General features: G+C 35.2%; 4 protein-coding genes and 2 pseudogenes across 4 annotated transcripts; 3 read left to right on the top strand and 3 right to left on the bottom strand.

The window, feature by feature from the left end:
• Window positions 1-2,872: 2,872 nt before the first annotated feature.
• LOC142608667 (protein NUCLEAR FUSION DEFECTIVE 4-like) lies at window positions 2,873-4,723 on the top strand. The gene has a single exon (XM_075780362.1). It carries the CDS (start codon window positions 2,873-2,875, stop codon window positions 4,721-4,723), a length of 1,851 nt encoding a protein of 616 aa, XP_075636477.1.
• Window positions 4,724-16,532: 11,809 nt separating this feature from the next.
• Window positions 16,533-18,748, bottom strand: LOC142610993 (protein NUCLEAR FUSION DEFECTIVE 4-like). Its single transcript, XM_075782983.1, has one exon. The coding sequence runs from the start codon at window positions 18,660-18,662 to the stop codon at window positions 16,815-16,817; it is 1,848 nt and encodes a 615-aa protein (XP_075639098.1). The 5' UTR covers window positions 18,663-18,748; the 3' UTR covers window positions 16,533-16,814.
• Window positions 18,749-35,211: 16,463 nt separating this feature from the next.
• On the top strand, window positions 35,212-39,437 carry LOC142608666 (protein NUCLEAR FUSION DEFECTIVE 4-like; annotated as a pseudogene).
• A 367-nt stretch (window positions 39,438-39,804) lies between these two features.
• LOC142610573 (glycine-rich RNA-binding protein RZ1C-like) lies at window positions 39,805-44,382 on the bottom strand. The gene is made up of 3 exons (XM_075782415.1): window positions 44,110-44,382; window positions 43,886-43,996; window positions 39,805-40,723 (listed from the first exon to the last, which is right to left on the bottom strand). The coding sequence occupies exons 2-3, from the start codon at window positions 43,994-43,996 to the stop codon at window positions 40,016-40,018; spliced, it is 819 nt and encodes a 272-aa protein (XP_075638530.1). The 5' UTR covers window positions 44,110-44,382; the 3' UTR covers window positions 39,805-40,015.
• A 7,098-nt stretch (window positions 44,383-51,480) lies between these two features.
• LOC142611246 (uncharacterized) lies at window positions 51,481-59,166 on the top strand (annotated as a pseudogene).
• Window positions 59,167-62,642: 3,476 nt separating this feature from the next.
• On the bottom strand, window positions 62,643-66,185 carry LOC142611379 (ACT domain-containing protein ACR10). Its single transcript, XM_075783492.1, has 6 exons — window positions 65,700-66,185; window positions 65,169-65,387; window positions 64,646-64,751; window positions 64,035-64,371; window positions 63,359-63,643; window positions 62,643-63,027 (listed from the first exon to the last, which is right to left on the bottom strand). The coding sequence occupies exons 1-6, from the start codon at window positions 65,851-65,853 to the stop codon at window positions 62,890-62,892; spliced, it is 1,239 nt and encodes a 412-aa protein (XP_075639607.1). The 5' UTR covers window positions 65,854-66,185; the 3' UTR covers window positions 62,643-62,889.
• Window positions 66,186-72,089: the final 5,904 nt, after the last annotated feature.

The following is a 72,089-nucleotide window of genomic DNA, read 5'->3' as shown; positions in this document are numbered from 1 at the left end:
TAAGTTCTTGGTTTCTCTTAGGTAATTTTTTAAATTCCCAACTTTTGAATTATTTTGTGTATTTTAGGTTTTGGTTATTCCATGCATTTAGTTTGTATGTGTTTTGATATTTTTAATTGACTATCACTAAAAAAAAAATCTGGTTTAAAATGTGTCTTTTATGTGTTGTAATGTAATCTGATTTCAAGTTACTTTTATGTATCAATTGTTAAGACTTTATCAATATTTATATATTTTTATATTTTAAATTCTTGTTGTGCTTTGTGTTAATTTCTTAGTTTACATAATTCCTCTCATATCCTTTTAAAACATATAATTTAAGGTTTTTGTGAACTTTTTCATAACTGTATTTCTTTAAAAGTCTAAATAAATTCAATTTAGAATTCCTCCAATATTCTTTTAGATTATAGATAATAATTGGCTAATTTAGATCCATCACTTCAAATTCCTATGTAAGTCTATCTTTACTTGTTTTTTTCTTTCTTTTTTAATATAAAAAGTTTGGAAATTTGGATTGTTTTTCATTAATAAATTGGGATTTTAGCTTAATTTTGTTTCAATGTTTTAGTCGTTAAATTTATTATTTTTTCATGTGTAATATTAAAATGTGTTCTTAAGACTACGTTAGGTTGGAGTTGAAATAGGAAAGCAGGAAAAGAAAGTAGAGAAAATAAGAGACAATAGGATTTTAAGTTGTTTGGTAACGAGAGAAAAGTTTGAGGATTTTTGGTAGGGCCAAGGTATTTTTTTCCCCGGAGAGAAAACAAGTGTGAAAAGTTGATGTAATAGATGTTACTAAATTACCCTCAATTAATGCATGTCACCTAACCATCCTTTCTTCTCTCTTTTGCAAGTCACGTATGTCTCTCACCCATTTTTTTTGTTCATTCTTTTCTTGTCAATGTGTCTTTCTTTTTTTTTCTTTTTTCTTTTTTTAAAATCAACCGTGACTTTTTTTTCCTTCTTAATTAATGGTGTTTTTTTATTATAAATTAAATGATAATTTTTATTTTTGATAAAAACATATATATATATATATATATATAAAATAGAAAAGTAATTTTACTATTTAATGATTTAAAAATATTTTTTCTTAAATTATACAATAGGGACATAAGAGTAAATTTATACAAACTATATATTCTATTCCTTCACTTTTTCATCCTCCCAACCAAACACTATGAGAGAAAACTAAAATATTATCTATTCCTCACTTTTCGATCCTCTTTCCATTTTTGATCCTCTTTCCATTTTCTATCATTTTGCTTTTCTATCTCTTCAACCAAATGGATCCTAACAGCTAAAATACAATATAATTTGAGACATTACTCAAGTTGTATTAGTTAGGATGTTATCCGTTTAAATAAATCAACACTAAAACAGATGATTTAAATATCAAAATGAGATATAAAAATGAAATTTCTTTTTAGGTATACAAATCCAATTGATTTTTTTAATCTTAAGATAGACTTATTTATGCAAGTATTAAAAAAGATTTAATTGCTTGAGTTCAAATAACCCTTTTCATTAATAAATAAGGAATTATAAAAAAAAATAGAAAAGTTTTTATTAATCATTTTAATTAGAGATATTATATATAAGGACAAGTATACAAAACTATGAATTTTATATAATAATAATAACCATTGGATTCAGATCTTCTAGATTTCCTAAGATACTCTACCAATAGGTTGAAACTCTCTAAAAAAAAATAGATTTATTTAAATCCTAAGCACTCTTTTATGATTTAAGGGTCTAAATTTTACCATGTCAACATTCCACTAACAGTATTCTTAATATAATAAAATAATATTGCAAACAAAACAATTAAGATTATTGTTAATAGAATGCTGATATGGCAAAATTTAGACCGTTAAATCATTAAAGAATGGTTAAAATTTAAGGAAATCTATTTAGTAGAGTATCCTGATAAATCTAGAGAATTTGAATCCAATAATAATAAGCATTCATTTTGTTAAAAACGACTTCTAAAATTATATAATAATAACTCGTTTAGTTATTTTTTTTAAAAAAATATATAAAGAAAATTCATGAATATTGAAGTCGTGCAAAGACTTTCACTAATTAATTAAAGAAATTAGTGGAAATCATTGAGTTGTGACTTGTGAGTGTCAATTTCTTGTGTACCATGCCATTTATTTTTTTTTAGAATCACTTTTACAGTTGTGCCATGACATTGAAAATCTTCGGTGTATATATATATATATATATATATATGAATCTCACTATTTTCGCCTAGAAACCCTGATGTCCCCGCAAAGTCATCTCACTCATTAATTTGATTATTTGTAAGGCTTTTGTCAAGGAATGCTTTGATGGTAGAAGTTAAGATTCATTTAATGCTGTATTAAATATTTTATACATTTTTAAAAAATAGAGTCAAATTGTACACATATATCTAAAAAAGAACACCCAATTACAATGAATTTTTACAAGACAATTAATTATTAATATATGTATTTTAGTTTTTGAAAAATGTACATAGTAGACTTATAGTTCATAATTGAACATTTATTAATTCTTATCTTATGAAGTGGTTAGCTCTACTCTTTTAATTTAATAGTTCATAATTGAATATTTATTAATCCTTAATTTATGAGATGGTTAACAATATATTTTTAATTTAATACTTCATCATTGAACATTTATTAATCTTTAACGTATAAAGTGATTAACTGTTCATAATTGAACTTTTATTAATTCTTAACTTATGATGAGGTGATTAACAGTTCCCTTCTAATTTACAAAACCAGACTCTCTTATATATACAAAACTGCATGTACTATGCTCCCTCCTCATAAGTAAGTCCAAGCCTAGAGCGTGCGTATCTTAACCTTTAAGATAAATGAAAATGGTGGGGGCTGAGTTCAGCGGTGGCGGTGGAGGTTGGAGAGCCATGAAGAGCTTCGGCTTGCATGTGCTCCTTGGTAGATGGTTCATGGCCTTTGCATCGTTGTTAATCATGTCTGTCTCAGGTTCAACGTACATATTTAGCGTATATTCCAACGACATAAAATCAACCCTAGGCTATGACCAGACATCGCTCAACTTGATCAGCTTCTTCAAAGACTTGGGTAGCAACGTTGGAGTCCTATCTGGGCTTATCAACGAGATCACACCCCCATGGGTGGTCCTCTTAATTGGGGCAATCATGAACTTGTTTGGCTACCTCATGATATGGCTTAGTGTCACTGGCCGTGTTGCCAAACCCCAGCTATGGCAAATGTGTTTATATATGTGCATCGGTGCAAACTCACAAGCATTTGCAAATACTGGAGCTTTAGTCACTTCCGTTATGAACTTCCCCGAAAACCGTGGCAGTGTTATAGGCCTTCTGAAGAGTTTTGTTGGTATAAGTGGTGCTCTCCTGACACAACTCTACTATGCTATCTATGTGGATAACTCAAAGGCTCTGATTTTGCTAATTGCTTGGCTTCCGGCAGCTGTTTCCATTGTCTTTCTTCGAACGGTTCGAATTATAAAGACAGCTCCACAATCCAACGAGCTCAAAGTTTTCTACAAATTCCTCTATATTTCACTTGGCCTTGCCGGGTTTCTCATGATTTTGATTATCATACAAAACAGTCTCAGGTTTAATAGAATTGAATATGTTGGAAGTGCTTGTGTTGTTGTTATTTTACTATTTCTCCCACTTGTAATAGTTTTGAAAGAAGAATCCAAACTTTGGAGGAGAAAGGAGCACCCCATAAATGATCCTGTACAAGTGGAATTAGTAGCTGAAAATCCACAAATATTGGAGGAACCTGTACTGCCCCCAATTGAAGCACAAGCAAGTGAAAGGAAGCCAGATTCTTGCTTGAGCAACATATTCAAGCCCCCAGATAGAGGTGAAGACTACACAATATTACAAGCACTATTCAGCATCGACATGTTAATTTTGTTTGTAGCCACAACTTGTGGTGTTGGCGGGACTTTAACTGCCATTGACAACTTGGGTCAGATTGGTAAGTCACTAGGCTATCCAATTCATAGCATCACAACCTTTGTATCACTCGTGAGCATTTGGAATTACCTAGGACGAGCTATGTCTGGCTTTGCTTCTGAAATCTTCTTAGTCAAATACAAATTCCCTCGTACCCTAGCGCTTTCATTTGTCCTTCTTTTCTCCTGTGTTGGCCATCTCTTAATCGCCTTTCCAGCCCCATACTCTATTTACTTTGCTTCGGTGATTATTGGGTTTTGCTTTGGTGCACAATGGCCTTTAGTATTTGCAATCATATCTGAGATCTTTGGCCTCAAGTACTATTCCACTTTGTACAATTTTGGTGCGGTTGCAAGCCCAGTTGGGTCTTACATTCTCAATGTGATAGTGGCTGGTCATTTATATGATAAGGAGGCTTTGAAGCAACTGGAAGCTCAAAGTCTCACAAGGACGGCAGGTCAGCAATTAACATGCACAGGCGCTCACTGTTACAGGATGGCTTTTATTATAATCACAGTGGTAACGTTGTTTGGGTTCTTTATTTCTATTATTTTGGTTCTTAGGACCAGAAAATTTTACAAAGGTGATATCTACAAGAAGTTCAGAGAGGAAGCAAAGGCAGCAGCTAGTGAAATGGCCTCTAGGGAAGATGACATAGTACCGATGAGAGAAAGAGAAGGTGGAGCCAATTTCATTGCCTCATCCGATGCTGCCTCTTGCAGTAATACCACCAACACCAGCAGCACCATCCATCATTAAATCATGAGCTGGACTAATGCTGATTGATTGTTTGTATGATGTAATATATTGCTCCAAGTTATTTCTTCTTCATTTTTAGAGTGTGGAGGAAAACAAATAATAAAAATAAAATTATAAAGAAAGTGTATGGATACAATATTTGTGTTATGAATGATAGAGAACAAGTAATAGATTCATGTAGAAGTGATTGTTCGCTAATCACAGTTGCACTTGTCGGCAAATTGTTGCAAAATGCATGTTCGTAGAAGAATTTGTTCAGTATATACGTATGAGTGAAATCTCACATTAAATAATAATTGATATTAATGGTGAGTGATTAATACAACATAATTGAGTTAAAACTCATTTAGATTTGAGAAGTGTTATCTCCATAACATTTTCACAATACTTTTACAATAAATCCTAGATGATAAATTATTACTAGTTTTAATTTGAACTCATCATTGAAATTACTTTTTTACCCATTAGTAAAAGTTAATAACAACTTATTTACTTAGGATTTACGTGAAAGTGTGAAAATATTATAGACATAATATTTCTCTTTCGACTTAAGATTTTAAACCAAGTGATGACATATTAAACTCTTAATTGAAATTCCCCCAAGTATCTCTGGTTCTGAGCATAAATTACTAAAAAGGATTTAAATAACTTCGACTACCAATGCCATGAAAATTTGAACTGCTGGACTATTTTGTCAGGGAGAGTGGTTTAATAAATTCTAATCATATTATTTACCATGGTGGTTCACTTACCAAATGGTTATATTATTTTCACCGTTGGTTTTTTGTATTCTCAGCCCTAACTTAGTCAAATTGTAAATTTTAGATTTGTCATGAGACACCGTGTTTTAGATCGTACGTAAGATATAAATGAATAGATATACACAGAAGAATATGAAGTATAATGTTACCAAAAAATTTTGGGACCAAAAAAAAAAAAAATTTAAGTTGAGAGATGAAATATCACCACACACCTTGGCGTGACTATTATAAGTACGAAGTTTTGGTGAGATGAGGGAGTAAGGGTTGAGGTTCAAGTCTTTAAGAGTGAGTTTTATACACGTATACATTTAGATTAGGTTAAATTAAAATTCCTATAGACAAAATTGTAACTTTTGTAAAATTACGAAACCAACATTTTAATTTTTATTATTATTATTTTCCACTTTGGGTTGGAGAAAATAAATTTGAGGACAAAAAACAAACATTTTATAAAAGGATTGCACTCTTTCTCTAAATAGAAACTGTGATCTTATTGATAATGAAAAGAATGAATACAATTTGCTTCTAATCCTATCTTATATACAAGTTTAGACTAAAACAGAAAAATAACTAACTCCACATTATCAGGTGAAATTGTTACAATCAACTTCCAACTTCAACCTTACACGTGTACATAGATCAGACCATAGAATTCATCAACTGATCATAATGTGGAATTGATTCTATCAAATCCTCTATGATGCCACGTGTCAATCCCATTGTAACTACCCTTTTATTCTCTTCCTGATGATGTAATATAAGTTGTGCTGCACTGGATTGTATCTGTTGTTGTGTTGACACACAATTCTGATGTAGTGCACTCTGTGCTACACGTGATGGCAGCCTGTCCTGATGACTAATGCATGTCATGCCGCACCCTATGCTCTGTTGCTGCCCTGTGCTTTGTTGCTGAGGTAGACTTGCTGCTTTAACACATTTAAAAGTTGATAGGTATCTTGGAGGCATTGGACCATGTACGTTTTGGGTTCACAAAGAGCGGAAGCGTTTACCTGAGCTAGGCCTAAGAGATCGAATAAGTCCTAAGAGCCGAAGAGATCGAAAAAGCTCTAATAGCTTTCCTGTCTTTATAGGATTAATAAGAACAGTTTCAGCCCAACTTAGATGGGTTTAGCCAATCTAAACTTATAAACTCAGTGACACAGATAGGTCTATCTTACAAAGTCTACCTTTAAAAGGTGATCTCAAGCGAGAGGAGAAAATAAGAATTAAACGAGAGATCCACAGGGCTTTCTCATTTGCAATGGGTCTACAACGAGTTTCTAACCAGGGCAAAATTCACTGGTTAACATTTTCTCTTTTGTCTTTCGATAGGAAGGATTACCGTAATTCCAAAAAACAAACAACTCAATAAAATTTTACTGATACACTTGCTCAAGTTAGTTGACTCGCCATGGGTAGGATGTTCAAGGAGATACAGACATTTTATTTAGTTTGTTATTCCTCTATTGTATTCATATTATACTTATGTGATACTGGTATCATACTAACCATTTTATGTTATGATTTTTCAAAAATTAAATGTATCACCGAGACGGATTCATGCTTGTTGTTTAGTTTTCCTTTTCTTTTATAAAATAATAATAATAATAATAATAATAACAATAAATTATGTTTTTAATAGAGACAAGCTAGAACTTGGTTATCATAAATGCGCAATAGTCAACTCAGATTAAAAAGTGAAAATTACGTTTTATGTATGTATTCACCTATACTTTTCTCGCAGACCCAAAAGGCCCAAAAACCAAAAAGTCACTTGTCAAAGAAAAATAGCCAATGAGGAAAGAAAAAAATTTAGGACCACGATTGCTGGTTCTAACTTCTAGATATAGGCTTTAACAGGACCTAACGAGTGAAGGAGATTCAGAGAGACTATTGCCATAAGGTGTCGAACCACCAATTTGCATGCCTTGCCAATGATACATCTTATCTTAGATTCTTAATAAGTTACCTACCAAAATTTGGCATCCATCAATTCAGATTATTCTTGATCACCTAAAATGAAAATGACTATAACTTAGAGAGCTTAATTGAAATATTTAAAAGTGTGTTTGGGAGAGGAGTTTGAGTTATGTTGTTTGGATGTTTTTGATATAAATGTGGGTGAAAAAGTGTATGAAAATATGTGTAATATTGTTTAAAATGTGAGTTATTGTATTAGAACTAACATGCCAAACAGAGCCTAATGGCCTGTTTGGATGTTTAAAAAATGAGGGAGAGTAGAGTAGAGGGAGGGAGAGTAATTTAAATCCCTTATTTGGAAGTTTTTTAAAGGAGGAGGGGGAGGGATTTGGAGGGGTTTGGGGGGGTTTCAACTACCTCTAACCCTTCATTTTTAATTCCCCCAAATTGGAGAGATTTAGAGGGAGAGTAGAGTAGATAAATTATTGACCAAATGAATTCTCCAATTTACCCTTTTTAAATTAACAAAATTACAAACCAATTAATCATAGACCAATATTGCAATTTATTTTCAAATATGGGTAAATTTGTCTATTTAATAATTTCCTCTCCTTTCCATCTCAATTTTAAAAACATCCAAACAAGGGGAAGGGCTAATTACTTCCTTCCCCCTTACTAATTTTAAAAACATCCAAATAAGGTGGAGGGTAATTATTTCACTCTACTTTGCTCCTCACTACTCTCCTTTCCTCTACTCTCCTCCCTCTCTAAACTTCCAAACAGGCCATAAGTCACTTTGATGGCTACAACTTACAAGTACAAGACAAGATATCAATTTTTATCCGCGGAGGTAGGCGTTCCTTTTTCTACGATTCTATCTGCCTAACACCTTCTTTTGAGAAGAATCCCTTCCTTTGGAAACAAGAATTTTCAAACTCTTTTAATACTATTGAGATGGTAAGTTACGTTGGTTGAAGTTGGAAACCAAGATTTTTCCTTTATGGGTTAGAGTATGAAAACAATTTTTTTTTTTAATAAAAAAATTCACTGTTTAATAATAAGAATCATTAACTCCTTCTATATATATATATATATATATATATATATAGAGAGAGAGAGAGAGAGAGAGAGAGAGAGAGAATTAAGGAAAAAGTTTAGCTATGTACTTGGTTGTAGCTTAAGACAACAATTTTCATTAAAAAACTTGCAATTTAAACAATTTATTGATGACGTAGTTATTGATATTTAATCTTATAGAAATTTTGCAAGCTTGGAAGATATAAGAAGGAGATGTAATCTAATGATGGATTTGTCAAAATTCACCTTCAATAAAAAAATATTTAGTAAGATTATTATTGCCTAAGGCTACAACCTTGCTCAATAATATAAATATTACTATATATTTTGAAAATTTAACTATTGAATTGAATGTTCTTTACACTCTTAATACATATGTTAAATTTTGTGTCAATCAGATATTATTTACTATATGATCTAGAAGCTTATATTTTATGCATAATTTTAAATTACAAAAACTTGCAATTTAATAATAAGAATTATTAACTCCTTCCTTTTATATATATATATATATATATATAGAGAGAGAGAGAGAGAGAGAGAGAGAGAATTAAGGACAAAATTTGGCTACATACTTGGTTGTAGCTTAAGACAACAATTTTCATTAAAAAAAAAAAAAACATGATTCCATATTCTTAAAATAACAAAATTTAGCTACAAAATTGGTTGTAGCCTAAAACTACAACCTTACTCAATCATATAAACATCACTATATATTTTGAAAATCTACCTGTTGAATTGGATATTCTTTATACTTTTAATATACATGTTAAATTTTGTGTCAATCAGATTTTATTTACTATATGATCTAGAAGTTTATATTTTATACATAATTTTAAATTAAAAAAAACTTGTAATTTAAACAATTTATTAATAACGTAACTATTGATCTTTATTCTTATAAAAATTTTGCAAGCATGGAGGATATAAAATGGAGATGTAATCTAATGGTGGATTTGTCAAAATTCACCTCCAATAAAAAAATATTGAATAAGGTTGTAGGCTTGTAGCCTTAAGCTACAACCAATTTTGTAGCTAAACTTTGTCATTTTTAAAATTTAACCGTTGAATTGTATGTTTTTTATACTCTTAACACATATGTCAAAATTCGCGTCAATCTGATGTTATTTACTATATGATTTATAAACTTATTTTTTTATGCATAATTTTAGACTACAAAAATTTGTAATTTAAAAAATTAATTGACAACATAGCTATTGATCTTCATTCTTCTAGAAATTTTGTAAGTATAAAGGATATAAAATGAAAATATAATCCAATAATGAATTTATCAAAATTCACATTCAATAAAACATATTGAGTGAGATTGTAGCCTTAAATTACAACAAAATTTGTAGCCAAATTTTGTGCATAAGTTAATATAAAGAGTTATGTAACTCAACTAACACTTTTTTTTTTTTTCTAGTAGAAACTTCTAGGGTTCAAAGAATAATTTTTTTTGGTAACAAAAAAGAGAGAGAATAAATTAATACATAAAAATAAAACATATGTCTAGTCAATGTTAACAAATATATATATATATATATATATATATATATATATATATATATATATATATATATATATATATATATATATAGATAGATAGATAGATAGATAATTACTGTAAGTGGACAATTGCACCTGGACCTAAAAGACAATTACGGACTCAGGCCCAATGAGCCTTAAACAATCAAATTTGTAGAGTGTGGGTTTGAAATCTAGGTTAGAGGTACTGAGAACTTGCTAACAGGCTAAGAGTTATAAACACTTGTAAATAACAAATGATAATTGCAAATAGGCCTCCTTGGACATAAGCCGAGGACTACTTCTGTATTATTCCTCTTTCTTTCTTAAAAGTTACAACTCTTAATTTCTTTCTTAGTTACAGAAAAACCCCCCATTTTTCTTTGGCGTTCATCAACCTTAAATACTTCTTTTCCTGATACTTTATCCACATGTTGCTCCAACCCCCTCCTTCCTAGATATTTCTTTTCTTAGTGCCTTTGAATAGTGACCAGAAGTTTCAGTTCTACTGTTCAGGGGTCACTTCCCCATTAATGCGGCTAGGGAGGTAGGTGCAAAGTCTTTAATGTGGAGGTGACAGCCTTTACTTGTGATATTTTTCTAACACCGGTGTACCTCGAAGGTTCAGGGTTTCCCCCTTTTAACCAACAGTCTTTCCGGAATATTGCCTTGACCTTCATAGTGAAGCTCCGAGTTCTCCTGGGTCTATCCGAGGAGAAACTTACCCTCGGATGTGTCCTCGGATCCTCGGCGTATGGGCCGATTCGCAGTACTAACAAATTCTTAGCTCAAGAGCAGGTCAACCCTCCTTGCTACAGCCCAAAGGCCCATATGTCCACTTGGGTTCTTTTCCTCCCCACAGATACAATAATGTATCTCAAGTTAATCATCTATACATCACCGAGTAATATAATCACTTTTTTAAACAATTTTACTTAATTTTAAAGTTAGGCTATCCTAAATTCTTTTATATAAATAAAATTATGTTGTTCAAATCCAATCTAGCACCTAATTCCAAACACAAAAATAAAAATAAACATATAAGGGGGAAAAAAAACTTTGAGAACCAAAAACAGTAATCAACTTTGAGAATTAAAAAAAATAACAATAATTTAATGACTATGACAATGAGAGAAAAAACTAATTTTGAGAAGATGCAAAGATTAAAGAATTTGACGCGTAGGGTATAACTTTAAGCAAGGTTATATAACCCAATAACTCATATTTTAAAAATTCAACTGTTGAATTACGTGTTATATATGTTCTTAATATGCATGCTAATTTTTATGTCAATCAGATGTAATTTACTATTCATTCATAAATTCATTTTTATGCATTATTTTAAACTACATGAACTTGAATTTAAACAATTAATTGATAACATAGATATTGATTCTTGATCATTTTAAATTTTATAAGTATGAAGAATATACGAAGATAATGTAAAATTCACGTCTAATTAAAAAAAATATTAGGTGATGTAACTTTAAGTTACATTAGGTGTAACTTGAATGCAACCCTCTATATATATATATATATGGTTAGGTTCAAATTATACTTGGTGTAACTTTAAGCAATATTGCACCACCCAATAACTTGTTATAGAATTCATAGTTTGAGAATTCCACTAATAAATTAATTATATGTTCTTAACATGCATGCCAATTAGATATTATTTACCATTCGATTCATAAACTCATATTTTATGCATTATTTTAAACTACAAAAACTTGAATTTAAACAATTGATTGATAACATGCCTATTGATCTTTAATCATTTTTAAATTTTGTAGGAATAGAGAATATACGATGATAATGTAATCTAACAGTGGATTAACTCGCATCTAATTAAAAAATATTGAGTGGTGTAACATTGCTTAAAGTTACACTAAATGTAACTTGACCCCCCCTACACACACAATTAAATTGCAATAGGGTCCCACTCCTTTTTTTCAACCCTTATTGTCTAAAATATTTTGCATTAATCATTTTTAATATCTTTGAAATTCATTGGAAATTGAAAATACAAATTTCTAAACACTAATGTTATACTATTACTATTCAATAATATTTTATCGGACACACCTTAGGTAAAATATATATTTATCATCAAACTAAGATACCACTAATGTAACTATTTATTAATTAATGTTATACCTTTATTGAATTGCATAACACTAATAAAAATTTAAATTTTTATTAGATTAATATATTAAGATCACATTGTTGAATTGTATATTCTTATTAATATTAACATGAAGTTTAGTATTCGTTCTACAAAATCATTTTCTGTGTGTAATTTTAAAATATGAAAATTAAATTTTAAATATTATATAAATAAAATAATTATTGATCTGCAATCATCTTAAAGTTTTGCAAGCACAAAGAATATGAAGAAAAATACAATCAAGCAGTGGACTTATCAATATAGACTTCCAATAAAAAGTTATTTACCAGAGTAATATATACATATGCTAAACCATGAACTAATTATAATAATATACTTATAATAGTTGCACTACAAATAGGATTAAGATTACTTTGCTTATTTTGACTTGTATATGTTTAGACATGTAAAGTGACCTTTATTATTTAAATAATTTTAAAATTAATCAGTATTTATATGTCATAATTTTTAAAACTATTGTGATTTTCTAACTATAACTAATTTATTTAATGGGAAAATATTGATTTAAAATGTTTGAAAAATATTAATTGAGATAAATATGATTAAAAAGATGGTTTCCATTTATTGATGAAAAAAAATTATTTTGAGTTATGTGAAGACTAACTTTTTTTTTAATTTTAGAATACTAAGTATTTTAACACACACACGGGCAGAGAAGAGAAAGTTTTAAAGAAATTGATAGTGATGTATATCTAAAAAGGCACAACTCTTGAATACACAACACAAACATTAAACATCGTTAATTCACACTTATTTTTCAATGAGGGATTAATCCACAATTTTTTCTTTTTGAGAAGTAAAGACTAACTTGATATAACTTTTGTTAGATAAAAGTAAATTTTTTTTTTATCATGTCATAGGCATATTTATTATATAACTAATATATATGAGTCACGGGGTTAGATTCAAATTACATCTAATGTGAATATCTAAGCGACATTACACCACTCCATAATTTTTCATTAAAAGAGTAGTTTGACAAATCAACTATTTGATAACATTTTCTCCTTATACCCTTCATCATTGCAAACTATCAAGATAATCAGTGATTAGTGACTATCTCATCATATATATATTTTTAACTTTAAAATATAGACAAAACTCGTATTTGTGAACCAAACACTAAATAATAACCAACTAACATAAAATTTAATATGCACGTTAAGATCAACAAAATTATGTAATTCAATGACCAGATTTTCAAAATATTAATCCTATAAAAAAAAAAATACAAAAGCTACACTAAGTATAACTTAATCCTTATCCTATATATAATGAATATGCTATTCTTTTGAGTTTGGATTTAAATTTTAAAAAATATACTATATATGAGTGTATTTATTTATTTATTTATTTTGTGGAGGAGAGAAGAAGATGAATTTGGACTACCTCAGTCCACTTTTTTTTGTTTTTTGTTTTTTTTTCAAAAGTGAAAAAGCAATAATCAGCATGAATTCATAAAGATGCGATTCAGTGGGCCTGCGAGAATCAAGCCTCACATGAAAATGCTATTGCGATCGATAAGTCTTTCCCTTGTTCTCTATAGTCTATATCAGAATGTCTGCAATTTCAAAAGAGCATGCATGCGGTGGGCACAGCCCTCCCTTCACATAAGGAGAAAGCTATCTGAGTAAATGGAGCACTACATGAGGTCCACACAAAATGCTTGATGACTCCAAAATTATTGTGGGATCACCTTTGTCGCCATGTGAAAAAAAAGTCTTTCTTTTGAAAAAAAGAGACCTTGTATTCTCCTGCAGAAGTCTAAAGAAAGTTGTTTTTGGAGATAAAGGTTTTTTTTTTTTTTTGAGACAAGATTTAACGTTTTCAAAACTTCTTTGTAATAATTACATCTTAGCATTATATCAATACACATGTAAAACTTATGACAATAATAGATTACAAACGTCACGTGAATGCTTCTTTTACTGTTTTTAGAGGTAAAATTTCTTAGTGATCAGATCTAAAACTCTCACATCTGTTTTGTAATGATTATATACACCTTATCATTGAACCATGTAAATCCTTGAGACAATAGTAGATTGCAAGGAATCCAAAAAGTGCAAACATTGACATGGGCATGACATAGCAATATAAGTAATTTTTGCAAAAATTATAACATAACATGATAGTTACGACGCCAATGTAATACTGGTATATATAACACAAGTACAGAACTCTTAATAAAGTGTTTATACTTACTAGGACACCCGAATGCTTCCTTTTTTTTTTCTTTTTTTTCTTTTTTCCTGTTCTGATAAACATCAAAATCGTCACTAGATCATCATGTTCTCTTACTGTCAATTTTTGGCCACATTGAGCAACATAACACTGCCATCAGAGTTGAAATGTTGTCATGCTATTAGATATGGGAGGATGCCAAGTTGGACCATCTTAACTATTCTTGCTAAGTAAGTGCTTACTGGCTGAACAAGACAAGTTGATCCACCATTTTTTGCCAGCAAAAAGATAAAGTTTGACATTTTTTTTTTCTCCATAAGATAAATACCTTAAGGTAGTGAAGATGAGGACCATGAGCTGAGCTATCAAAGATCAAGTGCCGAAAGTACGTCAGCGTGTTAGTCCGCAAAGCCAGTAGTTGAATGCAACATTGCTCAATGACTATGAGTCAAAGCAGCAATCACCGCCCTTTGCTCCATGTCATTAATGGTGAGAACTTATTTATTTATTTATTTAAAATTAAATTAAAAAATGTGCATAGACTAAATAAGTTGAATAAGGTGAAAAATGATTGAATCTTACCTTTGCCTTCACTTTCTTTTTAAAATCAACATATATATAAAATTTAACTCTTAGTTAATTTTGATTTATATGAGATCAAAGAGTTCGAAGGAAGTACAATTGTTTGATTTTTATAGTTAAATTTGACAGCAAATACATAAACTAAATTTGACACATTTAGTATAGTACAATATGAAAATCACTACAGTTTGGACTAATACTAGACACTATCAAGACTTTTTACGAATACCCATTTGCAAACTGCACTAAATAAATCAAAGCTTGCAGGGACTTGTTTCAACTAATTCGGAATATAATAGCTCCAAAAACACAACAAATTTCATAAATTTTTTTAAAACTATTAAAATGGTAGGTTGTACATGATTAGAGTATAATAAAAGTAATTTCAATTATGGTCCTAATAAATTTTTTCCTCATCAAAATTTGTTACCTCAGCAAGTTGTCAAGAGAAATTGTAAAATTTGTTATTTATGTCTCATTGTTTCATTCAAAAAATTAAAGGTCAGGTTTTTTAAGTTGGATGCAACTATCATTCCTCGATGTCTATTACTGTCTCCTTAGAAAATTATTTGGAGATCCAAGGAACCTCCTAGAGTTACTTTCTTATCATTGACTATTGCATTGGGGGAAATTCTTACTATTAATAATCTGAAGAGGAGTGTATTATTGAGTTATATTAGTGTATATGTGTAAATGTCGGGGAGGTTGGAGACCATTTACTTCTACAATCTCCTATAGCAACAAAATTGTGTACTATGGTACTTATTTCAATTTGGAGCTCATTGAGTTAAAGTTTAGTTTACCTTCAATACTTTTTTAATTGAAAGTGTCATTTATTTTAAATACACAATAACAAATAGTAGTAGATTTTAATTTTTCATTTTATTTAGTTAATGGGTGTTGTGACAATTTTTTATTAAAATAAAAAAAAATTCTAGTTAAAAAAGATACTTGAGATAAGACAAACCCATTAAATTATGTTGTGAAAAGTTTTGAATATGCTCACATCTTGGTAAAGTCAATTTGGTGGTCATCGGAACATAGCAATTTGAAAAGCTATACCTCATTGTTTGATGAGGTGCACTAGGTGGGAATGGAATGCTAGTAGTATTAAAACTACGAACAACTATTCTCAACATTAGGTTTTTTTATTTTTTTATTTTTTTTATTTTTTTTAATCTCTATTGATTGTTTTCTAGCTAGCTTGGGGTTCCTCTTACTTTAATTCTCTTTCAAATATAGTTGACCATTTTATCTTGAGAGCTTGATTGTATTACTTATAGAATACTCCTTGTGTACTTTTAAGACTTTTCTTTCAAAGTTATGTTATATATCAAAAACCTATATCACCCATAAAAATAAAAGTCACATGCACGTTTTGGATTACTTAAGACCACAAATTAGTTTAATTTGGAGGGAAAATTGCGTGGCCAAACTTCTTTTTTTTTTTTTCAGGGAATTGCATAGCCAAACATAAGTGATGTTTATACATAGAAAAAAAAAAAAAAAAAATTTAAGTGCTTACCATATGCTCCAAACTTAGGGCGTGATTTGTATTTTACGCTAATTCAAATTTAGGGACACAATTGATTTTTTTTTTTTTACTTATAATTCAAGAACCCAAATGGTAATTTCAACTTTTACTACTTTCTTTCTTTTTTTCACCCTCTCTAAAAGCGAGAAAGAAATAACTTGAGCAATATACTACATCATACAAACAATCAAGCAGCTCTAGTCTAACTCAGTGATTTAATGATGGTTGGTTTTGGCGTTGGTGGTTGTACTGAAAGAGCTTGCATTCGCTGAGGCAACGAAACTGGCTCCACCTTCTCTTTCTCTAGTCTAACTCAGTGATTTAATGATGGTTGGTGTTGGCGTTAGTGGTTGTACTGAAAGAGCTTGCATTCGCTGAGGCAACGAAACTGGCTCCACCTTCTCTTTCTCTCATCGGAATTATGTCCTTACCCTTGGAAGCCATTTCACTTGCTGCTGCCTCTGATTCCTCTCTGAACTTCTTGTAGATATCACCTTTGTAAAACTTGGTTGTCCTTAGAACCAAAAGAATAGAAACAAGGAACCCAAACAACGCTGCAGCGGTGATTATAATGAAAGCCATTCTATAACAGTGAGCACCCGTGCATATCAATTCCTTCCCATCCTCTCTTTTGACACCTAAAGCTTCCATTTGCTTCAAAGCCTCCTTATCATATAAACTACCGGCCACTCTTACATTGAGAATGTAAGACCCAACTGGGCTTGCAAAAGCACCAAAATTGTACAAAGTGGAATAGTACTTGAGGCCAAAGATCTCAGATATGATAGCGAATATTAAAGGCCATTGTGCACCAAAGCAGAACCCAATAATCACTGAAGCAAGGTAAAGAGAGTATGGGACTGGAAAGGCGATTAAGAGATGGCCAACACAAGAGAAAAGGAGGACAAATGTAAGCAATAGGGGACGAGGGAATTTGTATTTGACTAAGAAGATTTCAGAAGCAAAACCAGTCAAAGCTCGTCCAAGATAATTCCAAATGCTCACTAGTGATACAAAGGTTGTGATGCTGTGAGCTGGATAGCCTAGTGACTTACCAATCTGACCCAAGTTGTCAATGGCTGTTAAAGTCCCACCAACACCACAAGTTGTGGCTACAAACAAAATTAACATGTCGATGCTGAATAGTGCTTGCAATATTGTGTAGTCTTCACCTCTATCTGGGGGCCTGAATATGTTGCTGAAGCAAGAATCTGGCTTTCTTTCACTTGATTGTGCTTCAATTGGGGGCAGTACTGGTTGCTCCAATACCTGTGGCTTTTCAGCTACTACTTTCACTTGTACAGGATCATTTATGGGGTGCTCCTTTCTCCTCCAAAGTTTGGATTCTACTTTCATAACTATTACAAGTGGAAGAAATAGTAAAATAACAACAACACAAGCACTTCCAGCATATTCAATTCTATTAAACCTGAGCTTGTTTTGTATGATAATCAAAGTCATGAGAAACCCGGCAAGGCCAAGTGAAATATAGAGGAAATTGTAGAAAACTTTGAGCTCGTTGGATTGCCGAGTTGTCTTTATAATCCGAACTGTTCGTAGAAAGACAAAGGACACAGCTGCCGGAACCCAAGCAATTAGCAAAATCAGAGCCTTTGAGTTATCCCCATAGAGAGCATGGTAGAGTTGTGTCATAATAGCACCACTTAGACCAACAAGACCCTTCAGAAGGCCTATAACACTGCCTCGGCTTTCTGGAAAGGTCATAACACAAGTGACTAAAGCTCCAGTATTTGCAAATGACTGTGAGTTTGCACCGATGAATATATATAGACACATTTGCCATAAGTGGGGCTTGGCTATATGACCTGTGACACTAAGCCATATCATGAGGTACCCAAATAAGTTCAAGATTGCCCCAATTAAGAGGACCACCCATGGGGGTGAGATCTCGTTGATAAGCCCAGATAGGATTCCAAGGTTTCCACCCGTGTCCTTGAAGAAGCTGATCAAATTGAGCGATGTTTGGTCATAGCCTAAGGATGATTTTATGTCGTTGGAGTACACACCAAATATGTATGTTGAACCTGAGACAGACATGATTAACAAGGATGCAAAGACCATGAACCATCTACCTAGGATCACGTGCAAGGCGAAGCTCTTCATGGCCCTCCAACCCCCGCCACCACCTCTGAACTCAGCAGTCACCATTTTCTTTTAAGGTTTAAGATAAGAACACTCTAGGCATATGAGGAGGGAGTTAAGTACTTGCAATTTATATGGGAATGTGGATCTTATTTTATATTCTCTCAAGGCCTTTAATGGCATCTATTTATATGGGTGCATGGTGGGCAAATGTAAAATATCAGTTTCGTTTGAAAAGGATATTTATGTAATATACTTATATAGTTATATGCCAAAATATTTTTTTCACACACAAATACACTCAATATTTACAATTATATGTTTTGATATACACATTTTAAAACACAAAAATATAATATTTATACATTTAAATCATGGAAAGTGAATGTACACAAAAAATGTGAAATAAATTGCTTGAGGGATTATTACCTTTTCTATAATTTGAGAGGTCTAGAATCAAATTGGAATAGAGAAGAAGAGGAAAATTCAAGTCCTATCTCTCTGTCTCTCTTATTCTTAAAAATAGTTAATATCCCCTTAAAAAGAATTGTGATCTTTGTTAGTAAAATCTTAGAAATACTCATAAAAATCATTGTGGTGCTCTATTCCCAAGCCTAACTTTTTTTTTCTATATCAAATAATTGAGTTTCAAAAATGTAGGTGTGCCGTGTGGACGGTTTCTAAGATCAAGTACTAGAAAATGATATTATATATGAGATTTTTTCACACACATCCAGTTGTAAGGTACTAAGAAAATGACAGGCACTACTAAAAATGATTTCCATTAATTTCCTTTGGTGATAAGTAATTCATCAGCATAGAAAATCGGAAGGCAAAAAAAAAAGAGAGTCAAAGAAATAAAAGAGGCCATCGACATGTGCGTTTGGACCACGTTACCTCCAAGATTAACATAGGTTACAATGTGGGGCTCTTAATAATCAATGCACAAGACCATTAATGTTTTGCCTGGAAATAAATTTTTGTAGCTTTAAAGAATTCAGACTACAGAGCTCTTGGTGAGCTAAATTCTTATTAATTTGTTACTACCAATGAATCTGGGTTAATTTCCACAGAATCTGATTTAATAAACAATAGCTAAAATTTTGAGAGTAAGCTATATTGATTATGAGAAATAGATTTTTCTTTCTTATTCATACCAAGATACTATTTAGATTTTGATATAAACAGGTATAGAACTCCAAATTTTTTATTCTACGACAAAAACTCTATCAATAGAGTTAACTAAACCCACTCTAAAGTAAATAGATTTACAAAACAAGACCCATCATTGACGCGGAAAGCATGGCAGCTGGCAGTTGGCATTGCCTACTCCATTCCTTGATCAAACAAATCAAAGCCCAAATTCCTAAGATTTCTCTCTATTTTTTTAGGCTAAATCATAGTACTATGCTGTTGACTAAAAAAGTAGGTTGTATTGTACGTATACGATTATTAATTAAATCTGGATAACGTGGGACGTTCATGGAGTATTTAAATCTGATACCCTTGTTTACGTGCTCCAATTAAGGCCTAATGGTTGGATCTGTCGGTCTTGGCTCGGACCTAACTCCATTTTCCATGTGATCACCACTTGCTAATTATTTATTTATCAAATCTAATTAAGCTAGTTTTATGAACTTTCTCTCGGGGAGTTAAGCTTCATTCTTTTTTTTTTTTTTTGAGAATGGAGTTAAGTTTTATCCTGTTTTACAAAACATCAAGAGTGTGTGTGTTTTTTTTAATATTTATTAATTAGATAATTACAATGAGCTAAAGATTTAAAGTTTTAAAACTTTGGTGTTTTTGTTAGAAATACTAGAATGTATTAGTTAAATTATAAAAGTAACAAAACTATTGACATCAAGGTATTTTTATTCCTTCCAATGCAGTCAAAATGATCAAGCCGATGAAAACCCAATTTTTAAATAGTTACTAATCAGATAAGAATATAAAAATTATATATATATATATATATATTAATAGTTCCATATAAAATTGAATCCTAATAAATATCTATTAACAACTACCATAAATATCAATATAATATTATCCAAAGATAATTGTAAGTGCACAATTTGTACCCGGACCCAAAAACAAGTGATGGGCTCAGGCCCAATGAGCCTTATACAACGAAATTTGTAGAGTATGGGTTTCAGACCTAGGTTTGGGATGTTGGAAGTTGATTAACAGGATAGAGTGCCCCAATCCATGCGAGTGACAAATGAATATAATAAAGAAACCTTTTCGGACATAAGCCGAGGACAATTTGTATAGTATTTCTTTTTCTAAACCAAGGATTACAATTCTTAGTTCTTTTTTAGCTAAGAAGAACATCCTCCCTTTCTTTCCTCTCTTGTTTTTCTTATATACTTCTTCTTCTTCCCTATTTCATCTACGTGTCACACAAATCTTCCTCTTAGATACTTGTCACATCCACTACCTTCTTGAAGTTTTAAAATAATAGCAGGAAGGTTGAATTCTATTGTTCAGAGGTCATTTCTCCATTAATGCGGCCAGGAAGGTAGATGCAGGGCCTTTAATGTGGTGGTAACAGCTTTTTTCTCAGATATTTCTCACACGTTTCTGCTTCTAAAGAATGCTTGGATCACACATTTACCCTCCAGTCCTTCCAAAATTCTGCCTCTAAGCCGTTTAGCAAGTCCAAGGGCCTTTAATGGGCTTGTCCGATGAGATATTCCTCCTTGGACAACTCCTTGGACAACTCCTCGGACCGCTATAGTGCGGACTAGCCTGTGGGTCCAGAGACTCTGATCAAACAGACTTATGCCAAACAATCAGGCCCAAAGCCCAAACATTTATTCAAGCACTTTTACCCCCCACAATAATCATAATAAATGTGTAATAATAACTATCATAATTATTAAACTTGATTTTTATATGCAAAATAAAGAGAGGAAAAAACAATTTATGACAAAATCGTATGTTATTAAACTTTATTATGCACGAATTGTTGAATAGTTGGGATGTGCATCCAACCCACCAGCTTGACAAAACCAACTTAACCCAACCTGATGTCTTGAATTGGTTTTCGTGGGTTGGCATTGAAATTTTATTTTAATTTATTATTCTTATTTTATGTTGTTTATTTTAATTTATTTTGATACTTTAAGAATTCATTTGAATGAATATGGAAGTTTGCAATATAATTTAGGTATATTAAAAAAATGATTCTAAAAAAAGTATATTAAAAAAGTAATTAAATAGTTAATGAAAGTCCAATTTTTTGTAAGGGATGATGAAACATGTAAGTACAATCCACCAACGTTACCCAACCCAACACATGTGATGGCTTGAAGATTTCGCAATCCCACAAACTCGGGTTAAGTTGGAAAAATCCCTCAAACCCGACCCATTCACCCCTAGAATACATTTGGAAGTCAAAAAATTTCTCTTCATGAAAGTTGAACTTAGATTTGGCTACAATCAACACCTAGGGTATGTTTGGTAACTGTTTTTTCCCTTATTTTCTGTTTTCAAAAACAATTTTCTATTTTTGAGATTAAAAAGTTTGTTTGGCAACTCAAAATGAGCAAAAAATAAAACCAGTTTTCAAAACTCAATTTGTGAAGGAAATTGAAAATATGCAAAAGGCTGTTTTCAACTTTTAATTTTCAAAAGTCAATGAAAACACATATTTAATTTAATGAATCTATCTCATTTAATGAGTTAACATTAAAGTTCAAATTCTAATAACAACATATTTTAGTATTTTCTATTTTTTTCTTCAAGAAACTATCTTTTTAATTTCAACTAACCAAACATGTTTTTTATTTTAAAAATACAAGAAAATTGTTTTTTCTTTATATTCTTAAAAACAAGTTTTTGAAAATAAAAAATAAAAACTGTTACCAAACATAACCTTAAATTTGGCAATAGCACCTTTTGTTTTGTTTTTGTAGGGAGGGGTTAGGCAAGCCGGTCTCTGTACTTTGGTTTTTCTCTCAATAAAGTTTCCTGATCGTCCCAAAAAAAAAAAAAAAATCAACACTAAGTACAGATTTCACGAGTGTGAGTCTTGTCTTCAATGAAGAGTGAAGACTCCTATATACGCAAAATTGATCGGCACGGCCATAAGTTAGATATTATTTGTATAACAATACAAAAACTTGTCAGTGCAACGACCCTGGCTGGCATGTGCAAGTTCATAACCAAGACCAGCCCTACCCTGCAAATGTATACAACTTGCTTTCTCATGTGCTTCAGGAACGTACACATCAATGGATGGAGTAAAGTTCGTGAAAATCAAAGATATTATTGATTGTTTGACAGTCTTCTTCATTGAAATTAATTGTTCAACGAAACTTTAAATCACTTTGGCGTGGTATGTAGGACACTTTTCACTTTGAGTTTGGACCAAACTTTGATTGTCTTTTTTATTTATTGACACATATCGTAGAAAAATAAAAGCCTGTTTTTGTTGTTGGTAATTTGGTACATGAAGATTTTTCTTTAAAAAAGAAATGATAGAACACTTTTAAATCCATAAGTTGTCACATTTTTTACATGTCTAATTGAGACAATTATTTTGAATTTTTCACTTTCAAATATTGAGGGTTTTCCAATTTCACCGCCTAGTCTCATGAGATCGAGTAAGGTCTTCGATACAAATCACATGAATTTAAGAACTTTTTGTATGTATAACTCATCGAGTTTAGCAACAAAAAAAAAAAAAAAAAACTCATCGAAGTACGTAGTAGCTAATTGTAATGTAATTAATCGTGCATGTGAAAGTTTTGAATGTAAGATGGGGCTTTATTTATTTTATTTTGTTAAACTAAGCTGTCTGACCTATTATTAATATATATACGATAGGCATAGCATGTTAGGTTTAATTGTTTATACTAGGCATAAAGATTCAGCTTATTGAGGTGGCTTCTCTATTTCACAACTTCTTATTGATACAACATATTATAGTATAGCTTATTTAGCTAGATGCGTTTTGCTGCTTCCAATGTTCTTTCATAGGGCCCCAATCTGGTTTCAATCAAAGACTGGAAAAGTTTAGCAGTAGAAAGTCTTCAAAATAACCACGCAAATACCATACTTTATGAGGACAATGTTTAGAATAAGTCATCCAACTCTGTCAAACATCGTTGGAGTATGCAATTTTAGAGTCAGACGAAAAACCCACACATGCATTTTTTGGTGTCCTTATCCTTTGCAGTGTTAGCTTTGGCCAGCTCTCATGCTGCTACCAACACAATTTTTTTTTTTTTTTTTTTTATAGGACTACCAACACAAATTTGTTTGCCCATTTATGCAATTATAAAGCCAAGAATAATTGCCGGCCGGCCTAATATGCCAAATTAAAATTTTAGCACATGATGGCTTGGAATGATGTGATAATCTAATTGTTTCTTTGTTTAGGTGTAGAATCTGACGGTAAAAAAACAAACAAGCAATTAAAATAATTGTTAAGTAGTAACAAAAAAATTGTAAGTCTATGTAAAAAATTGTTAAGTCCATGTAAACAATCCAACCCATTTTATCACATATTTCCTAGTAAGTAGTAAAAAAAAATTGTAAGTCTATATAATAGTGACAAACAACTAATCACAATATGTTACATAAAATAATTTGGGCAAAATATGTGTAAAAGTAAATGATAGTAGCATTATTGATTTAATAGTTACCCAAGATATAATGTTTTGAGTCCCAAAATTATACATATATATAGCCCTATGAAATGAAAGTTAATCCCCCCACCCCACCCATTAAAAATAATAATAATAATAATAATAATAATAATAATAATAATAATAATAATAATAAAACCCATAAAATAGAATGGCCCGCTGACCCATACATGTGGACCTGTGGCCCACTTATAAAACAAACAAACAAAAAGATCCTCATTATAAAAGATCCTCAACAAATATCTAAAAGCTTGCTCCCAAATTAAAAAATTCCTTAAAGGTTTTTTTTTTTTGGAGGGACAAAATCCCTTAAAGCTTGATCCCTAAGTTCACACCTAATAATAAAAAGAAGTCATATCATTAATTTCACGACTAATAATTGGAGCAATAAGATAATGTCAATATTAGATCAAGCGTACTATTCATGTTAGAGAAAAATGGGTTAAGACCGACAATGTTTTGGCAGATTTGATAATAATAAAAATCTTCATTATAAAAGGGAAAATGACACTAACGAATATTTAAAATAGTCTTTTATCTTATATTTTTATGAGTAGTTATTGTGGGGAGTAAAATGACCCAAGTAGGCATTTAGGCCTTTGAGCTCTAGCAAGAAGGGCCGACCTGCTCTAAAATTAAAGAACTTATTAGTACTGCAAATCGGCCCATACGTCGAGGGTCCGAGGACACATCCGAGAGTGAGTTTCTCCTCGGACAGACCCAAGAGAACTCGGAGATTCACTACGAAGGTCAAGGTAGAATTCCGGAAAGACTGTTGGTTAAGAGGGGGAAACCCTAAACCTTTTAGATACACCAGTGCTAGAAAAATATCATGAGCAAAGGCTGCCACCTCCATATTAAAAACTCTGCACCTATCTCCCTGGCCGCATTAATGGAGAAGTGGCCCCTGAACAGTAGAACTGAAACTTTTGGTTAGTATTTAAAGACACTAAGAGAAGAAATATCTAGAGGGGGGGAGATTTGAGCAACACGTGGATAAAGTATTAGGAGAAGAAGTAATTAAGGAGGGTGAAGGCCAAAGAAAAAGGGAGAGGAGTCAGTAACCAAGAAAGAAATTAAGAATTGTAATCTTTAAGAAAGAAAGAGAAATAATATAGAAGTGGTCCTCGGCTCACGTCCGAGGAGGTCTATTTGCAATTATCATTTATTATTTACAAGTGTTTGCACACCTTAGCCTGTTATCAAGTTCTCAGTACCTCTAACTTAGATTTCAAGCCCACACTCTACAAATTTCATTGTCTAAGACTCATTGGGCCTGAGCCCATAATTGTCTTTGGGTCCAGGTACAATTGTGCACTTACAATTGGCGCCGTCTGTGGGAAATCTAGTCTGGAAGGAGCTGGGATACTATGGTAGGCCTAGGCTCACACCATGCAGAGTCTCAAGGATCACAACCGGAGGATCTTTTCGAACGTCTTGAGCGTCGAAGGGATCGTGAGGGAAGCATTCATACAGAATACCCTAAGGCGAGCCATACTCATGGCGGGGGCAGCACCACCCACGAGGATGGTGCTAAGGCCATGCAGAAGGAGATTAATCATTTGGAAATGAAACTGCGCCGCGTCAGGCGCAAGCATTCATCGTCCTCATCTAATCCTTCTTCAGAGGAGGTTCGGGGAAGTAGTTACATCTCGAGGTCATGATCGCCCCCCAGCACAACGTCCTCTTGTGAGGAGGACGACCTTCTAGCTCGCAGGCACAAAAAGCTCTCTTCTAGGGGCTTGGGGAACGATGCTATGAGTCGGGCGTTACACCAACTCTCCAAATCGCCATTCTCACGGAGGATTGAGAAGGGGAGGCTTCCCAGGAGGTTCACCCAGCCCACCTTTACCATCTACAATGGCCGGACTGATTCGGTGGAGCATGTAAGTCACTTTAACTAAAGGATGGCAGTGCACTCTCATAATGAGACCCTGATGTGTAAAGTTTTTTCCTTTAACTTGAGACCTGTTGCTATGAGGTGGTTCAACGATCTTAAATCGGGGTCTGTAGGTTTGTTTGGGGAGTTAACTAGAGCATTTGCGTCGCGGTTTATCACGTGTAGCAGAGTGCCTCGGCCATTGGACTCACTGTTATCTATGGCCATGAGGGAAGGGAAGACGATGAAAGCATACTTTGATCGATACTGGGAGATTTTTAATGAGATAGATGGTGATTTTGATGAGGTGGCGCTCAATACCTTTAAGGTCGGCCTTCCTACTGATCACAACTTAAGAAAGTCCTTGACAAAAAATCCCATCCACAACGTACGTCGCCTCATGGATCGTATTGACGAATACAAAAGGGTAGAAGAAGACTAGTAGCAAGGAAAGGGTAAAGAGAAGGTTATCTTGCAAGAGAGAAGGGATTTCAGGTCGGACAGATACCATAACAGACAGCCGAGAAGAGATTACATCGGGCGATCTGACTCGGCAGCCCCTTAAACCGTGAATGCTGTGTTCTGAGAACCAATACACCAATTACTGGAGAAAGTTCGTAAGGAGCCCTTCTTCAGGTGGCCTAGTAAGATGGCGGGAGACCCCGAGAAAAGGAATGAGAACCTTTTTTGTCAATACCATCAGGACGTGAGTCACACTATCGAGAATTGTCGGACCCTTTGGAACCATTTGGAGCAGCTTGTCAGTGAAGGAAAACTGAAGCAGCACTTGTGTCAATCTAATAGGCAGGGTAATTAATCTGGCTTAAACAATCAGAAGAATAATCCATCTCGGCTGGCATTGGGAACAATTAACGTCATTTTTACTGCACCTAGTAGGACCGGTTCAGGTCCCACTAGGGTGATGGCAGTTTCCTATTCTCAGGCCAAAGAGGCAGGTTGCAGGCCGAAGAGGTTGAAGGTGAATTTACCCGTCTTGGGATTTTCAGAGGAGGATAAGGTTGGTACCATCCAACCCCATGAAGATGCTCTTGTGGTCACTCTCAGGATAGAGAATTATGACGTGAAGAGGGTGATGATTGATCAGGGCAGCGGTGCAGATATCATGTACCCTGATTTATTTAAGGGGCTAAGGTTGAAGCTGGAAGATCTTACTCCTTATGACTCGCCACTCATAAGCTTTGAAGGAAAGACTATTATGCCGAAGGGATAGATTCGTTTGCCAATTCAATCTGGCTCAGAAATGGTTAAGGTGGATTTCATTGTGGTTGACGCGTACTCCCCATATACGACCATCCTCGCCAGGCCATGGCTACACGCTCTGGGAGCTGTCTCCTCTACCTTGCATGTGAAGGTTAAGTTCCCTTAGGAAGAATATGTTGAAGAGATCCTTGGCAGCCAATCGGTGGCTAGGCAATGCATATCGGCTGCAGTGCTACATCAGACAGAAGCCGAGTCTTCAGCTTTGATCATCAAAGACTTATAGCAATTAACAGCTCCGGATGCGCCCGATGCGGTGACAGGAGAGAAGGCTCTTTGTGAGGAGTTAGAGAAGTTTTTGATAGCAGACGACCCTGAGAGGTTCTTCCAAGTTGGCATACGCTTGCCACACTAGGAGAAGATGGAGTTGTTGGAGTTTCTGAAAGACAATATTGATGTTTTTGCGTGGGACCCTTATGAGGCTCCGGCCGTAGATCCGAGCTTCATTTGTCGTCATTTGAATGTCAACCCCGCCATCGTTCCGAGAAGGCAGCCACCTCGGCGTTCTTCCAAGGAACATTCCGAGGCTGTTAAGGAGGAGGTGCTCAAGCTCAAGAGGGCTGGGGCTATTAAAGAAGTTTTCTACCCCGAATGGTTGGCGCATACGGTTGTGGTCAAAAAGAAGAATGGAACGTGGAGAGTATGTGTGAACTTCACGGATTTGAATAAAGCCTGCCCCAAGGATTCATTCCCAATGCCACGTATTGATCAGCTTGTGGACGCCATTGTCGGACATCCTCGTATAAGTTTTTTGGATGCCTTCCAGGGTTACCACCAGATTCCATTGGTAGTGGTGAATCAAGAGAAGACAGCCTTCATTACTCCAACAGGGAGCTACCACTATAAGGTCATGCCGTTTGGGTTGAAAAATGCTAGGGCTACTTACCAAAGAATGATGACCAGAATGTTCGAACAGCAACTAGGGAAGACCATTGAGGTATACGTGGATGATATGGTGGTAAAGAGTAAAACAATACCTTCGCACGTTAAAGATTTGGCTGACACCTTCCAGGTGCTTAGGAAGCATAGGTTGCGCCTTAACGCCTCAAATTGCTCTTTTGGCGTAGGTTCTGGAAAGTTCTTGGGTTATATGATTACTCATAGAGGTATAGAGGTAAACCCAGTGCAGGTCAAGGCTATTCAGGACTTACAGCCGTCTCGGAACCCAAAAGAGATCCAGAAATTGATCGGAATGATCGCCGCACTAAGCAGATTTATCTCTTAGTCAGCTGACCGGTGTCGTCCTTTCTTCCAATTGTTGAATAAATGGAAAGGATTTCAATGGACCGACTACTGCATGTTAGCCTTCCAACAACTTAAGCAATATCTTTCTCGGCCACCCATTTTGTCTCGCCCCGAGGCGGACGATGTCCTGTTTTCGTATTTGGTAGTGGTTGTCCACGCGGTCAGCCTGGTCCTCATAAGGGATGAAAGTAGAGTGCAGAAACTGGTCTACTATGTTAGTAAGTCCTTGAATGAGGCCGAGGTGCGCTATCTACTTTTGGAGAAAGCACTTCTGGCCATAGTTCATGCCACGCGGAAACTTCCTTATTATTTCCAGTCCCACACTGTGGTGGTTCTAACCCAATTGCCCCTCAAGGCGGTGTTACACAGCGCTGATTATTCTGGCAGGGTTGCAAAGTGGGGAACCATTTTGGGGGCCTTTGACATTAAATACATGCCTCGCACCTCGATGAAGGGCCAGGTCCTTGCTGATTTGGTGGCAGAGTTTGCCGAACCATTACTAGAAGAAACTCTGAAGGAAGCACACATGCATGAAAAATCAGTTGGTGTGATCACAGCCGCAGCATCGTCGACTTAGAAAGTGTATATGGATGGGGCTGCTAATCAGAGAGGGTCTGGTGTTGGACTTGTCCTGATATCCCCTAAGGGAATTGTCTTCGAAAAATCTCTAAGACTGGCGTTCTCGGCTATTAATAATGAGGCCGAGTACGAATCAGTCTTGGTGGGCATGAACATGGTACATAGGATGGGTGGAAAGGAAGTTCATGTGTTCTCGGATTCTCAGTTAGTGGTCGGCCAGGTCACGGGGACCATGGAGGCTAGGGAGCCAAGAATGCAAGAATACTTGGCCCAAGTCAAACGTCAGCAAGCCCAATTTGATTCGCTCGTCTTATCTCACATCTGTAGGAGTGGAAACACCCATGCAGATTCTTTGGCCACGTTAGCAACGTCTTCGGCTCAGGGCTTGCCCAGGATCATCCTTGTAGAGGATTTGCTAAAGCTAACTCTTACCGCTGTCAACGCGGCTCGCATCCATCTGATAAGGCTTGGACCTAGTTGGATGGACCTGGTCATATCTTTTCTTAAGAACGACATCCTTCCTAAGGACAAGTCCGAAGCAGATAAGATACGTCGAAAGGCGTCACGTTTCTGGTTATTCGAGGATCAGAAGCTGTATAAACGATCCTTCTCAGGACCATACTTGTTATGTGTGCACCCTGAATCAACTGAAGCGCTTCTGGAAGAACTTCATGAAGGGATTTGTGGGAGCCACACTAGGAGAAGGTCCTTAGCCCATAGGGCCCTGACTTAGGGTTATTGGTGGCCCAATATGCAGAGGGAGGCTCAGGAATATGCCCGAAAATGTGATCAATGCCAGAGGTTCGCCCCTAATATTCATCAACCAAGAGGGGTTCTCAACCCTCTCTCCAGTCCCTGGCCTTTTGCACAATGGGGATTTGACATAGTGGGGCCATTTTCGAGGGCTGTAGGAAACAAAAGATGGCTGCTCGTGGGAATAGACTACTTCACTAAATGGGTCGAGGCTGAGCCCTTAGCAAATATCAGAGACATTGATTCTAAGAAGTTTGTTTGGAAAAATATCGTCACTAGATTCGGAATACCACACACGCTTATTTCAGACAATGGCGTTCAGTTTGACAGCAAGGCTTTTAGGACATATTGTGGTGATATGGGCATCATAAATAGATACTCCACCCCAGCTTATCCTCAGGGAAATGGGCAAGCCGAGGCCGTTAACAAGGTCATAGTCAGTGGGCTCAAGAAAAGGTTGGACGATGCGAAAGGTAGATGGGTAGAAGAGCTACCACATGTTATATGGACGTATCGAACTACACCGCGCAGGTCTACTGGAGAAACGCCATTCTCCATGACTTATGGAGCCGAGGCAGTAATACCTCTAGAATCTAGTTTTTCCACCCTAAAGGCGAGTTCTTTTAGCCCGGAGAATAATGATGGCCTCCTGGAGAAAGGCCTGGATTTAGTTGAGGAACGGCGTGAGGCAGCTATGGTCCAAATGACTTATTATCAACAGAAGCTTAAGCAGGGATATGATGCCCACGTGAAGCTAAGGCCACTCGCACCCGGGGATCTTGTACTAAGAAAAGTTGTGGGCACTGCTAAGAACCCAGCTTGGGGTAAGCCAGGACCAAACTGGGAAGGCCGCTATAATATTGTTTTAGTAGCGGACATAGGGTCGTATCGGCTAGCTGACCTAGATGAAAGAGTTATACAACGCCCATGGAATGTAAATAACCTTTGAAGGTATTATTATTAATAAAATGTGTTTTTGTTAGTTAACAGATTCGAAGTTATGAATACATTAGGGATTTACAGTTACTATTCTTAAGTGTCAAACAGAAAATTGGTTAAGTATGGTCCTCGGACCACAAACCTTGTGGAAATTGATATCTTGTCATTTGTTAAACAGAACCTTAGTTATGTCGGGTCCTCGGACCTCATACTTTGGGAAAATTAACATTTGAAGCTACTAATATAAGTGTCAAACAGAAACTTGGTTAAGTATGGTCCTCGAACCACAAACCTTATGGAAATTGATATCTTGTCATTTGTTAAACAGAACCTTAGTTATTCCGGGTCCTCAGACCTCCTACTTTGGAAAAATTAACATTTGAAGTTACTATTCTTAAGTGTCAAACAGAAACTTGGTTAAGTATGGTCATCGGACCACAAACCTTGTGGAAATTGATATCTTGTCATTTGTTAAACAGAACCTTAGTTATGCCGGGTCCTCGGACTTCTTACTTTGGAAAAATTAACATTTGAAGTTACTATTCTTAAGTGTCAAACAGAAGCTTGGTTAAGTATGGTCCTCAGACCACAAATCTTGTAGAAATTGATATCTTGTCATTTGTTAAACAGAACCTTAGTTATGCCGGGTCCTCGGACCTCCTACTTTAGGAAAATTAACATTTGAAGTTACTATTCTTAAGTGTCAAACAGAAGCTTGGTTAAGTATGGTCCTCGGACCACAAACCTTGTGGAAATTGATATCTTGTCATTTGTTAAACAGAACCTTAGTTATGCCGGGTCCTCAAACCTCCTACTTTGGAAAAATTAACATTTGAAGTTACTATTCTTAAGTGTCAAACAGAAGCTTGGTTAAGTATGGTCCTCGGACCAAAAACCTTGTGAAAATTGATATTTTGTCATTTGTTAAACAGAACCTTAGTTATGCCGGGTCCTCGGACCTCCTACTTTGGGAAAATTAACATTTGAAGTTACTATTCTTAAGTGTCAAACAGAAACTTGGTTAAGTATGGTCCTCGGACCATAAACCTTGTGGAAATTGATATCTTGTTATTTGTTAAACATAACCTTAGTTATGCCGGGTCCTCGGACCTCCTACTTTGGGAAAATTAACATTTGAAGTTACTATTCTTAAGTGTCAAGCAGAAGCTTGGTTAAGTATGGTCCTCGGACCACAAACCTTGTGGAAATTGATATCTTGTCATTTGTTAAACAGAACCTTAGTTATGCCAGGTCCTCGAACCTCCTACTTTGGAAAAATTAACATTTGAAGTTACTATTCTTAAGTGTCAAACAGAAACTTGGTTAAGTATGGTCCTTGGACCACAAACCTTGTGAAAATTGATATCTTGTCATTTGTTAAACAGAACCTTAGTTATGCCGGGTCCTCAGATCTCCTACTTTGGGAAAATTAACATTTGAAGTTACTATTCTTAAGTGTCAAACAGAAACTTGGTTAAGTATGGTCCTCGGACCATAAACCTTGTGGAAATTGATATCTTGTCATTTGTTAAATAGAACCTTAGTTATGTCGGGTCCTCGGACCTCCTACTTTGGGAAAATTAACATTTGAAGTTACTATTCTTAAGTGTCAAACAGAAACTTGGTTAAGTATGGTCCTCGGACCACAAATCTTGTGGAAATTGATATCTTGTCATTTGTTAAATAGAACCTTAGTTATGCCGGGTCCTTGGACCTCCTACTTTGGGAAAATTAACATTTGAAGTTACTATTCTTAAGTGTCAAACAGAAGTTTGGTTAAGTATGGTCCTCGGACCACAAACCTTGTGGAAATTGATATCTTATTATGTGTTAAATAGAACCTTAGTCACTGTTGTTATTCTTATCACACACTTTGTGGAAATCAGTATCTTACCATTCGTTAACTTGGATCTTAAGTTCTATGTCTTTAAGTGTTAAACAAATTTTTGTAAAGAATGGTCCTCGGACCTTACATCCTACTAAAAGTGATACCTCAGATTACAAAGGCAATGTATAATATCCAAACTAAGTTAGTTTTTGTTGGGTTCTTGAATGATTCACTCTGCAAAGCAAGTGTGCATATGGCTGTTTAGAAGTTATAATTGTTTGTCTGTTGGAGTTAGACTTACTTATTCTGTTCTTTCTTTAGCTACGTAATAGGGATGACTTTCATGACAAGAACAAAAAGTATAAAGTAAAATAAATATAACTTGAATGAAAGTTGAATAAACATTGTTCTTCATTAATTATAAGCAGAGTACATCATTCTATAAAAAAACTGAAAAGTATAGAAAAAGTCCTATGCTAGGCCCTAAGTTTTGGGCGGGGGGTCTTGAAGGGAAGTGCTGCCAATTTTGGTGCTCTTCAACTCCAACTCAAAGGCAGACAAAACTTGTTTTCCTTTTTTTGTTAGAGGAAGGATGGGCTCTATATTCAGGCTTTGCTCCTTCTTGGCAACTTCACACCCGTCCTTCTCTTTATGGGAACCTTCAGGTTCTGTAGGATCAGGAACGAGTTCTGGCACCACAGGAGGAGGAGCAGGAGAGGCAACCACAGGAGTGCCTTCTATCTCCTATATTTCTATGGGAAATCAAACATTCTCGGGCTTCCTCAGCTCAGAAGCTTGGGGAACCTCTGTTGCATTTAAGGCCTCTTCCCAAACTTGTTGACAATATTCTTGGCACAAGGCAGCAAAAGCTTTTGTCAACAGGTCTTGTGTTGCAGTCATTCCCTCCTGGTAGCTGGCCTGCTTTGAGGCCTCGAATGAGTGCTTGTGAGTGTGAGCTTCCTCCTTCATTTTCATAAGCTCTTTCTCTAAGTCAGAGCATTCCTGTTGGGCTTGGGAGAGCTCATCGTCCTTTTGATGAAGAAGCTTACGTTGCCCCTCAACTTAGTTCTTCATCGTCTTTAAGCTGGCCTCGGCACCATCCTTTTCTCTTTTTAGATCGGCCAGCTGCGATGTAAGTCTCCTATTTTCTGCTAGAGCTTGGCTTAGGGACTTTTCTGTCTCCTGCCGCATCTCCTGCTCCATTCCAGCTAGCTTCCGAGAATCCTCCACGAACTTCTCGGCAGCAAAAACTTCTTGGATGGCCTGCGAAAAATTTCAGAGGGTTAAATGCGGTAAAGTGCTTACAAATGAAACTAGAGCATAAGTGCGAGGTGGAACTTACTAGAGCTAAATCCCTTTTTAAAGAAACGAACAGTTGAGGCTGGCTCATCTTTTCCAAGGCTTCCATGTCCTTGGGCAGCAGAAGATGACGTTTCAACACCTCGGCCAGGTGGAGGGCATAGCCTTGTTGAAACGCCCTAATGTTAGACTGGAGGGGAATTGGTGCTCCATCCAGTCTCAGTTCGGGAGACCACATAGCTGGTGCTCGGCGCACCTCGGCCATGTCTCTGATCTCCCCGCTCTCAACTGAACGGGCACGTCCCTTGCCCTTATCCAATTTTTGCTGCTGAGCCGGTGGTGGCTGTTGTTTTAGCTTCTTCTGCTTCTCGCCACCAGCCCCCTCGGCCTCCACCTTCCTTTTCTTCTTCGGATCATCAGTAGGAGGCTTGGGGTCGGATGGAGGAGGGGGTGGTGGCAAGGTAGGGGGAGCTTGAGATCCCCTCGCCCCCTTTTTAGCAACTCTCTCGCCTCTTGTTGTCAGGAGGTCCTTAAGCACATCCATGTCCTCTTTAACAAAACTGTCGTCTAGACGTGCTATCACTAGACCGGCTATCCCAAAGGTCTCGACGGCTTCCTCTTCCTCGCCGGAACGGACGACAAATGGGCTTCCACGAGGCCTTTGGACGTCCTCAAGTTAAAACTTATTTATCTCTTCGTCCAACGTGTTCGACAAAGACATTTGCTCCTCTGGGACGACTGTTGCCTGAGAGTGCGTGGTGAGGGGGATTGCTGCGATGGGCTGTGTATACAATATTGTGTGGGGGTCGTCAGGAAGGTCGTGGTCGGCTAAGAAGTGCAGTCTGGCTACGTGAATCCTTCTTTGCCTCCGGTCACCCGCAATGATGGCGTTCTCGATCTCCTGGAAGTCTGAGGAGATAGGGTCGTACCCTAATATCAAATGAGCTGCCTTAAGTTGTAAGTCTTCACTCACGAACACCTCTGAGCGTAGCACTCGGTTCAAATCCGCGACATTGCAGTGGCTCAAGCGAGGGCGCACGTGTTCTTTATCTGCAAAGAAAAACACCAAAACAAACAAACATGGTCAGATTTGTAGGACATGTAATAAACTAAAGTTAGACGCTTAAGTAAATGCAAATGCACATTTTAAGATGTTATATGGAGCTACAGGGTGGGAAGTTAGATCCTAAGGAGTCACACCTGGATCTCCTCATTCGACTGGGTAGTGGGGGCTATCGTGCCAGTTGCCTGAGGCGATGAGGTAGTCATCCTTCATGCCTTTATTGGACTTGGGCAGACAGGAGATCAACCTAACTACGCTAGAGCGGGATTTGATATAATAGCCTACCCTAGTGAGTTCGTGGCATTCGTACATAAAAGCGACGTCATGCTAGATAAGGTTTAGACCCATCTGCTCGTTTAGAGCATCGACACTTCCTAAGACTCTAAAGACTTTGGGAGCGCACTGGTCGGGACACAACTGGTGGTTGCGGAGGTATTCCCTAGTCACGCTTCTCATAGGGAGGGTCATCCCACCTTCTATGAAGGCAATCATGGGAATGATAACCTCTCCCGTTTTCCTAAACCCAGCCACGACTTCCGCCAGACAGTATCTTAAACCTACGTCGCTAGGAATGTGATATTTGGCTCTAAAACCTTCCATCCCAGCGGCGGTATCAACTAAACACTTAAATTTTCCCATTAGAAAGGAACGAAAAACTGAGTTTTAAGAGGGAGAATGGTTAAAATGGGAGCCGAGGACAGGATCCGAGGAGAATGGGTTAAAGAAAAGGTAGGAACTTACGAGTTTGAGGTTGTGCGAGTTTCCACAGATTTCTGCAGAGAAAAGGCAACTACTGATGTTTTTATGGGATTAGCCTCTGAAGAAATAAATGAAGGCGCATGTTTCCAAAGCGTCACGACGTGCAGGAAGCGGCCTCGAAATTGCATTCATCCTGCCCACATTTTCAGGGGGTAACAAGGGCCGTTAGATGCTCATCTCACCGATGAACGTGGGGGACAATGTGTAACTTATGGTCATAAATGCGCGCGTTTTTGAAATTGAAACCGCCAAGTGGCATCCTCTGGAACACGAAACGATCCCCACACGCGTAGTTATTTACAAAACGTGCAGGGTAAAATCTCGTTGGATCAAAACCCTATTTTTCTCCTCGGATGTTGAAAAATAAAGTTTTTAGGGGCTATTGTAGGGAGTAAAGGAACCCAAGCAGGCATTTGGGCCTTTGGACTCTAGCAAGGAGGGTCGACCTGCTCTTAAATTAAAGAACTTGTTAGTACTGCAAATTAGCCCATATGCCGAGGGTCTGAGGACACATCCGAGGGTGAGTTTCTCCTCGGACAGACCCAAGAGAACTCGGAGATTCACTACGAAGGTCAAGGTAGAATTCCGGAAAGACTGTTGGTTAAGAGGGGGAAACTCTGAACCTTTTAGATACACCAGTGCTAGAAAAATATCATGAGCAAAGGCAGCCACTTCCACATTAAAAACTCTGCACCTACCTCCCTAGCCGCATTAATGGGGAAGTGGCCCCTGAACAATAGAACTGAAACTTTTGGTTAGTATTTAAAGACACTAAGAGAAGAAATATCTAGAGGGGAGGGGATTTGAGCAACACGTGGATAAAGCATTAGGAGAAGAAGTATTTAAGGAGGGTGAAGGCCAAAGAAAAAGGGAGAGGAGTCAGTAACCAAGAAAGAAATTAAGAATTGTAATCTTTAAGAAAGAAAGAAAAATAATATAGACGTGGTCCTCGGCTCACGTCCGAGGAGGTCCATTTGCAATTATCATTTATTATTTACAAGTGTTTGCACACCTTAGCCTGTTATCAAGTTCTCAGTACCTCTAACTTAGATTTCAAGTCCACACTCTACAAATTTTATTGTCTAAGACTCATTGGGCCTGAGCCCATAATTGTCTTTGAGTCCAGGTACAATTGTGCACTTACAATTATAACCTTGTGTTAGAAATAAAATAACATTAGTTTGACCATCTAATTGACAAGTTAGGTTCTAAAACACACACACACACACACACACACATAAGACTAGTGGGAGAATTGGGTTCTAAAATAAAGGTACACTACAAGCTTTATTCAAAAATAATAATATTTATTTCTAACACAAAAATACACTAAAAACTCTATACAAAATGAATTTCTTTCCAAAATAAATATAAAAAATGTTGTAATAATTATTTCATAAAAAACTATTTCATTTCTTAAATTGTAGTGTATATCTTATCTTTCAACAATATGAATTTCTGATTTTCTGATGAACTCCAAAACTTTTTATTTTTCTGTAAAGAATAATCAGATTGTGCTAAAGTAATATGATAAACATTTTGACTCACATTGATTGCTCCTCTTTACTGTCAACAAGTTGAATTGTTCAAAAATGTATCGCTATCAAGATCATATGTATCAAATGGAAACTATATTATTAGCGTCCATGTTGGGTATCGATGCTTGACATTTTTATTTTGTAATGCAATAAATTGTTTGTGCATTACAATAACCTCAAACTATAAATAACAAGAGCTTGATTGCTCTCCAACGAGATAGGACAAGTAAGTCTAGCCCTTGATAACAATACAAACTAGCTCCATACGTATGTATGGCATGGTTAAGTCTCACTAGTGTGTAAAAGAGTTAGAACTTGAAAGAAAAAAAATGGAGGGTGGGTTCTGTAGTAGAACTTGTAATGGTGGTGTTTGGAAAGACATAAGGGGCTTCAGCTTGAAGTGCTTTTAGGCCGATGGTTCATGGTATTTGCATCACTCTTGATCATGTGTGTGGCAGGAACATCTTACATGTTTGGTTTATACTCCAACGACATTAAATCAACCTTGGGCTATGATCAAACCACCCTCAATTTGCTTGGTACTTAAAGGATTTGGGTGGCAATCTTGGGATCTTGTCGGGGCTAATCTACGAGGTTGTTCCACCACTGGTGGTTCTCTCCATTGGCGCAATCATGAATTTCTTAAGCTATTTCATCATATGGCTCACAGTCACGGGTCACATTGCCAAACTCCATGTATGGCAAATGTGTCTCTATACATTTATTGGTGCTAATTCACAGTCATTTCCTAATACTGGAGCATTAATCACCTGTGTTAACAACTTCCCTGAGAGCTGTGGCAGTGTCTTAGGCCTCCTCAAAGGGTTTAGTGGTCTAAGTGGTGCTATTATCACACAACTCTACCATGCTTTTTATTGAGACAACTCGAAGGCTGTCATCCTGCTAATTGCTTTGCGTCCAGCCATCATTTGCTTGGTTTTTCTTCCAACAATCCGGGTCATGAAAATTGTTCAACAACCAAGTGAGGTCAAAGTTTTCTATAATTTCCTATACATGTCACTTGGTCTTGCTGGATCTCTCTTGGTTATAATTATTTTACAGAATAAGCTCAGTTTTACAAGAATTGAGTATGCTGGAAGTGCTTCTATCGTTTTAATATTGCTTTTCCTTCCACTTGTGATTGTCATAAAGGAAGAACTAAAGCTCTGGAAAATAAAAGATCAGAGCCCCAATAATCCTTCCCAATTGGAAATGGTTATTGAAGATGCACCAGCAACTTCAGAGAGGTATGTGGTTTCTTGCATGAACAATATATTCAAGCCACCGGACAGAGGTGAAGACTTTACCATACTACAAGCAATTTTCAGCATTGACATGTTAATTCTACTCGTTGCAACGACTTGTGGCATCGGAGGGGCATTAACCGTCATCGACAATTTAGGTCAGATTAGAAAGTCATTAGGCTATCCAAGTCATAGCCATAGCATCCCAACCTTTATCTCACTTGTGAGCATATGGAATTACCTTGGACGAGTTGTTGCGGGCTATGTTTCTGAAATCTTGTGGGAAAAGTACAAGTTTCCTCGTCCTCTAATGCTCACTATGATAATTCTTTTTCTCCTGTGTTGGCCATGTTCTCATCGCCCTTGCTGTCCCCAATTCTCTCTGCTTCAGTGATTATTGGATTCTGCCTTGGAGCGCAATTACCAGTATCGAGTGCAATCATTTCAGAAATATTAGGCCTTAAACACTACTCTACTTTGTACCATATTGGGTGCATTTCGAGCCCAGTTGGGTCCTACATATTTAATGTGAAAGTGGCGGGCCATTTATATGACAAAGAAGCTTTGAAGCAGATGGATGCTCTGGGTCTCACAAGAAGAGCAGGGCAAGTGGTGAATTGCAATGGAGTGAAGTGTTATAAATTGGCTTTTATAGTAATCATTGTAGTAACATTGTTAGGGTGTCTTGTCTCATTTGTTTTGGTGCTTCGGACGAGAAAATTTTACAAAGGTGATATCTACAAGAAATTCAGAAAGGAAGCAAAAGAAACTGGCAGTTAGATGACATCAATTGAAGTGGCATCACCGCAGAAATCAAGTTGGAAAAAGCTGTTACTGCCACTACTGTCCTGTTGATGCTGCCACTCAAAAGCAATAGTCTCTTTTCAAATTACTTCTGCCAAATTGTAAATTAGCTCACTACTGTACCTCTATAATTCCTTCCATTCCTTTGCATCTTAATTCAATTCAGTCATGGATCCTGACCTTTCAATTACAGTCTCCAACTCATTGTGCAACTGAGAGTTTGGAATTCATATTCCATCTCTAGTTTGTAGGAAGTGGAGCTAGATCAATTTTCACTTCAAATTAGTTTAGGGCCTTGAAATGGAGACTAATGAAGCGTAGAAGACATGAGAAGAGCCGAACCTGATAATAGCCATAGATGATGACTTCCATACATTCATTAAAATCTCATATCCTGAAATTACTTAAAAGCAAGAAGCAAGCAAGAGAACTATTTAAGGTAGCATCCATCAATCTCACAACTACAAACTGCCCCCATCACATGGATTCGAATCAGAAAACCTGAGTAGCTGGTGTAAACAGAAAATCACTGGTAATTAAAAACAGAATCTGTCTCAGTACCGATCGTAAGCTGGACGACCACTCCCTCTAGGACGATCGTAAGGACCAAGCCTGTCCCTATAGCTTCCCCTGTCAAAACGGCCTGGACGTCCACTTCCATACCTGTCACCAACACCTCTTAGGCCTCCATCCCTGTCATAACCTTTGTCTTTGCCATACCCATTTTGAGGTGCCCGATCCATATACCTCTCACCTGCAAAGCGATCACCACCAGGTGGGTATCTTTCATGGCTATATCGATCACGGTTCCCGTACCTGTCATCTCTGCCATCCACACGGTCCCTGTCTCCATAGCGCCCCCCATCATAACGGTCATCAAAACGGTCTGCCCCAAAGCGATCTCCATGGCCACCAGCTCCACCAAAGCTTGAATGTGACGAGACCCGGCCACCTCTACCACCATCATCTGAAGGACATTCACGGGCAAAATGTCCTGGACGGCCACACTTGAAGCAATCAGTACGCCCTGCAGATCTGTCTCCACCCCTGTAACTGTCCCTACCACCAGACATATGGTCCCTATCATAGTCATAACCTGGACCTTGACCACCCAATTTTGGTTTTGCCTTGTTAACTGAGATGACCTGACCATCTAACTCCCGGCCATCCATATCCCTAATAGCCTCATCCATAGCTCGACGATCAGCAAAGGTAATGAATCCAAATCCACGAGGACGACCGGTATCCCTGTCCACCATGACCTACACAGACATCAAACATTAGTCCAATTATGACATTTGAACAGATCCACCCCATGTCTAGTAATGTCCAGTCCAACAGCAAAATGGTTCATAAGAGAGTTGTTTGAGTATTCTTGAGGCTCTTCACAGCACAAACTTTGTCAGCATTTCAATCACAAGAATCATCCAGAAATACACAATTAATAACAAAAAGATTATCTACTTAAAAAAGAAAAAAAGAAAAAGAAAAAAACTAACAAGAACTTCATTCAAGGTGAATTTAGATTGATATATACTGAATCACTGATATTGATAACAAATGCAGCATCACCTGCTCATTGTTCACCATTATTATATACCAACAATATGCAATTAAGACACAAGAATCAAACTAGGTATCAAAAGATTCAAATCTAGAACGTTTATTATTACAACTGCCACCAGATAATATCAGCTATAAACACAGTATTAGAACCTATGACTGTCACTACAGCAATAAGTTCACCCTATGCACTAAAGATCAAAATCATATATAATCTAACTCCCCAAGCAAAATCCCTCCCATGCCCTGCCATGCCTATGCTTCAAATCACAACATAATCTTCAAGCTCCCCACCCCCCCCCCCCCCCCCGACATTAAGACACAAGAATCAAACCAGGTATCAAAAGTTTCAAATCTAGAACATTTATTATTACAACTGCCACCAGATAATATCGGCTATAAACACAGTATTAGAACCTATGACCGTCTGTATCAAAAAAAAAAAAAGAACCTATGACCGTCAATACAGCAATAAGTTCACCCTATGCACTAAAGATCAAAATCGTATATAATCTAACTCCCCAAGCAAAATCCCTCCCATGCCATGCCATGCCTATGCTTCAAATCACAACATAATCTTCAAGCTGCCCCCCCCCCCCCCCCAAAAAAAAGGATTAAATCATTACTTAATGTAAACAGGTATTATGGATCCGAAAAATTTTTAATTAAAAAAAAAGCTAATATGGTTTCTCCATTTTCTTCCTCCTTTTAATTATAAAATGGTGTATTTGTGGTGAAACAAATTTGTCACAATGCTTTAGATAGGAGGTCACACTAACTCAAGGGTTAGCTGACTTAGCTCTATAAGTAAAAATATTACAGTGCCTCAGCTGGAGGTCACATCCATATTATCAAAACATAGATTCATCTTGTGAATCGATTTATCCAGTATCGTGTATCATATCATGTTTGCAAGATACATGAAGAGTTTACAAAATTTATATTAAAAATATATATAAATATACACTTTTTTATCAGTAATATATATATATATACACATTGAAAGACAAATTTATTACACACTTAGGATATAATCAATTAGTATCATTTTGTCATCACTAATGTAATAATATTTATCAAAAAAGATAACCTATTCAAATCAATGTCTTGTATTTGTTATAAAAATGAAAATATGACAACAATAAAATGTCACTATTAACAAACAATGCAGGCAACAAAAACAGATCCAATCTAGCCTAATGTAAAATTCAAGGTAGTTGAACATTATGATTAAGGACTCATAGCACACCACAGAACACAAACTAGGGCAATAAGTTTGTTTGACCATATTATTAATGAGCAGGGATGATTTCAAGGGTCCTAAAAAATCTTTTTCCAGGGTATCATTACTTATTAGGCTCTCACTCCAAGTGTTTGCTTGTTACCCATCTACGAAGATTGCTAGAGCAAGGACACCATATCAATGTTCATCAACACTTGAGGCTGCCATTACCTCTTGCTGAACTAGGGAAACCTCTGTCCAAAGGACTAATAACACCTGGCTAATACCATCAACACCATCCACGGCCACGCCATGAAAAACCACCAATCCCGGCTCATCAGACCATCATTCCAAACATATTATTATATTGAGTGCCAAACGATACAGACCAATACGCTAATTCATTATGATTTCTACAATACATGGCTATGAATCATCTAATACACAGGTGTTTGTGATTACATGTAAAGTTCAAAACTTTTTCTAATTGATTTTATACAGAGACTCAATGAAAGCTATTCTAACAAACAGGGTTGGCTTCATTATGTTATTAAATTCAAGTAATCTTCTATCAAAACTATAGTAACTAGTAAGGATGAAGGATAAACCTAGATACATAGGTATATGTACGGAAATCCTATCTCAAAAGAATAATGACACCCTAAATAAAGAATCAGACATTTATTAATCAAATTATTGACTCCATCATAGTCTGATAGATCTTTTGAAGAACTAATTAATCAAACATGTAATACTAGCTATGGTCACACCAACTTGAGGGTCGACTCTATCAGTACATGTAGAAGCCACTTACTAGAAAAGCCTTCACTACACTACTCAGATCACATATGCTATCTGGCATGTATCTGTAAGGAAAGAATTGTGAACTATTAACAAACCAAATGGTTTCTGCCTTTTTCCTATCCTTGGCAAAACATAACAACCAACAGTTTGCACTCTTACTCTTTCTAGTGGACCCAACATAAAACAACATATGATCGGATCCGCAACACAATGCAATGTTATTCCAATCCATGAAAAAAAGCAAATTATACAAATGTTCCTAAGATGGCCAGTTTAACTCTCTGACAAGAGAATGTATTAGTTAAACCTAATAAAATTTATATCTGTTGAAAGCTAGGAAGCACAGACACGGATACTGGTACGGGTACAATATGAGCTGAAAAATTATAACATGACACAGTGGGTACGACATGGGTACAGCGTCCATACTTCTTGGGTTGAAAGCAACAAAGAATAAACATGTTAATCTTTGTGACAACAAGCACCCACAATTAAAAAGTGCCTGAAATTTGGTCTTAAAGAGTTCAAAAGCTCCCATGAAGCAAAATAATCTTAAAATTGGAATTACAATTTACACACTAAATAAAAGGACCTTTTATAGAAAAAAACCCTAAATTCAGTTAACTATAATCCAAATCTAGCTCTAATATCACCAACCACTACCATATATACCACAAACAAAAATTATCCACACAAAAAAATTCAAATTGAGCTTGCAAAAAAGGTAAAACTGTAATTATACAAAAACCCAGATTCCATAGAAAAACAATAATTATATTAAAAGAGAGAGAGAGAGAGAGAGAGAGAGAGAGAGGAATGAGAAGCATAAACATACCAAAGATTCAAGAATTTTGCCATAGCGAGTAAAAGCATCTTCAAGCTGTTTCTCAGTGGTCTCCCAAGCTAACCCTCCTACGAATATGCGATTCTCGTCTCTCCCAGCCATCTACGTTTATATAAATACATAAATTCAAACAAACCAAAGTAAATAAACAAATCCCAGAATTTAAAAAAAAAAAACACCAAACAGAGAGATAGAGAGTTGAGAGAATGAAAAACCTTGGAGAAGGAGAGCAGAGATAATGATGAGATTTGTGATGTGTGTCAGTGTTGGTAGCCGTACGAAGAAGAATGTTGTGAGAGAGAGAGAAACCCTAAAAAATAAAGCGTCAACGGTGAGATTCAATTTCCCAATGATATATGATATATGATATATGATATAAGCGATGAGTGATGTGAATGAAAAGAGAGAAAGATCTGGTAGAGGCTATAGCTGCTGCTAGATTAGATATTTGTACGGCATATCGATCTGTTTAATTGTTTTTTCGCTATAATAAGTAAGGTGTCGTTTGGTACCGTTTCAATTTTTTTTTTTTTAAATGTACGGGACAATTTTTATTCTCAAGCTAATAAAATAAAATGCTCGTGGGAAGGAAGGAAGGAATAAGGATCTCTCTTTTTAATTCACATAATTTTCCTTTTTTTCTTTTCTGGTTGTTTGTTTAGATGAAAATTTTTTCTATTATTTTATTTTTATGCAGAAAATCATTAATATTTTTTTTTTGTAATTTTAAATAATTGTATGAAACAAAAATTTTATTTATGAAAACAGGTCATAAATTAAAAAGATATATTTTCTGTTTTTTTTTTAATTTTAAATTGAGGGCATACATTAGAAAAAACATTAAATACATTTGCTTCACATTCAAAACAATAAATAGCATTCATTGAGAGCATGCCCAGGGGAGAGTACAGAACTACTTTTTTTTTTTTTTTGGAGTTGAGAAGAAGAGAGTATAGAACTATAGGTGGCATATGAGAGTAAAAAGTTAGAGGTGATCATATATACACCCACGGAAACCACAATGATGGACCTATTTGACATGTGGGTGGTATAAATTGGTCATTTATAACCAAGTACAAAGTGTTTAGGGGTCTAGAGAGGAAAGGGTTCGAGTTGTGAGGTTAGCAGCATGCTGTAATTATTTCTATAAAAAAAAAGTGTCAACTCCTCTTTTCACTCTAAGATTTTCTTTTTTTGAGATTTTCTAGGTGAAATTTACTCTATTAATATGAATTGTTTTTATTAATTTATATAAGATAGAAATTCTAGTCTAACATAATCTAAATGTATATGCGTGTGAAGTTTCCTCCTAAAGACCTGAATCACGGCTCTTACTTTTTACACTTTACAAACACTTATACTTGTGAGGTGATCATGATACCAAAGATGTGCGAATGATTCAAATGAAGTTTGTTAATCTTCATTTTTTGCACCTTTGTTATGTACATGGACTTGAAAATGAATTAAATTAATTAATTTCCTACTTTTTATTTTTAGAATACTAAGTATTTTTTAATACACACATGGGAAGAGGGGAGAAGATTTTTTTAAAAAAGAAATTTACAGTGGTGTATTTCCTACTTTACTCTATGTTTATATATGGGAATAAAAATTGATGGAACCACAAAAAATCCAAGAAACCTTACAAAAGGAATGATATGTTTTTGTTAAAAGCTCAAAAGCCAGCATGTGAGTAAGTTGGGATAAGGAGATCAAATGATTTTCAAAATGTTCTTCTAAATATATTATCCATTAAAGAAATATTTTTGTAGAGAGTGAAGCAAACAACCTAGCCCAATCTAGATGAGAATGGGCTAGAATGGAGGACCAGTATAACTAATTTGTAGAGGTGGATTGTCAATGTCAACCCTCCAAGCCTTGGTAGCTTCAGTTTAGTAATTTAAAGAAAGAAAATTGGCTAAGACAACAATTTTAATAGAGAATAATAACAAGGAAATAGAGATTCTTATTCAAGTTCTTCCTCGAGCTAGCCAAGGAGCAACAATTCTTAGGATATACACTTCTCGATTTCACAGTTCTCTCTCTCTCTCTCTCTCTCTCAGTTTTTTTAATCCCCATTTCAGGAGGATCTTCCTTCCTATATATAACTGCTTAGATTACATCTCAGCCCTCCACTTGGACCGTTGTTGATTCCTCTTTAGATACTTGTCCCATCACTGCTTTGCTAGTAGTGGTAAAGTAGGTTGCAAGTTGTGGGGGCACCGTTCAAGGGTCATTCTGCCATTGATGCGACAAACTGAGTTGGTATAGTGCATTGAATGTGGAGATAATAGGTGTTTTATCTAGAAGTTTCCTCCTTCTCTTGCTTGCACGCCACTACTTCCTTCCTCGGCCTTCAACCTTATGGCCTTAGTGGTTTGTCTCTAGTCTCCTGAGGAGTATCTGCTCCTCAGGCTCCTTGGGTAGGATGTCTTTCTCAATTTCACTAATTGACCTATCCTAATTGTACTGGGCCTGATCTGATGAATAGTTGGGCCCAGTTTCTTCTCGAGTTGATTCCATTTGACAATCCTCTTTCCTCGGGCTTCCCCCTCCCACAATTTTCATTCATCATTTAGAAGTCACATCTAAGAGTTTTTGGGTTAGCATTTTCATATTACCATGTATTTTCATACATAATAACAATGTTAATGCATTTTTAGAATTAGGTGTGTCCTTGTGCATAAAATTAAATTCGTATTTTGATTCATGCTATTTTATTGTGTTTTGAAGTAAAATTCTTTGTGATGGTAATATCAATCTAGATTTTCGTGATGAGTGGTGAATGTTAATTCCATAAATTTCCTTTTTATTATGTTTTGTAGATGCTTCTAATCAATTGTGTGGTTGATAAATAGACTATTCATATTGGCATCAATTGTCATAATTTTTAGCATCCTTTTGTCAAGGATTTTAAAAATATGAAATTTTAGCTTTACAAAATTCATTTTACAGCTAGAACTTTATAATTTATAAAGGCACTCTCTTCTACTCAGAGAGAGAGAAAACTGGACTGAAATTGATCAAAATACTATACTGATGTGACTTAAGAAGAATATAATAACAATTTTGTGGCTACTTTTTGTACTCCCAGGGAAACTATTTGCGTACTCCCTGGGAAATTATTGCAGTCCCACATCACCAGAACACTTCCCCACTTTCTGCCTTATAAGCTTAAGCCGAAGAGAGTAATGTACCATCAGAATATATTTTGCATTCAACAATAATGTGTGTGTGTGTGAAAAAATTAATTAAATATAAATATTTAAATTACATTTTTAAAATAATTTTTTATATAAATGGAGAAGATGTTATTAAAAGGATTTTTTTAATATACCATGATTGGTTAACTAATTTGAATATATATATATATGTGTGTGTGTGTGTGTGTGTGTGTGTGTGTGTGTGTGTGTGTGTGTATGAAAAACATAATTTAATAAATTTTTTAAAATTACATAAGTAAAATATTGTTATATATAAATGGAGAAGATGCTATTAAAAGGATTTTTTTAACATATCATAATCGATTGACTAATTTGAACATATCCAAGTACATTAAAAAAAAAAAAAAAGTATACCCCCAATTCCATAAAACACATGTAACATGTCATATCAAGTTTTAAATATTATATAAGTTTAGAATTGTGGCATTTTTTTTTTCTTTCAAAAGATAAGAATAATGCCTATATTATTGAAACTTGAATTTTAAGGTAATCTTGTGAATATTTATCATTTTAACTATTGTTTTAGGGTTGATATCTCTAATTTCTAATACCTATTTTATTTGTATTTCTTATTCCATAACTAAATATTTTGACTCAAATAGAATAAAATTTCATACTTTTCAACCTTAGCAGCTATAACTACTCTGTTAGCTAATGTAGGCTTATTCCAGACCATGTTTAAGTCAATGGCCTACTTTTGTACTATCTCCTTTATTATCTAATGCTTGTTTATTTGGTATTAAAAAACATTAATTTTTTTGCCCAAAATTGGAAAGAAAACCTACAAAAAGAATTAATTTAAGGCTCAATTAGTCCAAAATGGTCCAAAAATAGACCTAAGTGAACTGAATTAACCAAAGTGAATTGTTATAGACCAAAGTGGACCGAATAGACCCAAGTAGGCCAAAATTGACCGAAGTTGACCAAATGGACTAAAGTGGATCGAAATAGAACTATTAGTCTAAAATAGACCCAAGTGAACCGAATTGATCAAAGTAGACTGAAATGGACCAAAGTGAATCACTTAGACCGAAGTGGACCGAAATGGACTAAATTAACCAAAGTGGATCGAAATAGACCTATTAGACCAAAATGGTCTAAAGTAGACCTAAGTGAACTGAATTGACCAAAGTAGAGTGAAATGGACTAAAGTGGATCACTATAGATAGAAGTGGACCGAATGGACCCAAGTGGACCAAAATCAACCGAGCCAAATGGACCAAAGTGGACCAAAATGAACTAAATTAACCAAAGTAGATTGATAAAGTCCGAATTGGACCGAAGTTGACTGAAATACTTCGTTGATGTGGCTTAACAAAAGCGTAGCAATAATAAATATTACACTTTAGTTCTTTTATATATATATATATATATATGGTAAAAGGGGAGGTATTCACTTATCCCAACTACAATTAGTATTCAACTTTTATTGTAGAGTATATAATATTTTGGTAACAAAAACTAAATAATTGGTTATTAAATAATTCACAATTCTCATATAATGTACCAAAGTTCTTACAATTTTACATTGAATAATTTTTATTTTATTTTATTTTTTGGGTATTTTGATAGGTTTTATTCACAGACTTATATGATTTTTTTGTTAAGTGATTCGTTGAGGACACAAATTGAAATGATTTAAAAAGTTCATATTCATAATTGAAAATTAGAAATATCCCATGTTTAATTTGAAACCACCCCAGACAATGAGGGGATTATACAATTTATTTGATTCTCTAATCCATATATATAAAGCTAAGAAAAAACCCGATCAGATCTTAAATTGGATTTTAATTGTTGTCAAATTTTGCATCACGTGTCCTATCTATATATTTTTTTAAAAATTTATAGGTTAGTTACTGTTATGCAAAAGACGAAAAGTCTAATAAAAATAAACCATAAAAAAAACCCAATAAAAAAGAATAAACTCGTGTGTATATCCATAAAATAAAATAATAAAATAATAAAAAGAGTAAAACTCATGTATATATCTATGACGTAAACAATGTATAATTTGAATCCATATATGTGTAATTGTGTTGTTTTTAATTGTACCGTGCATATGTACGAATTTTACATTAGTAAAGGATAGTTACATACATGGATGGAGTTAGAATTTAGAGTTAGGGGGAGGCGGTTTTGCTGTTGGTGGTATGCAGTGACTTCGGCCTCCAACTTTATTGCTACTTAGTCACTTAACGGGTAGTTGTTTAAAATTTTTTAAAGGGTCAGATTGTTTCTTTTAGGTAAAATTAGTTGACTAGGCTTAATTTTTTTTTATTAGTTTTACCATTGGTAATTTTTGTTGCTTATATATTTCTTTTTTGGATTTTAGACATATAAATTTTTTAATGGTCTTTAAAATGAGGAAAATGTTCGAACTACAAACTTTTTTACAAATTGCTGATAATGTAAGTGATGGGTCCAAATGTGAACTAATAAGAATTTGTTATCTTAACAGTTTGTAAAAAAATCAATGATATTTTTAAGGGAGCAAAAGTGTAATTTTATAAAATAAAATTGCTAAAATTAGTACCATATATAATAATTTTTTTTTCCTTTTAAAGGGGGGTCATTGTACCCAAATCCAACCATGGCTCCGTCCATGATTACATAGCACAAGAAAAGTGTAGTCACTTGACACAAACAAAAATTTTAGGTCCAATTTTTTTTTTTTTTTTTGTATATATTATATGATTTGATATTTTGATTAGACTAAGATCAATCATTTTATTTGAATCAATCAAATGGTAGATGTTGTGACAATGAATTTAATTAAACTTCGCTTGTGTGTGGGCTAAGTATTATATATTTTGTTCACAATCTGTCCCAAGCTTAGAAAAATGGGGAGGGTAGAGATATGTTGCCGGTTTCGTAAAATCTAATTACTCAAACTAATTTATTGTAGATTCATAACTGATCCAAAAATTTTGAGAAGAAGGCTTTGTTGTTGTTAACAATGTATTTTGAATCAAAAAAAAAAAAGTATTTAACCTAACTTAATCTAACATCGAAATGTTTGGGTAAATGTCTGGGCTATAGGTATCTGATCAACGAACTTTTACACACTTCAGATGTCGCTTATTGCTGTTCTTTGACCACTTTGTTCCTGTATGAAGAGCTTGTGACGCTTTGAATTTTGCATACTGCCATTTAACTAGTTACTGCGCTTCTGGGGCCTCTTATGAACTAGGGTAGCTCTTTCTGGAAGCAATGTGGGATTTTTCTTTTATCTTTTTTTATGGCTAAAATTTCTTTTACTAACCATTCCTGTGAAAACAGAGCCAGAAAAATCACCATGAATCAAAGAGAACGGTGACTTAAGATCCCAAAAACAATCAATCAAACAGTTTCAACTATCTGAGAATCATAACCAAATGGCTTCAAATATGATCAAGCATAATATATAATAGCTTCAAAGGAATCATCTAATGGGGAGTTATGAAAATCACGTCTACAATAATCCCTTCTTATCCTTGGCAACATGAATGCCATCCATAATTTTTTTTTTTTTTTTTGAGCTCACAAAGCTTATGGTTTATGTAATATAGCCGGCTGAGTGTTAATTAAACCCTTGGACGGCCAAGATCAGTATTATATTAAGTTACATGTGAAAAAAAAATGGAGGCAGACAAGCAAGCTTAAATTGAAATTTCAGAGTATAAGCTACTTGATTCAAATTCCAAAGTTGCTTGGATATACGTCTGTCTCTCCGGAGTCCAGACTCAGAGGACTATGCTTTTGAAGTTAAAGTCAATCATTCCAAGCTAGCAATTAACTTGGATTATATTTTTAAACGGTCAACATGATGACATAGACAATTAGACATCAAATATTGAATAAAACATCGTAGTCTAATCTTATAAGTATGGGAATGAAATTTTGACAACTTAGAAAAGTACAAAAGTAAATGCCAATGATCACCATAGTATTTCAAAGATGCTTGGTCCAGGCTTTTTTTTATTGAGTACGAAATGTTTTACTATACTTTGGATAGAGACTGCTTTCTTTGCTAGCATATATATATACATACTGTGTTTACAGTCATACACGTGAACTTCAAAACCATCAACCCAAGTTAATTAAGAACGATGTTATGATAGTTACTAGCTAGCAACATTTGAATCTGCTGACCTCTTTCCTGTCTTTCTCAACTTTGATTTTTCCGGGTCATATTATTCACTAATTGGTCTTTGCCTATATATTTTGGACTCCATGTCCCACCCTCTCCCAATTAATGCCGACCTGTTGATCTCTTCCTAGCTTGTCTCTCTATCTCTTTGGCTTCAAGATTTGACATCTATTACTCTCACTGCTAACTTATTAAGGAACTTTAGCACACAGAGAGAGAATTATAACATTATGGAGGATGCAAGGAGGGTTGAAGAAGGGTTTGGCCATGCACCACTTGAGAAGAAAGATCGTAATAAGGCTTATTTCAGTGAAAAACTAGATGGAACTGATAGTGGGGATCGCATGGAGAATGAGAAAGACGATAAAAGGGCAGTGCTCAATCAGCCAACTGAACAAAAAGTGGAAGAACAACCGCTGGTTAAGCCAAAGAGCAAGAGGGTTGCAACCTTGGACGCATTCAGAGGCCTTACCATAGTGGATAGATTACACACATATATGTACTCACATACTATGGGACAATAAGTTCCTCAACTTTTTTAACAACGGTTAACATGATTTGTTATGATTCTTTCCTAATAAAAGTGGTAGTAATGCACCAATCCCAAGATCATGTTAACAGTTAGTAAAAAAGTAAAGAAACGATACTTATTGGACTACCAACTGGGTTGATGGTCTAGTGGTAAGGAAGTTGGGCTAACACAACTTCAATTGTAAGTTTGAGTCTCTGTTACGTTTTAGCAAACTCATTGATACTCTTTGTACTTTTTTATTGCATACACAACGAGATTTAGCTTGGAAATGGTTAGGGTACTACCATGGTAACATCCAAATAGAGACGTTACACCGATTGCCTCCTAACCCCTTTTTATTTACCAAAAAAAAAAAACTTATTGAACTAGATAATATTGAAACTTGCACCAAGATATTGTAACTTGCAAGTTTGTTGTAGCATTGATAAAAAGTTATAATTACTCAACCACATCTTTACCTTTGTTATAAATTGAAATATAATAACCATTCAAAACAGCTCAGGAGGTGATTTTTATTTTTTAGGCACCATGGAAAAGTAAAGGTTTTGTTGTACTTTCTCTAACCAATATTTGGGATATGTGTGTAGTTGATGATATTAGTAGGTGATGCTGCGGGTGGGGGAGCCTATGCCCGTATTGATCACTCACCATGGAATGGTTGCACTTTGGCGGACTTTGTGATGCCTTTTTTCTCTTCATCGTAGGGGTCGCTATCGCCCTCGCTCTCAAGGTACTACTTTCCCATGTCTCTGTTCTTTTTTATTTGTTATATTTATCTTGTTGGTTCTTGGTCTGATCCATTTTGCTTCAACTTGATAGTATTATTAATATCAAAAAATTTGTGCTGCATATAGGAGTTTCAAAAGAAAAAGTTGCCCCAGAAGGCTTAAAATGATCAAATTTTTAGTGCAGGATGTTAATTTAAATAACCTTTGTTAATTCAAAATGTTTAATATTTTAGTGAATGCCTCTCTGCCATAAAGAAGATCGTTTACTTTGGAGGATACTCTCACGCACCTGATGAACTGGTTTATGGAGTTGACATAAAGCACAAAATCCGATGGTGTGGCATCCTCCAGGTCTTTCCTTGAGTCCTTGCTCCAAAAACAATAGCATACAATATACAAACCTAATGTTTATGAATAAAGAGTGATACAATGCATGTATGGTGCTTTGAATCCTAATCACATGGAATATAAAATAACATTGAAAATGTCTTGTGCTGCTAATTACTATTTTCCTGTGTTTGCTGGCAGAGAATCGCTCTGGTATACTTTGTTGTAGCTTTAATAGAGATTCTGACAACCAAGCTCAGACCAACTGTCCTGGACTCTGGACACATCTCCATTTTTACTGCATATCGATGGCAATGGTAAGAGACAAGGTTTATTGCTATAATTTTCTTCTACCAGACCTTGCTAATAGTTTTAATTATTGGTACATCCATGATCTAGGATTGGAGGATTCGTTGCCTTCCTCATCCATGATCTGTCTCCCTCACTAGAGCTGAGTATCAACAGCTGGTTGGTTTGCTGAATTCACAATGTCATTTTAGTTTGACCACTACTCACCAGGTTGCTAGTATCAAAACTCAGCCTCCTCTTGGTTCTCAGCTTCCATTTGGTTTTCAAGTGTCAATACTTCACATATAGGCTCCACTGATTGGAATCTTGACAGTGGAGCTACTGATCACATGGTTCACTCTCTTCATTTTTTTTAAGTCCATTACATCTTCAGTTCAAATTTCTGTTAGATTACCCAATGGTGATATGATCAAGGTGACTCATATAGGCACTGTTCAAGTTTCTGCCTCTTTAATCTTAGAGAATGTTCTTTGCATTCCTAGTTTTTCCTTCAATCTTATTTCTATTAGCAAACTAACCCAGAATCCTTCTTGTTGCTGTATCTTTCTCTCCAATTATTGTTTTCTCCAGGACTTACAGCATTGGAAGATGATTGGGTTAGGTAAAAAGCAAGGAGGTCTTTACACACTGCAGTGCACTCCACAGGTCATTCTACCAAATTCTGTTTCTGAGGCTTTGTCAATGTTGTCATCCTGTTTTCATGGCAAAATTGTTAATTCTTGTAGTCTTGATTCTTTTGATAGTGCTTTTAGGCTATGGCACTATAGATTAGGTCATCCATCTGCACAATGATTGACTTTGTTGAATAATATTGTACCTGAAATCAATTCTTGCAATAAAACAAAGCCTTTTGATTGTCACATTTGTCCTTTAGCTAAACAGCATAGATTGCCTTTTACTCATTCTTCTAACGCTTCTTTATCTTGCTTTGATTTGGTTCATGCTGACATTTGGGGACCATATTCCACTCCTTCCTGAATGGATCAAAGTATTTTCTTACCTTGGTTGATGATCACGAGCAGGTGTACTTGGGTATATTTGTTGAAGCATAAGTCCGATGCTTCGCCTTGATTCAATCCTTCTTTCACATGATTTTAACACAATTTAATGTTCCTATCAAAGTGCTTAGATCGGATAATGGACCCGAATTTGCCCTTTCTTCTTTTTATGCTTCTAAGGGTATCATTCATCAATTGTCATGTGTTGAAACACTACAAAAAATCTTGTGGTTGAAAGAAAACATAGGCATCTTTTAAATGTTGCTAGAGCCTTAAGATTTCAAGCTAATTTGCCTTTGAAGTTTTGGGGAGATTGTGTTTTGTGACAAGAACATATCTCATTAATAGGCTTCCTAGTCCACTGTTACAAAATCTTACTCCTTATGAGAAACTCTTGGGTCATCCACCTACCTATAGTCATCTTAAATCCTTTGGCTGTTTGTGCTATGCTTCAACCTTAACTAGACATAGAACAAAATTTGATCCTAGGGCTAAGGCATGCATTTTCATTGGTTATCCTTTTGGTACCAAGGGTTATAAATTGTATGATTTGGCTTCTAAGACTGTTTTCTTGTCTAGGGATGTTATTTTTAAGGAGTTCATTTTTCCTTTCAAACATTGGACCTCTAAATCTGTCACAGCCCCTACTTCCCATTCTTCTCTTATTTTTCCACCTCAGAATTCTATTCCAGATCCTATTTCTTCTGTTTCTGCAAAATTTTCTTTTCCTTTTTCTTCTACTGAACCTACTGTTCCTCCAGATGAATTTCCTGACCTTGTGCCTTCTGATTCAGCTCCTTTTCCATCTGTTCTTACTCATTTTGATCCTCCTAATCTTCTTGACCCTGTTGCTTCTCCTATGCCTGAGTTCCCACTTGTTAGAAGATCTTCTCAGTCTCATAAACCTCCTTCATATCTTCATGACTACCACTGTAATCTTGCATCTGCTCATGTGTTGGCCACTGCTTCTTTACCTCAATCTCATGATTCTTCTGTTTCTGACAGTCTAGGTATTCTTTACCCTCTATCTTCTACTCTTTCATATAATAGATTGTCTACTTCACATAAGGCTTTTGCCATTGCTTTAACTGTTGCCAAAGAACCTACTTCTTATGCTCAAGCCTTGACTGATCCCTTGTGGCAAGCTGCCATGAAGGCTAAGATTGATGCTCTTCAAGCTAACAACACTTGGGTTATGACCAAACTTCCTCTTGGCAAGGTTCCCATTCACTGCAAGTGGGTCTACAAAATTAAACTCAAGTTAGATGGGTCTGTTGAGAGGTACAAAGCAAGATTGGTTGCAAAGGGGTTCACTCAAGCTGAGGGCATTGATTATTATGAGACTTTCTCTCCTATGGTGAAGTTTGTCACTGTTAGAACATTGTTGGCTCTTGCTGCTGTTTATGGTTGGCATCTCTCTCAATTGGATGTCAACAATGCCTTGCTTCATGGGGATTTAGATGAGGAAGTGTACATGGTTCCTCCACCTGGATTTGGCAGCAAAGGGGAGGTGTGTAAACTCACAAAGTCTCTTTATGGTCTCAAACAAGCTAGTAGATAGTGGTTTGCTAAGTTGTCTGCTACTATCATTGCTGATGGTTTTATTCAATCTAAATCTGATTATTCTGTCTTCACCAAGGTCCACAAAGGTTCAATCATCATTTTGTTGGTGTATGTTGATGACATTCTCATAGCTAGCAATAATGTGGATGCTGTGAATATCTTTAAGCTTTTTCTAGACAACAAGTTCAAGCTAAAAGATCTTGGCACTTTGAAGTATTTCTTAGGCCTTGAAGTTGCTAGAACTGAGAAGGGTATTAGTTTATGTCAAAGGAAATTTACCTTGGAGCTATTGTCTGATACATGTTTGCTAGCTAGCAAGCCTGCTAATGTGCCAATGGAGCAATCTGCCAAATTCAGTAGTTCAATGGGTGAGGATGTTCCTGATCCTTCTTTGTATAGAAGGTTGATAGGTAAATTACTCTATTTGACACTCACTAGACCAGACATATGCTACTCAGTACACAAACTTAGTCAATTCATGAGCTCTCCCAAGGTGCCTCACTTGCAAGCAGCCTATAGAATTCTTAAGTACCTAAAGAAGACACTAGGTCAGGGTTTATTTCTTTCTGCTAGCTCAAAATTGAAACTTAGGGCCTACTGTGATGCTGACTGGGCTGCATGTCCAGATACTAGAAGGTCTATATCAAGTTTTTGTGTTTTTCTTGGTGAATCCTTGATTTCTTGGAAATGTAAAAAGCAACAAATTGTATCAAGATCTTCAGCAGAATCAGAGTATAGATCAATGGCTACAGTCACAAGTGAAGTTGTTTGGTTGATAGCTTTGCTCAAGACTTTTGGACTAGAGCACAATCATGCAACTTCTCTTTACTGTGATAGCAAGGCAGCTATCTATATTGCTGCCAATCCAGTTTTCCACAAGAGAACAAAGCATATATAAATAGACTGCCACTTCATCCGAGAAAAGATTCAAGATGGAGTGATAAAGACCTTCCATGTACGTACTAGATACCAGATTGCAGATTTTTTTACTAAGGCACTCGGGTATAAACAATTTCACTATCTGTTATCCAAGATGAACTTAGTCAACATATATAGTTCATCTTGAGGGGGAGTGTTAAATTCTTGTAAATTGTAGAAATTTGAGACTTGTAGATATTTGTTAAAGGGTAGAATATCTAGATACTTGTTTAGTTGTTCTATTTAGTTGTTTTGTATATAGTAGTACTAAGCTACAGTAGCATAGGCTTATAATGCAATATACGGTGTAGTTTACAGAGCATAGTCAGTTAGTTGTTTACTGCCACTTGTCATGTTTGTATTGGTTGTCTAGGTTGACTTGTTTGTTACTCTGTTTCTGGTATATAAAGAATCAGAGCCAGATATTTAAGATATATAGAAATCATTCTTTCAAGCTCCGTAATGTTCATTCTTTCTCTCTCTCTCTGCATGTCTGTCATTTCCTCCATTGATGAACCTTCGAGCTTGCATCTTGATTTCAACACAACATATGCACTATACATTCCAGATTGGAGTTTCGTGTTACAAAACCCTGATGGAACAGCAAAGAGATACACAGTAGGTGGCAGATACATAATTATTTGACTGCATTGAGTTATTCAACTGTTGTTGCTCTTAAAATTTTCTTTATAAAGAAACTGACAAATTTTGGCCTGGTTGGAGGTACAATGTGGGATGAGAGGACACTTAGGACCTGCATGTAATGCTGTTGGATATGTGGATCGACAAGTCTGGGGCATTGAACATCTCTATTCACAGCCTGTTTGGATACGCCTGAAGGTCAGTACTTACTACGAACTAAGTAGGAAGAATTTACTTAAAAACTGGCTTAATTGCATGCATTTGTTGTTCCTATCAATCTTTCTTGCAAAACTTGTAGGCTTGCACATTTAGTTCTCCATATCAGGGTCCATTACGTGAAGATGCTCCAACTTGGTGCCTAGCTCCCTTTGAACCTGAAGGCTTGATAAGGTTAGTTGATTTATCATCACAAAGTTAATACAGTAAGTTCAGTAATACAAAAATTTTCTCAATCTTTTTCAGAAGTGGAAGACGCGGCATGTTGTGATTGGTACTAAAATGTGATATAAGTGATGAACCTTTGTAAAAGTGATATTGCTCCAATTACAATTTGTCATGTCAACCGTGGTAAAAAAAAAATTAGTGAAAATTATTGTATCTCTAACATTACTAAAACGAAAAACTATTATTTCAGCTAGACATTCTTGGAAAATCACTACATTGATTGGTTTCTATTTTCCTCTAGTTCAATTTCAGCTATCCTCTCTGGGACCATTGGCATCCATTATGGGCACGTTTTGATTCATTTTAAGGTTATTAAACTTTAAACTTACACAAAACTGTACTCTTAAGTTAAATTTGAAGTTCATGAAGGTAGACTTTTATGCAGAGTCACTCTGAAAGGCTTAAGCAATGGGTCTCAATGGGACTCAGCTTGCTAATCATAGCCATCATTCTTCATTTTACAAATGGTGAGCCTTCTTCACCAGTCACCTTTTGCCTTATTATTAAGATATGCATGTGACTCAAAAGATTGAATCTTAGTACAAAGCAAGATAAGTTTAGGAATCATTTTCCAATTTCCATTGGCTATGCAGCGATTCCTATCAACAAGCAACTCTACAGCATAAGCTACGTTTGTTTCACAGCAGGAGCTGCTGGTATTGTCTTCTCTGGGTTCTATATACTGGTAAAAATAAGAGCTTAATCTTTCCTAGCAAAACTTAGGTATAATTCTTTAAGTGTTGCACCTTATGGTTTCCAATGAAATTCGCCCACATAGTTGTATTGCTTAATGCAGGAAAAATAATGTTACATTTTTTAAGGACAATTAAATTTAATTATGTGGTTTATTGGCAATGAAGCAGCATGATTGAATTTAATTAAAGAATATAAGGCACTGTAACTAAGAAATTGTTACCATTTGTCTTTTTAACTTTCCTTGTTGTCTTTATTTTTTCATGAATGAACAGATTGATGTGTGGGGACTTCGCACACCATTTTTGTTCCTAGCTAGAATGGATAGGAATGAATGCAATGCTGGTGTTTGGGATGGCAGCTCAAGGCATCTTTGCAGCGTTTGTAAATGGATGGTATTATGAAAGTCAAGATAAAACACTAGTAAGTAATATTCAATCCATGGTTAAGTCATATTGAATCTGGTTCTTGTGACAATCCTAATTTCTTAAATTGTATTTTAATTTCATTGGTCATTCAAATTTGTTAATAGGTGTACTGGATCCAGAAGCATGTTTTTAATGATGTTTGGCACTCTGAGAAGGTAGGGACACTCTTATACGTGATGTTTGCAGAAATCACATTTTGGGGTGTAGTTGCGGGCATCTTGCACAAATTGGGAATATACTGGAAGCTGTAACCAGCGAAAGTTGCATCAAGATTAATGGAGGACCGACAATTTGATATACATGCAACATTCACATGTAGTTTGTACGGTTGTACCTTTGTTTGTTTTTTTTTTTTTTTTTTAAACTTTAATGAGTTTGTACCTTAGTTATTCATGGGTTCTATTACTTTTTTTGTTTGCCATATTGAATGTGAAAATGCTAGCAGATTTGTCTAACTTTCAGGATTGCTTTAAATATCCCTGGCTAACTATGTTCAGCAATGTTCCATTTGGTCGCCAAAAATATGCTTATAAATTTGAAACTTTAGATTTTGTCACCAATAATCATCTACATCTATATAATAATATCTAAAAATTGAAGTGTAGCATTTATTTTTGCTAAACTTTTGAGTCACACCAATGTAGCATTTTGGTCCACTTCGGTCCATTAGATCAATTTTTGTCTATTTGGTCCATTTCAGTATATGTGGTCCACTCGGTATTCTTTCTATTTGATCTAGTTCGGTCCATTTCGGTCTGTTTGGGTCCATTAGTTCTATTTCGGTCTACTTCTAACATTTTCAAAAATAAATTTCAACCAGCATTACATTACATTGTTTACAAAATATCTCACCTTATATAAGAATTGAATGTAAAATGAATTATGTTTCTTTTTTAAAAAAAAACTTACAAAATTTAAAATATTTTTAAATAACAAATATAGATAGCTTAATTTTAAAAATCTAATATATTGTATGAACTGTACTTTGTTAGAAAATAATTACATCATTTTAAAAAAGGTTTGAGACTAATACTTATAAGTCTCACCTACTATTTTCAATTTTTTTAACCAAAAAAAACAAATCATTAATTTGTCCACGTCACATGGGTCTCTATTTTAACCAAAAAAACAAATCATCAATCATCTGTTTGTCCTGTTATTTTGAACTTGCAACTAATTTGGTTCCTGCCGTTAACTCATTAACAGAAAATGTTTATGTTCTACTCTACAAAATATAACAATATATAAACTAATACATAAGGGTGGCTCTTTTTTATGGTTAATAGTCAATTATGAGAATAAGCTACACAAAAAATTATTACCAATTGACAATAAATCCAAAGTTTAAAGGCTCTAATACCCTGGGCAAATTAAGGGGATTATTTCTGGTAACATCAGTTGACCTAGTCTCTGCTCTGGTGATCATGGATTATATGGAAATTGTAATTTGAGTAGCAAAAGGATATGGAGTATCCGAATATGCATGAGGCAGTATAATCCTTACAATCAGTACGATAAGTTGATGATACATAACTCCTTTGGTTAGGATAGGCAATGGGAAATGACAATTAAATGTAAAGAGACTAAATACAAGTATTGCTACTGGCACGACCTTCTTGACAAGATTTTTCACAAGTTACTAATGAATTCACTGATCTTGTTTATCATTAACAATCTGTCACTCTAATATATTTTAACAAAAAATAAATATTGTGAAGTGTAAAATAATATAAAATTAAACCAGTATCACTTGAATCTAACTCATATACATGAGCGGTACATTAAACCAATGCAGCTATGACGTGGCATGAAATTTCCACGAAGGGGGTATCTATAATGTTCGAAATAAGATGCCAAAGAATAACCAAGATCGTGAGCACATACATTCCCCTCAACCAGTAGTCTAGTATGACAGTCGCTTGGTGTGGAGACTGGAGACGTGGACTTGAGGACAGTGGCTAGAGAGATGAGGACAGTCCAAAACAAAAAAATTGATTCATACGTGTAGGAAAGAATATCTTTACAAGGTACAGAGAATCATGGGACTTGGTCCAAGATACCATTGTATTTGAATAAATCCTACCCACAAAAGTCTTTTGAAGTTGGTGCGAAAATGTGGGAAATATTGATTCCAAATTCCAAGAGCTGTCAATGTTGACATTTCAATAGAAAAAGAGGAGTAATTTCATGTGCAGGTGCTGAATACTAGCTTTTATGGGCAGGGTCCGAGGACCAATAGATGTGGATGTAAAGTGAAAAGTAGGAGTGTAACAGTTAAACTCCTAAAAAAGTCCAAGTAGACAACCATTCTACAAACACATATTCAACATCAGAATGAATGCCAAGACAGCTATTCAAAATGTCCACCAGAAGTTTCAGCAAAAATGATTTACGCCGTTTCGTGAGAAATTTTTATGTTGGTTAAATGTTGGGATAATACGTGTGCATGCAAAAATGTTATAAAAATACGTGTATTATTACTTAAATAATGAAAATTAATGTTTAAATAAAGACGCCCTTAAATAAATATATACAAAAGATGTACTGATATCTAAAATCATGCCGGGCAACTCTTTTTTACTTGCTCTATACCTCAATAGGGCCGCTTTACCTTAAGGCCAGGGGGTTCAAATTTGAACCCCCTGACAAGGCCATAATTTTATATATATATAGTTTTTAATAAAAAATTTTAGCCCTTAAAATAAAATTTCGAACCCCTAACCTTAAATTTTGTTTAAACTCAGCTGATATATGTTTGAATATGATCATCTTAATGTGATATTCACAATATTTTCATAATAATTTAACAATAAAAGTTAAGTGGCAAGTTGTATCTAGTTTTCATCAGGATCCACAACTAACATCATTTTTTTCCTACTTTTAACAACTTGCCACTTAAGTTTTGTTGTGAAAGTGTTGTGTCAATAGCACTACTCTTAAAATATTTAATTTATAAGAAATAAATAAAAAAAATGTTTCAAATTTTTGCTCATTCATTAAATAAAAAAATTAAAAAAAAAAAAAAACCTTCTTGATAGCAGAATAAAGTTGTTGCACTTTTCTTTTTTGCAACTAACAAATCTATATCTATATTTGTAATTTTTTCCTCATTCTCTTTATCTTTCTTTTTCCCTTCTATGTTTTCTTAGTTTTTCTCTCTTTGATCAAGTAGTTTGATAAATGCTTTATAGATTTCTAAATCCAAAAAGTTTTGTAGTGCTTGCTTTCTTAGTTTTTCTCTCTTTGATCAAGTAGTTTGATAAATACTTTATAGGTTTCTAAATCCGAAAAATTTTGCAGTGCTTGCTCTAATTTCAAGAGACTGATCACGTGTTTGGTTAAGAAGTCATATACTTCAAAAGTTAAAACTTATATGAGTTACTTTTTTTCTTCTTCTTAGTTTCACATTTATTGTTAGTCTGACTCCAAGAGACTGACCACATGTATTATTAATTATTTAATTATATTTATTTATGTATTCAATGATTATTTTCTTACCGATATTTATATTAAATTATATTTTAAATACTATTTTAAATTATTGTATAATGTATATAATATGTAAGTTGCACGTATAAAAAAAAATTATTTATCTTATATTTTTACTTGCCTCCATGATAAATTTCGAGCTACACCACTGACCCCCTTAAAAAAAATCTGGAGCCGTCACTGTCAATATAGACATAGTATTTAGCCTCCCTCCTTCCTTTGGCCACACCTAACGTTGCTCAATCATCTACAGCCCCCAACAGTGTATGGCAGAGTATTGTTGGACAGCCAGATGGATCCAAATTAATCCACAAATGAGCATTATCCGCAAATGCTTCAACATTCATTAGAACATGAATGGAATAGCACCATATCTACTACCACTTTACAATAACATTAAAGTATACAATGCTATGAGAACTTTGTTCTCCTATCTTCTCAGTACTTTACATTCTCATTTTTGTACACAAGAGACAGTATGACAAAAGCTGTAGAAGATACAATAGTAGGGACAATTGAACTGTACAGGAAGCCCGTGGCAATTTTAGAAGGAATAATGCAACTGTTATCACTCCCAACCCATCAACATCTTCCAAACCCCTCTCTCAATCTCGTTCCTAGGAACAAACAAGCCATCCCCTTCATCAAGCAAGACTCTGTAAACTTCCCATTCCCGATCCCCAATAATGTGCCTCCCAATTTCAGCCTGTAAAAACAATTTCATATTAAATTAGCCATTTGTTAAACACTAAATAAATAAATAAATAAATCTAACCACATTTAACAAAACTATATTTGTAAACAAGTATCAGATAATGAATCATAAATTCCTTTAGATCACACATCAACCACGTTACACGAGATGCAACCCAAAATTTTATTAATTGCAACCAGCAAATAAATTCCCCAAAAGTGAGTTAAAGACCATTTCAGAGTTGAAACATCCTTAATGCCCTTGGGGCGTGAGGAAGACCTAGACATTTGTAAGCAGAGCCTATGTTGATTTGAATTATTATAGTGAGGAGGAGAGGAATTACCGAAAAGATGCAAGTATTAAGCATCTTGAGAGCAAGGGTTATGTCATAGAAAACAAGAGGTCGACCCTTGCCAGATAACTCCACTGGGTTTGCAACTAGCAACTCTGTATCGGGACCTCGACTGACAACAGCTACTCTGAGAGGACGATATAGCTCCATCAGGAGACGAGATGACAATGCATTTTGCTTGCTAGGGTCAACCATCTTCTTCCCATCTGCTTGCACAATGAACAAGTCGATCTCACACTTTCCTTTTTGTTTTGTAAAGAAGCGCCCATAAGAAATCTGCTTACGTGATAAGAGATAAGTATTAATATTACAGAACTGGCAATGGTAGTAGAGTCCAAGAATGCTTTTATAAATATTTAGTTTTACAGATTTGATCAATTCAAAATTCCATCAACACTTGTTATGGAAGCATGCCAGCCAACCATTTCCAGCTATGAATTATAAAAAAAGAGGTATTCATCAACCAACATCTCAGCACAGAGAAGAATTCCATCCAACTACCAGACCAGAGCTAAGGAAATATTATAAAGGTTGTCCTTAGAGGCCTAACCATCCAAGTTGGTGGGTGCTTCAAATAACTGATTCACAATTCAAATCTACCAAAGAAGAATAGTAAAAATTTATAAGCTATTATGGACTTCACATATTATATTTTTAATTTATTTACCTGAATATTGTAATCCTTTAGAGTTCTCATTATGTCATAGAGAAGACCTTTGTGATCATGGCAAACGATTTGGACAAGCGTGTGAGCAGGACTCAACGAGTTATCCATTGTGATGGAAACACTTTCAGAGGTTTTAATTCCACTGGGGAGTTCGTCAGGCATTTCCAAGTTAAACATGTCTTCTGGGATTGCAGATGGAAGAAATGAAGACGTCTGTGAACAAGCAGTAATTTCAGGACCAACCATTTCAATATCACAACTAATAACAGCATCGCCCAGAACATCATTTAAGCGACCACATGTGTCCTCCTGCCTCTTCTTTGTGTGTAGAAGCTCCCTGGTAAAGACACGAGATTGCGAAGTAAATTTAAACTGAGTCCGCCAGCGTTTACCAAGTACCATTTTAAACTCCACTTAAATGAGATGCATATCAAACTCATACTTAGATATTATCACAATAATAGACGAGATTTAATTCATTTCAAAGTATCAAATAAATATCACTTAGTGACTTTTAACAGTAAAATTGCAATAAAAGTTACAACATGGTAGAAGGCTAATAATTACAAAATATGAATATCTCAGGAGAATATATCAAGAATATTTCTAACCTTGTGTCTGTGATGAAAAAGAGGTCCATCACTCTCCCATCCGGGGTGGTGGATACCTTCACTTTCTTTATAGTAAGCTCAAGCTCACAAAGAACCGCTGTCACATCTGTCCAAAAAGAAACATAAACATCAAAATCTATTACAAAATAACAATGACACTTTTTCTGATTCCAAAACAGTAAACAAAGAATTCAAAACTTGGAATCTCACAAAAAAATCTGGGCCAAATTGGACAATTGCAAGTTAGCTTTTCTTTTTTCATATCTCAACAATGCTCGATAGAAGAAGATAATAAAGTCCAACTAAATAGAAACCACAAGATGACCCCTTTTATGAAAACGATAGCATCCAAGTTTCAAAAAAACCTAAGTATTCACTGAATATCCTAGTAAATATAACAAGTCATTCACTGAGGAAAATTGTTAAAAGTATCAAATCAGTACCAGCTAGACATATTAACAAACATGCATATACCAAATCAAGTATTGAATTACTCACAAACTGCAGGCCACAAAAATTTTACCATGTAAAAGCCCTTTTCGATCATAACAAGAGAACTTTAGAAGGAACACATCTGGAGGCCTTGGTGGCTGCAATTCAGAGCGGTAAAAGGAAATCCCAGAAGCTGAAGAACAAGAAGGACAAACCCCCACAAGCCTCTTCTTCAACAAACTCCACCTCGTTGTTGATTTTCCCTGCACCCAGAACACTAAGTAGCACCACTTCCCATCCGTAGATACATCTTCACAGAAAAAATCAACAAATAAATGGATCAAATTTTCATCTACCCATTACTGATTTCACAAAATTAAAGCAAAAACTCAAACACCCACTTCCTGTTTCACAACCCAAGATAAAAATTAAAAAATATATCATTAAAGTTTAAAAAAAAAAAAAAAATCAAAACTTTAGAAAGTTTTCTCTTGAGCCATCTAGTACTATGGTCTATGGGGTTCAAACAATGGAATAAAAAAAGTTTACAGTTTTTAAAGTTTTCCTGTACTTTTTAAGCAACCAAACAGATCAAAAGGTAAAAAGACTATACGGGTAGTACCTCCTCTAACAATGCTCAAACCAAAGAAGAGAATGATGCGACACAGGTCACAGCCTAACCCGGTCTTGTCAGGGCAATTTACAGTAATCAAGCTTGCTTCCCCTTCTCTCTCTGCAGGCCTGATTATCACTAAATCGTCGTGCAATATACCCATATCTTCTTCTTCTTCTTCTTCTTGATGTTCAATCTCTAAATAGAACTGAACTATTTTCTTTCTTTCTTTCTTTCTTCTTCTTCTTCTGCTGCTTCTTTTTTGTGGGTAATAATAATATGCTACGCTCTCCTAGAGTAGTTGTACTACTCTACTGTGTTCAACAGAGACGTTGTACAGTTTAAGACATATAAAAAGCAGAGCACCAGAAATGTGTAGTTAGGCTTCTCTCTTCTCTTACTTTTTTCGCTTCTGCTTCACTTGTTGTTGTTGTTGTTGTTGTTGTTGTTTCCTTGTCTTTTTTATTTTTTGGTCCACTCGCTCGCTGGCTCTACACTTTCAAAAGTTTAATGATTCCTGTTTGTGAGGATAGTTAAGACTGTCTTAGATACATACGATATTTTGGTGTGAAATGAAATCATGGGAAATTGAAAGGATGGACCACTCGGGATATGCGGTCGCCATTGTGTGAGATTTTGTTTATTCTTTATTTTTTAGCGGTTGAGAATCAAATAGCTTACTACCGCAAATTTTTGACACAACTTGTAATCGGTGAAGTTGTAGATTTGTATGGAAATATTATTACTTTTTTTTTTACTGCTCATAACTCGTAAATGTGATAATTTATGGTAAAATTTGTAAAATTGTTGTCACTGAACTAATCGGTTGAGAATCCATGAGACAACTCATATTGCTATTATTGGAAACAAAAGTGGTGTGATCCATAAACTATAATTAATGCCGTAGATGAGTTGTCTTTTGATTTTTCATGTTCTGAACGAACTTAAACCAATATTTGTAATTTATACTTTATAGTGACATTTAAAAAAAAATTCTTGGTACATTACTAATAATTTTGAATTTTTTATAGATAATTTTAACATATGGTGTTTACTCCTGATGATATCATATTCAACCATAAGAGACTTTATCAGTTGAGCTAACTAAAACTCACAATAATTCTGAGATTTTGTTTAAAGAAGGTTTTTTATTTTTGTCAGAGTGGGTTTTTTTTTTTTAATGAAATGTTAAACACAGTTTTAGAGCTTATTATAACATGAGTATAAAATTTGATAGTTGAGGACCTTGAGATAGGGCGGCACCAGGGGCAAAGGGAGGAGGCCATGGCCCCTTGACTTTCCAAAAATTGCAGCTCTTTCCTTTATTTTTGGTAAAAAATAAAAATTTATGTATAAATTTAAATAATGGCCCCCTTAGCTTTGACTAATACCTTATTTTCGTTTCCAAAAATACCTTTTATACCATACATACCTTTTTTTTGAGAATGAGTTTATCATTTACTTCGCGACACTAGCTGCCACATGTAATTTTGATGTTGGCGTATGAGTGTATTCTCTTATCTCATCTTCCTTCCCCTGTATGTGTGTGTGTGTGTTTTTCTCCACACAAAAAAAAAAATCATTAATTCAAAGTATATTTAACGTTTTTCATAAAAATAGAAAAGTTTATAAATTATTAATGCAGTTTATTTTTCCTCTAATTTCGCTTATACCTTAATAGCTCACTAAATCAAATAATATATAGAAGACATCCTAGAAATATATAAGTAAATATTTTAAATAAAAACCTTCTTTATTCATTTTTAATGTTTTTATAAAATTAGAGATACAGACATTATTTTTTTTCTTTTTAAAAGAAACTATAAATGTGGATTTCATGGTTAGGAGTTAAGAATCCTTTAATTTTGATTAATGTTATACATATACTTTTTTTAGAAAGAAGATATCGAATTAAAGAAAAGAGATCAAATCAGTCTGAATAAAAAGTGCAACTGAGGGAGGAACATCCTCTATACAAAAATTAGCAGCTAACTTAGCCAAATTATGCACTACTTTGTTTCCCTCTCTCCTAGTATGAGAGTAGGACAATTAAGAAAAATTATTTGCAACTATACAGGCATCTATCACTAGTAATTTGTAAGAGACCAAACCGAATTCCTTTGACACCAAAGCTTGCACTACCATCTTTGAATCTCCCTCAACCATAGCTCTGTCTCTACCAACCTCCAAAGCAAATTCTAGAACTCATGTAGAGGCCATCGCTTCAATCTCGACTGTTGTATGGGCTTGATTCATTGGTTGAATTAGAGAAGCACCCCAATGCCTGACCTGTAAGACTTGGAGAAAACAACTCTATCATAGTTAATCTGGAAAAGATTAGGAAAGGGAGGCACCCACTGTACTCATTGCTATTGAGGCCGATGCTACACAACTGGTCGGATAGCTCGAAATTCATTAAATATGTCCTTCGCATATTGAGCTAACTGACTTGTGGAGCAACATGTTTGCTGGTTTCAAAGTTGGTCCTGATGCGTCCATATTGACTAGATGATCATGGCAAACAATTGTGGAGATTTCTCATTTTTTAAAACTGTTAGTAATGGGACTGACGAGGTGGATCACGGACGAATTCAATACTGCAGACGACACCACTCTCTTTGACGAACCTAATACTGCCATGTCACTGACGAGAATACCAGAATCATTCAATGCTGCTAGTAATACCTCGGGCTGTTACAGTACCAATTAGGTAGACCGTTGGGGGCGTATTAAAGATCCATTACTTAGCTGGGAACGTTACTAAGCAAGGCATTAATGCCACAACGGCTAGAGTTCAGAAGAAAGTATATAAAGCCTTCACACCTCTAACACAAGGTACATGGACAGACACAGTCACAATAGATACTAAGTTATTCTGTTATTATTCTAAATCTTCTTCCGCACTAACTTTGGCATTGGAGGCGTTGGAGGAGCTTTTGCTTCCATCGTGACGAAGGAGTGTGACTGGCACTATCTAGACGAACTCACATCGACTGACGAACTTTTGCTTCATCAGTTAGAAATACTGAACAATTGTGGAGATTTCTCATTTTAGTAAAAGAATACACATGAGTGCCTTTATATAGGAAGCATATGAGTGCAGTACAAGTGAAAGTGTAGTACAAGAATGTGTTGTACAAGAATGTGTGCTATATAAGTAATCTAGTTGTGCCTAAAGCCCATAACACTATACATGTTAACACCCACCCTCAAACTCAAGGTGAATGTGAGACTAACTTGAGGTTGTCAACCAAAGTACGAAGGCATCCCTTAGGATGTGACTTGGTGAAGACATCTGCAAGTTGATCTTTAGAAGAGACTGAGATCAACTTAAGAGCACCATGTACAAGATGATAATGGATAAAATGACAATCGATCTCAATGTATTTAGTCCGTTCATGGAAGACAACATTGTGAGCAATATGAATGGCACTCTGGTTGTCACAATAAAGAGGAATAGCAGAGGATGTAGACACACCTAAGTTTTTGAGAAGCCATCGTAACCAAAGGAGCTAAGATGTGGTATCAGCAAGGGCACGATATTTTGCTTCAGTATTGGAGCGGGCCACATGAGTTTGTTTCTTACTTCACTAAGAAATCAAAAAAGAACCAAGAAGAAAGCAATAGCCAGTGGTAGACTTGCGATCAGTGGGATCTCCTGCCCAATCAGCATCAGAAAATGCATGGAGAATAAGGTCAGAGCAGTGGCTCTGATATCATGTTAGAAATACTGAATAATTGTATTGTATTGCTTAGTAAAAGAATATACATGAGTGCCTTTATATAGGAGGCATATGAGTGCAGTACAAGTAAGAGTGTAGTATAAGAATGTATGCTATACAAGTAATCTAGTTGGGCCTAAAGCCCACAACACTATACATGTTAACAATAACCTAAGCCATGAATTCCCCAAAAGTCTAAAAAGTAACCTCAGATCAAAAATTCCATATCTCCGAAGCTTCCCAAACAACAACCAACCCTAGACAACTCCAAACAGTATTTGACAACAAGATGAGTCATTAAGTATTTGACGACGAACCAAATTCCCCTTAGTAGGGAGGGAATTTTTACACGCTCTCCATATCAAATGCTTGACTTTATTTGAGGACTCAAGATCAAGAGACCATATTTTGTTCCACAATCCTTGTTCATAATCTGGGGGCTCTTCAAGGATATTAAAACCATCTACCTCCTTCAAAAACCGATATCCAGCTTTGCATGAGTATTGACCATTGTGAGACAATGGCCAAAAAATGGAGTCCTTGACTACAAATCTAGACAATGGTATTTTTTTGATAGCTTCAACTTCTTGAGGAATGAAAATTCCATCCACCATCCCTTTATTTAAGGTCCTAGTGTCGTGGTTGATCAAGCAATCAACAATGGCTTCTTCCATCGACTCCAAAATTGGAGAAATGATCTTGGTAGGATGGTTAATTGGCAACCAATGATGCTGCTAGATTTTAATGGATTTACCATCTCCAATCCACCAACAAGCACCCTCTAAAATGACATCTCTACCTTTGAGGATAATTTTCCATGCATAAGAACCTAAAATCGATTCTCTTGCCTCTGAAATAGAACAATTAGGAAAGAACTTTGCTTTGAAAACCTTATAGAAAAGATTGTCTTTATTTTTCAAGAATCTCCAAGCTTGCTTAGCTAGAAAAAAAAATCATTAAAATGGATTAAATCTCTAAAACCCATACAACCAACCATCTTTGATTTTGTTAATTCTTCCCAACGAGTCCAGTGAACTTTTCTTTTATCTCCATGTTGTCCCCACCAAAATTTTTTGATCATGGCTTCAATCTCATGACACAGGCTCAAAGGGAGTTTGAAACATCTCATAGCATAGGTTGCAATAGCTTGAATCACAACCTTGATAAAGACTTCTCTTCCAACTTGGGATAGTAATTTGTCTTCCTATCATTGCAGCTTCCTCCACGCTCTTTCCTTGATATAGTTGAAACTTGCCCTCTTACCTCTCCCTACCAGTGAATTGAGGCCTACACACTGCTCATAGGATTTAATCTCATGAACAACTAGGAGTCCCTTAATAGTTTCTTTGGTTGCATTCGTCGTTGACTTGTTGAAGAAAAGAGCATTTTTTTCTTTATTGATCTTCTAGCCAAATGAAGCTTCATAAACAGAAAGCAACTTTAGAATATTGCTACACTCTTCGGAATTGGCCCTACAAACTAACAACTGTCATTTGCAAAAAACATGTTACAAACAGATTTTATGTGTACACACACACACATAGGTTATTCTTTGGATTTCTTTATATATATATATATATATATATATATATATATATATATATATATATATTTCATTCTCAGAAAAAAAAAATATATATATTTTGCTTGACCCCTTGAAGAAATTTTCTAGCTCCCCACAAATCATATTCACATTGTGTTAACTCCTCACTCATCAGTATTTGATAGTATAAGTCAATAAAAATACAACACATTTATTTATTGTCTTGTTTAATAGTTTCTCAGGAAAAAAAATTGTCTTGTTTAATAAACAAGCTGTGTTAAGGTCAACATGACCTGACATAACCCAATAGATAAATTCATTGTGTAGTCAAGTTAACACATTTACCAAAGTGAGTCGTATAGAGTTTAGAGAGTAAAGTCCAATAATGAGATAGAAATGGTGAGAATAATGGGCTTATATACCAATGGTTTTGAAGAGTAATTGGTAAATTTGACAATAAGTTAATCAATTGAGATGGGTTATTGCATGTTTCTCATGTCAAACCGAGTTGACCCATTTATTAATTATGTACATTCAAGTCGACATAGATTTGAAATGATCCCGTTACACCAAAACCATAATTGGCTAAATCCGTATCATGTTTACTTGGGTTGTGTCAAATATTATCTCCCCTAGTTGGGGGAAGGGAAATTTAAATTTTGAACTATGTTAAAAACACTAAAAGATATCAACTGAGTTACAAAGTTTTTAGCCACTTCAATCAAGTCTTTTTTCTTTTCTTTTTTTTGAGAAGGACTTCAATCAAGTCTTGATTCTATTAAAGTGCTTGACTTATCTTTTCATCTTTAAAAATGTGGTAGGAATTTAAAATTTAATCCTTAAAAATTTAATCTCTCTTATATTCAGTTGGTAGGAATTTGAGGTAAGAATTTCGAATTCTCATTAATTAGTAAAATATCTCAATTCTTACCATTTATCTGATTTGAAAGCTCACCTTAAAAGTTAGGACTATTCTCTCGTGTTTTGCACTTGATTGAAATTGCAACAAATCAAAGCTAAAAGTTAGGACGGGCCATGTAGATTTTTTTCTCCTTATTAAACCTGTGGGGAGTAAAAGGATCTCAATGGGCATATGGGCCTTTGGACTGTAGCATGGAGGACCGACCTGCTTCG

The sequence above is a fragment of the Castanea sativa genome, chromosome 9, assembly GCF_040712315.1.
Source record: "Castanea sativa cultivar Marrone di Chiusa Pesio chromosome 9, ASM4071231v1".
NCBI classification, from domain to species: domain Eukaryota; kingdom Viridiplantae; phylum Streptophyta; class Magnoliopsida; order Fagales; family Fagaceae; genus Castanea; species Castanea sativa.
This window is presented reverse-complemented; position numbering and strand designations above follow the sequence as displayed.

Excerpts from the sequence above, each read along its gene's own strand:
- LOC142611379 (XM_075783492.1), bottom strand. The coding sequence starts at position 65,853 with ATGGGTATATTGCACGACGATTTAGTGATAATCAGGCCTGCAGAGAGA. Across the intron at positions 65,388-65,699 it reads TTTGAGCATTGTTAGAGGAG|ATGTATCTACGGATGGGAAG; the intron begins GTACTACCCGTA and ends TTTTCTGTGAAG. Across the intron at positions 64,372-64,645 it reads TTTTTCATCACAGACACAAG|GGAGCTTCTACACACAAAGA; the intron begins GTTAGAAATATT and ends TGTCTTTACCAG.
- LOC142610573 (XM_075782415.1), bottom strand. The coding sequence starts at position 43,996 with ATGGCTGGGAGAGACGAGAATCGCATATTCGTAGGAGGGTTAGCTTGG. Across the intron at positions 40,724-43,885 it reads GCAAAATTCTTGAATCTTTG|GTCATGGTGGACAGGGATAC; the intron begins GTATGTTTATGC and ends ATGTCTGTGTAG.
- LOC142610993 (XM_075782983.1), bottom strand. The coding sequence starts at position 18,662 with ATGGTGACTGCTGAGTTCAGAGGTGGTGGCGGGGGTTGGAGGGCCATG.
- LOC142608667 (XM_075780362.1), top strand. The coding sequence starts at position 2,873 with ATGGTGGGGGCTGAGTTCAGCGGTGGCGGTGGAGGTTGGAGAGCCATG.